The sequence below is a fragment of the Microchirus variegatus genome (genome assembly GCF_963457635.1).
Source record: "Microchirus variegatus genome assembly, chromosome: 5".
NCBI classification, from domain to species: domain Eukaryota; kingdom Metazoa; phylum Chordata; class Actinopteri; order Pleuronectiformes; family Soleidae; genus Microchirus; species Microchirus variegatus.
Window position 1 is genome coordinate 29,446,198 of NC_139806.1, and position 72,089 is coordinate 29,518,286.

Here is a 72,089-nt window from a genome sequence, read left to right on the forward strand (position 1 = left end):
ATTAACAAAATAAGTCACAAAAATAGCAGAAATCTGAACAGGGTTTGGTTTCTGGCTCTCACCGAGCAGACATCACGGCGGGTGGATGATCAGTATTTCAGTCACAGAGTCTGTAAAAAAAAAAAAGGAGAAAAAACAAAGACGTTAAAATGTGAAGAGGATTAAAGACAAAATGATCAGCTCAGTGTTTTTACTTCACCTTCAGTTCAGGATCAGCTGCTCAGGTGATGATTCACTGAGGCTCAGCTGACAATGAAGCAGGTGAAGGAGTTGGCTTATATACACACACACACACACACACACACACACACACACACACACACACACACACACACACACACCACTATATTGTGGGGGGTTTTTGGGGGGTGTAAAACAAGCAGGGTATGAAAAAACTTCATTGAAGAATTTATTTATTGAGAATTTAAGTTGTTTAACTCACGTTAAGAGCGCTGTAAACATTTGTCGACGAGTGAAAGTTCGTACAGTGACGTCAGTTTAAGAAGAAATGACCTTGTGTGCGCGACAACATTTACTTTGACACATTTTCTCTTTAAAGAACAAACACACGTAAAGTCACACGTGCAGCAATTTACCAAAAAGTCAACATTTACATTTGAAAATGACAAACGACTCAGATTGTACTTGTAAAAATCCATTGTGTGTTTTCTTCTCAGATTAAACTGAACAAATGACACTTCTGTGACAATTAAAAAACAGTCGTCCTAAAACAAAACATCGAGGTGAAGCGATATATGAAAGACGATTGTGATTTTTTCCGACAAATTCAACTGGAAGTCGATCAAATATGAAACCCATTAACCACATAACTCACATTTATAAAGTGCCAGAAACATCTTAGACATTTAATTACAGCAACAATAAGTAACAGTGAATTAAAAATACACGTTCATTTTGTACATTTCCCTTATACGGCCAGGAGGTGGCAGTACAGGAGGTGGGGATCACGCGGACCCTGTGGTGTCCTGCAGCTCCTCTCTGATCTTCCTGATGTCCTGCAGGTGCAAAGACATCATTAAACTGTCTTTGTTTATTTGTTACCAAAAACAGAGGCAACTATTCACTTTCATATTAAACCCTGTGTACATTTTTTTTTTTTTCATGATTGTTGTATAATCTTATTAGTCAATTTTCTGAATAAATTACATTTTTTATATGAATTAATTTCTGTTACTATGATGGAAAAGCCTTTGAATACTGACTGTTCCTCAAGTCACGTGATCAATCCACATCCATTCTGTCACTCCATTTTATTGTTGTCATTTATATATATTTTTGCAAATATTAAACTATGGTTCATAAATATGTTATAAATCCTGTCCATGCTGTTACTGCTGTGTTCACCGTGTTACCCCTGTATTTTTTATTGTAATACATTAAAATGGAATCATTTTTTTCCCCAAGATAATGCTTATTTATGGATATTTTTTTCAAATACTTTCACTGAGCAAATAAGGGACATTTTTTTGTTCTTAGAAAACCCATAACAGGGTGGACACTGCTTTGGCACATGTTGTTTGTCAAGAATTTGGTCAAAGTTATTATAATTCAATATCCTGAGCTGGACCAATAACATTTTCTTGTAGTTTAATAAGCCCTCATTTAGATGAAATAATACATTCTTGCATGGTAATATATATATATATATATGTATATTTTTTTTAAAGAAAGTCGCAACGCTGAAATGACAACGAATTGTAGGAATGACTCATAGTATGACGTCTTTTAAAACATAAATGCAAAAACGTCTGTCTGTCGTCATTTGAAGCAGCAGTGCTAGAGAGTGTTGGTGCTGCTGAAACATGAAGAAAAAATAAATAAATAAATACGTGTGTCTCATTAAACAAGTGTGATCCTGCACTGATTTGGGGCCAGCAGGTGAAATAAACTCTTGAGACATAATGCGCATATTTACTGTGTGAAATGTATTAAAATGTCATTTAAAAAAGGGTGTGTCTCATTCAGCAACTGTTGTTAAGAATTCTTCATTCTCAATTTTTTAAAAATACACTTTTAATACGGACGTTTTATTCTGAAAACCGGAAGTTTCCACAGTAAGCTCGCCAAAGCATTTGCCATAAAGTTGGCAACAATTAGCATTAGCAACAATAGCCATGACATACAAACACAAACACTGCTCTGTGTTCAAGTTACATATATAAAACCACACAGAACATTTAGAGAAGTGTGTTAAATCACCTGAGTAGAAAACACGCCATGTCAGCATCAGCTTGTAAACACCTGTCCCTCATCAGTGATGTTTACTCTCGCTAGCTTCCGTTTAAACACGTTTTTCGTCGCCTGGTTTCCTTTACTTTGGTGACGTAGATTCAGACGCTGCTGCTCTTTCTTAAGCAACAAAAATCGTACCATAATTATTATACAGCAATTATATATTTTTCAAGTCTTTTATCAGAATTAGAAGTTTTCAAAAAAAACTAATTGAACGTGTATCGATAACGATATCTCATATCTCTGTCAAAATGTATTGGATTTGAACGGAATTTGGGATATGTATGCAGAATCAGTGTCTCTACCATCGTCCTAAATTTCATCCAGATTGGATCCAGATTACAGATTTTGCAGCAATTTCAACATAGTTCTCTCCCATTGAACAAGTAAATATGTTTATATCTTCGCGACATCTTCACAGATCATGGTGATTTCTTTGTGATGGATAGGTGATCACACAAGAATGTTCCCATTCAATTTTAGTCAGAATCTACCACATGATGACGTCACAAAAAATACAAACATTTCAACTAACAAATCCCCATTTGTTATAATGGATAAAACTGCAAAACTATACCTCATATCTCTGTCAAAACTCTTTGGATTTGAACGGAATTTGGGATGTGTATGCAGAATCAGACTCTCTACCATCACCTTAAATTTCATCCAGATTGGATCCAGATTACAGATTTTGTAGCAAATTCAACATGGTTTTCTCCCATTGAACAATTTCATATGTGCATATCTTTGCGACATCTTCACAGATCACAGTGATTTCTTTGTGATGGCTAGGTGATCACACAAGAATCACATATGATTTTTTTGTGACAGTTAGCTGAGCCCACGAGAATGTTCTCATTAAACTTTGCTCAGAATCTACCCATTGGTGGCGTCACAAAATATACAAACGTTTCAACTAACAAATCCCCATTTGTTACAATGGGCAAAACTGCAAAACTATACCTCATATCTCTGTCAAAACTCATTGGATTTGAATGGAATTTAGTATGTGTATGCAGAATCAGACTCTCTACCATCGTCCTAAATTCAATCCAGATTGGATCCAGATTACAGATTTTGCAGCAATTTCAACATGGTTCTATCCCATTGAACACGTTCAGATGTGTAAATCTAATGTTTCAAGGAATCCCCATTTGTTCAAATGGGCAAAACTGCAAAACTATACCTAATTTCTCTGTCAAAACTCATTGGATTTGAACGGAATTTGGTATGTGTGTGCAGAATCAGACTCTCTATCATTGGACTAAATTACATCTGGATTAAAATACAATTAAAATGAAATGAAATGTTCCTGCTTATATGTTTTTCAATCAACACAACACTGATTTGTGCGTATTTCTTTTGTTCTCTGCATTAATCTGGCCTCTCGACTTTTGTCTAATGTTATGCAACATTGATGCACGTTGAAGAATCTCTTCATGTCAGGTGTTTGTGGGTTAAACGTCTTCACGCTTCAAGGAGATTTCCATAATCTCCTCCGATGTGAACACGACGCACAGGATGAAGGATGAAGCACAAATCCTCCCATTTGTTTTCACGGCCGTCGTGTGGTTTGTTGTTAAACCTCGCTTTGTTTCACGGACTGTCAAATGCGGCGGTGTTTGTTTTTCGAGAAACACGTCTTTTCTTCAAGCATCAGGGAAAATAAACATGTCCTATTTCCTCTCTGTGCTCGTCTCCTCGGGGCTGCTGCTCAGGCATATGGTTCAAATCCCCGCAGGAGGAATTCTGATCAAACTGGAGAGTCTGGCGCTCGATGGTGACACTGCTCCAAATTAACTTTTTGGCTGAGCGGCTGAGGACCGGCGGAAAAACAACATCTCAATTGGAAAGAGCTGGTGTAATCTGGATTACATTGACGGGAATGCATCACAGAGTAGTAAACACATTTGTAGTGCTGATATCCAACATGAAATACTAATATTTACACTGCTGTTGATTGGATATGAATGGGAATAGTTATTTTAAGCCTCCTTTCCTAAAACTGCTGTAAAAAAAATGATATGTTAATATTTTTATTCCACTTTAAATGATTCTTTTAAAATCTTTTAAAATGACTTCAGCCTGAAATAAACATGTCAAAAATGTATAATATTTTAAAGGCCAATATGTTTACATAACTATGGGGGGAAAAAAATACTACAATAATTTCCATAAAAACATTGATTTTGATGCATTGTTATTTATTTATTTATTTATTTATTTATTTATTAATGCAGTGTCAAATAAAAAACAACAAAAAAAAAAAACTGACATATTTGTTCCTGGTGGCCGAAAATGTCACTTTCCCAAAACTGCTGTAAAAATATTAAATATTAATAATTATTTCCTCTTTAAATGAGTCAATCTTTTAAAGACACTTCAGCCGGAAATAAACATGTAAAAAATGTATAATATTTTTGACATTTTAACCCTTTAAAGGCCAGTATGTTTACACAACTAAAAAAAACTGACATCGTTGTTCCTCGTGGCTGAAAATGTCACATTCCCCAAACTGCTGAAATATAACTGCTGTAAAAATAATATATATTAATATTTTTTAAGTCAATCTTTTAAAGACACTTCAGCCTGAATATTTTTGAGAACCCTAAAATTATTAATAATTAAAAAAATCTACATTTAATTAAAAAAAAATAAAAAAATTCTATAATTATTTCCATAAAATACATTTCAAGGAGAATTTGATAATAATTTTTATGGGATGGGTCAATGATTGGCCAAAACTCAAATTTTTGACTCATTTTTTAAAAAAATTTGCAGTGTCAGATAAAAATAATGTATATTAATAATTTCTTCCACTTTAAATGAGTCTTTTAAAATGACTTCAGCCTGAAATATATATATAAAATATGAATAGTATATTTGACCCTTTAAAGGTCACTGTTTTATATGGGGAAACAGCACCAGGTGCTATCACTGATTTAAAAGAAAGACAAAAAACAGTGGCGTCGGGTCCATAAACCTCCTGCTGCTCTTCAGAAACCTAAACTGCGTGACGCACACTCGGCCGTTACTCCCGTCAAACTCCTCGATTCCATAAATCCGCTTGATCGCCGTCGTATAACTCGGCCGCTAATGTCACGATTAGCATTAATGCTGAGCCGGTAACACCTGAGAGCGCTGATCCTCGAGAGACAGCGGGCGCCGAGCAAGGTCACCATCAACATTTACGAGCTAACGTTTATTACCCCGTAATTAATCTCCTCACTTTCCCCGGCAATCTTTGTGTCGAGAGCACAACAAGGTTCGTTTGCCTCCATTATCATTTATTATCATTTATTATCATTTATTATCGACACTGACGAGCAGCTGCCGCTCATGATTATACAGCGACGTTTTGGAAGTCACAGGAGACGCCGCTGAAGCATTGGTCCTTATCCTTTCTTACTTAGAAAGTTACTTACTCATTTTTATCACTTAATATTTACGTTTTACGACAGAATAAAATCACATTTGTGTTCATTTTCCCACATTCCATGTTGCTCCAGACAATACGACCAGTGACCTCGAGGCCGTTTGGACGCCGTCTCCTACATATTAAATGCTGCGGTGTCCTTGAACGCATCGCGAGGGAGGCGTGTGGCGGGACTTTGTCTTGTTGACAAGGTCGTTTCTGTCACAACTAAATCGAGGGCAGAAAGGCCGGACTGTCTCTATCTACAGACACAGACTGAAATTACAGATACCTGCTACTTCATGCTTCAACATCTGCTTTTTTACTTCACTGTCGCCGCTTCCCAACAAGTAATTATCGACCCGGTTTCAGTGTCGGTGTCATAAATGTGTTGTTATTCCAAGAAAATAAGTTGTTCCATATAAAAACAGGCACTTTTCATTTGAAATTCTGTGAAATCGCACCGTCAATACAAACTTGTGTTACTTGTGGAGTTCCACAGGGCTCAGTGCTTGGCCCTATACTTTTTCTACCTGGTGGTACCTTTAAAATCTTCCTTTTTCATAAAGTTTATAGTTAAGGCACCTGCTATAGACATAAATATGTACATATATGTATGTATAAATGTATATATGTATACAGTTCCTTCATCCTCAGACACAAAAGAGTTTTTGTACAAATCAAACGATTGCTGATTACAGATCGTGATATGAAATTGTGGCTCTAAGTCCAATAAAACGGAAACCATAGAAATATATATATACATATAGTATATAAAATACATACGTTTTATTTGTTGTGTTCGCTTTATTTAAAAACTGGAAATCACCATCTGTTATCATGAGCAGAAGTGTTTGATCGCCGTGACAAAGACGGAGGTGAAAACTTGCGCTCATCCATTATTTAATCCCTGATTCCTCACAGCGTCGCCATGAAAGATGCATGTGCGACATTTAGAGAGAGAGAGAGAGAGAGAGAGAGAGAGAGAGAGAGAGAGAGAGAGAGAGGCTTTGATTGGATTGTTGTTCCTGAATTATTGGAATGTGGAGGAAAAGTGAACAAAGCTCCATGAACAGAACTGTGAAGTAAAACGTGACTGTGGTTTTCTGCTGAGTCATGAAAGTCATTCTGTCATCTCTCTTCTTCTTTTATTTTATTATATTATATTATTTTAATTTAATTTAATTGTATTGTGTTGTATTTTATTTTATTCCATTTTATGTTATAGGATTATTTTATATTAATTTAAATGATTTTTTTTATCTGACTTTATTTTATCCCATTTTACTTTATTTTGTATTATTTTGATTAAATTAATTTAATTTGTATTTAATTTAATTTGCATTATATTTTATTTTTATTTTATCTTACTTTATTTTATATTATTTTAATTTAATTTAATTTAATTTAATTTAATTTAATTTAATTTAATTTAATTTAATTTAATTTAATTTAATTTAATTTAATTTAATTTAATTTATCTTAGCATACTTTAGTTTATATTAATTTAATTTAATTTAATTTAATTTAATTTAATTTAATTTAATTTAATTTAATTTAATTTAATTTAATTTAATTTAATTTAATTTTATTTAATCTAAGTTATCTTTACTTCATCTTATCTTAGTTTATTTTATTTTATTTTATTTTAGAACAAACAAAAACTCAAACTCTCTCTGTCACATTCTCTTCTCAGAGGAAAAGTGTTGCTGTGACAGATTAATTCTCCTCAGGCTGCTGAAGCATCAACGTATCGATAATCCAGGAGATTATTGGACTTGATGAATGAGTTGCTTCTGCACTGTGTGTGTGTGTGTGTGTGTGTCTGTGGTCACTTACTGTATTTCATGGATCAGTGCGACTGCTTTGGTCTGACGCTCAGCCGTATCGACAGCGTTCACTGTCAGAGTCATTGATGATGCATGGAGGTCCAGCTCCTGTCAGAGCCGCTCTGAACAGACCATAATATATAATATATCACCATGACGACGTGAGCTCGCAGCATTTGAATAAAACCCACGATGCCTTCTCTATATGTGCTCATGAATGTTTTATACAGCGTTTATGGGACTCTGAAAGTTCATAAACATGTTTTACGGCAGATTTTATGATAATAACAACAATAAAAATCTAATAAAATCAGTTTAAGAACACGTTCACGTCTTTATCTCAGTGTTAGACAGACTTTAACAATAGGAAACTCTCCACCACTCTCCCAAACCAAAGCCCATATAGAAAATCAGTGATTTTAGCTCACAGAGACACAGGAGCTGCTGGTCTACTGCTGCCTCGTGTGGTCACTTTGTGTCACTGAGGTCAATCTGAACAAATGATTTCTAAAGCCGAATTTTACTCAATAAGATGTTTGAATGTACTGACGGAGGCAGCAGTGCATCAACAACTCCTGTGAACTCCTGTGTGCTGTGACGTTAAAATCAATGGTTTTCTCTATGGACTTTGGTGTGGGAGAGTGAGTGGTTTCTAAGCTTCAGTTTCCTGTTGGAAAACATATTGAAATCTACGAGTAATCAAGGATTATTTTAGGGCTTTCAGGTCTCCACTTTAGACTACTTGAGACTACTTTAGACTACTGCTGAGGAGGAGGAGGAGGAGGAGTGGATGTTGATGTGGAGAGAGCAAAAATCTTCACTAAGATGTTCGAAGCTTTAGAAACGTTAGAAACTTTAGAAGCTCTTAAAACTCTGGAGAATTTGTATGGTCTGAACAATCTGGAAGCTCATGGAGCTCTGACAGCTTTAGAAACTTTAGAGGCTCTGAAAACTCAGGAAACTTTGGAAGCTCTGAACACTGGAAACTTTAGATGCTCTGAAAACTGGAAGCTCATGGAGCTCTGAAAACTCTGGAAACATTGTAGGTTCTGAAAACTCTGGAATCTTTGGAAGCTCTTAAAACTTGGAAAACTTTAGAAGCTCTGAACAATCTGGAAGCTCATGGATCTCTTAAATGTCTGGAAGCTTTAGAAGCTCTGAACACTGGACACTTTGGAAGCTCCGAAAACTCTAAAAGCTTGTGGAGCTCTGACAGCTTTAGAAACTTTAGAAGCTCTAAAAACTCTGGAAAGTTTGGAAGCTCTAAAAACTCTGGAAACTTAAGAAGCTCTTACAACTGGAAACAACTTTAGAAGCTCTTAAAACTCTGGACAATTTGGAAGCTCTTAAAACTCTGGAAATATTGAAAACTCTGTAAACTCTAAAAACTCACGGAGCTCTGATAGCTTTAGAAACCATTGTAGGTTCTGAGAACTCTGGAAACTTTAAAAGCTCCTAAAACTCTGGACAATTTAGAAGCTCTTAAAACTGGAAATATCGAAAGCTCTGGAAACATTGTAGGTTCTGAAAACTCTGGAATCTTTGGAAGCTCTTAAAACTTTGGAAACTTTAGAAGCTCTGAACAATCTGGAAGCTCGTGGATCTCTTAAAACTCTGGAAGCTTTAGAAGCTCTGAACACTGGACACTTTGGAAGCTCTAAAAACTCTAAAAGCGCATGGAGCTCTGACAGCTTTAGAAACTTTAGAAGCTCTTAAAACTGGAAATATTGAAAGCTCTGAAAGCTCATGGAGCTCTTAAAACTCTGGAAACTTTAGAAGCTCTGAACACTGGACACTTTGGAAGCTCTTAAAACTCTAAAAGCTCATGGAGCTCTGACAGCTTTAGAAACTTTAGAAGCTCTAAAAACTCTGGAAACTTTAGAAGCTCTAAAAACTCTGGAAACTTTGGAGATGCCTGGACTGGAGATGGTTATTTTTCTCTGAATGACTGTGAGTGAATGAAGTCAAATGAGCTTGATATTAAAATCATTTGTTGCTCAAAAATCATTTGTGTTTGGATGTTTTCATGTGTTAAATTTGTTTTTAATCTGGTTATTTTTTTGGTCCAGAGTCACGGCGTAAACAGGATGATGAAAATCACCTTTGTCTCTTGAATTTACTCATTTTGATTTGATTTGCTGTCACAAACTGGTCCAGCTGACTGTAATGAAGCCTGCTGTCTTATATTCATGATGCAGCAGCATCAGTATTCCCTCTGACTCGGATTAGGCTGCTTCATTATTCCCACAGCTTTTCCTGGAGCAGAGCCTCTGCAGAGCTCTATCTCTCCTCTGCTTTCTCTGGCTTCACAGCGTTCACTCTGGAAGCTTTGGAGACTTTAGGAGCTCTAAAAACTCTGGAAACTCTTGGAGCTCTGGAAACTGAATTCAGACTGAATCCATGTCATGTTTTTCTCCCGCCAAATCTGTGAATACACACACACACACACACACACACAAACACACACACACACACACACACACACACACACACACACACACACACACACACACACACACACACACACACACACACACACACACACACACACACACACACACACACACACACACACACAAAAGCCCACCATCAAGCTGCAGCAGAGAAAACCAGAACACGGCAAGTAAAGGTGTTGTGCCCTTCAAAATAAAAGCACATATTCTGTGTCACTTACATTAAAATCTACTTTATGACCACCTTTGGGAAAACAAGATTGAACTTGGTGAATAAATAATATATAACAATACTAATACTACTACTACTAGTAATAATAACAGAAATAATAACAATAATAATATTAATAATAATAATTATAATAATAATATACCCAGACTGATACATTATTACGAGTGCAAAAAAAACTATTTTTTTATATTATCATAATAATAATAATAATAATAACGGTACACTGTATTTGGACAGTGCATATTAATTAATATGCCAGAATTAGATCTTATTTTCCATAAAATAAAACAAAGTTCTTAAACGTGAATATGATATGTTTGTTTGTTTTTGCTTTATTTGACACAATGTTGTGCTTTTTTTTTTTTTTTTTTGCATTTCATGGACAAATAATAAATAATAACAAATAAATAATAAGTGATTAAAATAGCGATTAAAAAGAAATGTGAATCCGCATCATCTCTTCTTCTTCTTCTGGAGGTCTTATCTTGAAAATCCTGAGCGGAAGTTCCGTGTGGTTGTGTTGTTGTTTTCTTTGGTGAGCTTGTAAAGCAGACTCCCTCTCCTCCTCTTCTTCTTCTTCTCTTCTCTTCAGTCAGAGTGAAACTTGTGTCAGTCTGGATTTTTACAGCAGCTGCTGCAGACGCTAGCGCGAGACAGAGAGAGCGCGCGAGACAGAGGGGCACGGAGAGAGAGAGAGAGAGAGAGAGAGAGAGGGATGAGGAGAAAGGAGAAGAGGCTGCTGCAGGTCGCCGGGCTGCTCGTGGCGGCGCTGCTTTTCTTCCCTAACGTCGGGTTGTGGTCGCTGTACCGGGACCGACTGCTGGACAACTCACCGGAAAACACCGCGGAGGGTCCGGGCCGCTTTACCGCCACACAGGTGAGAAACGAGGAGGAAGCGCGTGACTGTTTATTTAGTTTAAAAAGGGTAAACAAAACCCAAAAACTGATTATTGTTGTTTTTTTTATTTGAATTTTAACAGAAAAAACACGCTACTGTGTCGCATTGTCTTGATCCAGTTCTATAAGCATCACAAACAGTCCACTCAGTATGATCGTGCGCGCGCGTGCGTGTGTGTTTTATAGTTTTTCCTCACTAGTGTGTGTGTTGTTGTTGCATGCACGTGTGTAAACAACCGTATTCCGAACCCCAGCTCGAACCCCTGAAGTTAAAAATGCGCGACTGTTTCTGTCTGTACGCGAGTCAGCACCACGGAGAGCTCCTCCGCACCGCTGCCGTGGTTCAGCACCATTGAGAGTCTAGCACTGCCGAGCATAGCGGCCTGGGTTCAGCACCAAGGAGAGCTCCCCTCCACCCCCCCCCCCCCCCCCCCCCCACACACACACACACACACACTGTATGTACAGTGTGCGTGAAGCTGGTTCAGCACCACGGAGAGCTCTGACCGCATATACACAACTGTATGTACTGTATAATGTGCTGGGTGCGTTACAGCACCATAGAAAGCACTTCAGCGTTTGTCCAGCAAATAAGAGTCTGTGACAAATTCAGAACCATGGACAGCTCACACAAATGCACTTAACGCTTATTCATAACTGTAATTTCTAGATATTTATTATGGATTTTTTAAAATAACATTTTTTTGTGTAATATTTTCCTTTGTTTTGGTAAATGGTATATATATATATATATATATATGTATACATATATACATATACATATATATATATATGTTTAAATTGGAAAAACGTATTATACATGACAGTTGCTGTTAAATGAAAGCGTCTAGCTTTTGTAGCCGTTGCCGTGGGCAACACTGCATCTCTGGTACATACTGTGTGGACAAATTGGTCCTTTAACCGCCAAACGTATAAAGAATAATGAGAAACAACTGCATGAAACAACGACAGAGATGACACATGAGAAGATGCGGCCTCGTCGGCGCTGAATGGAATAGTCATGAAACACTTTTGTGTCTCTGTTCGCTGGCGTTGGTTGCCCTCGCTCACGTTCAGGAGGAGTGAAATCTCTTTACGCTGAAATTTAAAGCATGGACCGGACACTTTTCTGCGTCAAATCGGCAGGATTTGAATTTGTCTGAGGTGATTAAAGACAGATGCAGCAGCCTGAGGTTAAACGATGCATCAGCTGTGCAATATGTGTTGTTAACAAGTGGGATAAATGGTTCAAAGCTTCTATTTTTTTTATTTCTCATGCATGCAGCAGGTGATTAGACTAGAAAAGACATGCACTGTTAAAGTGAGACAGAATTGTCTGTTGTGAGAGACTCTGCCTCCTTTCATTTTTAGACATGTGACGCATGACTCATTGGTTCATCGCTGGTGAGTCATTAGACACAGAGCAGTTTTACGGCTTTAAATACCTGCACGTGCACACTGGCTAATGCTGATTCTCCCGACACAGCAAGACACTTGGCTCACGAAATTTAGGTCAGTTTAAGTCTACGATGTTTTTAAGAACCTGTTTGCATCTCACTGTTAGACAGACTTTTCGAACAGGAAACTGAAGTTAATAAACCACTCACTCTCCCACACCAAACCCCATAGAGAAAGCCAGTGATTTTAACATCACAGCACACAGGAGTTCACAGGAGTTGTCGATCCACTGCCGCCTCCATCACTCAGTTCAAATGTCTGATTTTGTCACTTCGGCTTTTTAAAACCGCTTCTCAGACTTCCCGCAGTGACACAAAGTGACCACACGAGGCAGCAGCAGACCAGCAGCTCCTGTGTCCCTGTGAGCTAAAATCACTGATTTTCTCAATGGGGTTTGGTGTGGGAGAGTGAGTGGTTGATCGTGTTCTTATGATATGGCGTAGATAACATTTTGTTGATTTTAATCGCGAAAGACGAGTAGAAGGAGGAAAAAGATGAATGTTTGTGAGCGTGTTTAGTGTCTGAGTTTCTCTCTGTGGGCTGTTATGGCTTCAATGGAGTAGCTCAAAATCAATACTCTAATCCTATTCAGCCCTTTTTCCCACATACGTCTTGTTCCTGACGTTTGTAGCCGATATTTCCTTCTCCATCGCCGCTTCCTGTCTGCTTCAATCGGATCGAGAGCGTGACATGAAATAGAATGTTATCAAAAAACCGACAAGACTGTCCTCAGACAGGTTTCTATTTCCAGCTCATTACAGATCCATACGCGGTCACCAGTATGGATCAGTGGCCCCATAAGATCGCAGCGATCGATAAACAACATGTTGAGAGGATCGAGTCATCGATCGAGCTGCGGCACTTTACATGCAAACAAAGAAACGCCACGCAATAAAAAACAATAGTAACAATAACTCAACAAATGAGGAAATAAAACAGGTAAGTGAAGAGATATGGAATAATAGCAGCAATAATAATGCTAAGAAAACACAGTGAACGAGATTGTAAAAGTATCAACGTGAAATAAAAAATAATGAAATGCTCGAGTGAGTAGTTGTTAAAGTGAAATGAAGACCGATAAATATAGACGTTAATGTCGAGGGAGCAAATGCAATCTACATCAGTTTATGTCTACGGTGTCTTAAGAACACTTTCACGTTTTTATTTCACTGTTAGACAGACTTTAACAACAGGAAACTGAAGTTTGTAAACCACTCACTCTCCCACACCAAAGCCCATAGAGAAAACCAGTGATTTTAACATCACAGCACACAGGAGTTCACAGGAGTTGTTGATCCACTGCTGCCTCCATCAGTCATTTAAAATGTCTTATTTTCTTTAATTCGGCTTTTAGAATCCTTAATTCAGATTTACCTCAGTGACACAAAGTGACCACACGGGGCAGCAGTAGACCAGCAGCTCCTGTGTCCCCGCGAGCTAAAATCGCTGATTTTCTCTATGGGCTTTGGTGTGGGAGAATGAGTGGTTTACAAACTCTAGTTTCCTGTTGGAAAAGTCTGTCTAACAGTGGAATAAAGATGAGAACGTGTTCTTAAGACGTCGTAGACTTAAACTGATGTAGATTTTATCAAGTAGAAAAGGCCCAAATAATAGGAAACTGAAGTTTGTAAACCACTCACTCTCCCACACCAAACCCCATAGAGAAAATCAGCGATTTTAACGTCACAGCACACAGGAGTTCACAGGAGTTGTTGATCCACTGCTGCCTCCATCACTAAGTTACCATGTCTTATTTTGTCAATTCGGCTTTTAAAAATCTTTGTTCGGATTAACCTCAGTGACACAAAGTGACCACACGAGGCAGCAGTAGACCAGCAGCTCCCGTGTCCCTGTGAGCTAAAATCACTGATTTTCTCTATGGGGTTTGTTGTGGATTTTAGCCTGAATGTTACAATTGGGTTTATGTTTAGGTTAAGGTTAAAGGCTAGGGCTAAGTGGTCAGGGAATGCTTTATCTCTGTGTGTAAGTGTGTCACAGAGAACACTAAACCAGAATGTGTGTGTGTGTGGTTAAATGGCTTTCAGCAGCACACTGACAGCTCCCTCTGTTAAAGCCATTGATCTGTTCCTCTTAACCATATTGAGAATTGATCGCTGTGTTGGGAGGAGAAGCAGCTTCTGCCTCAGCAGAACACAGCGAGAGCCGTTACCCAGAGCAGAACAGGTCCGGTTCAGACGGGGTCACCTGACCAGTCCTGCTGACAGAGACTCACAGCGTCAGCTTCTCTGCTCGTCTCATGAGGCTGTTCTCAAACTTAAAGCTGCACTCTGTAATTTTCGCAGATTTTTTTTTTGCACAGTTTTTAGCTTAGCATTAGACCCAGGAGAGTGTTTTTGTAGTTTAGCATTTGCCCCAGGAGAGTTTTTTTTTAGTTTAGCATTAGCCCCAGGAGAGAGTTTTTTTTTCACTTTAGAATGAGCCCCAGGAGAGTTTTTACCTTATAATTAGCCTCAGGAGAGTTATTGGCTTAGCATTAGCCACAGGAGAGTTTTTAGCTTAGAGTTAGCCACAGGAGTTTTTAGCTTAGCTTTAGCCACAGGAAAGTTTTAGCTTAGAGTTAGCACCATGACCAAAAAAAAAAAAATCTCCTGGGTCTAATGTTAAAGTAGCTCCTTGCCTGGGGGCTAATGAGCTACTTTAACATTAGACCCAGGAGATTTTTTTTTTTTAGCTTAGCATTAGCCCCAGTAATCTATCTAAGCATTACACCCAAGAGAGTTTTTAGCCTAGCATTAGCCCCAGGAGAGTTGTTGGCTTCGCATTAGTCCCAGGTTAATTGCTGGCTCAGAATAAGCAGCAGAATCATAGTTAGCTTAGCATTAGGCCCAGGAGTAGTAGCTACTTTAACATTAGCCCCAGGAGTTGGTTAAGCATTGTAAAACTCCAATCCTGGGCCTAATGTTAATGTAGCTTCGCATTAGCCTACAGGATCGTGGTTAGCATTAGCTACAGGAGCGCAGTTAGCTCAGCATTAGCCCCAGTTTTTTCTTCCATTTTAAGGCCTTGAAAACCTCACCGTCGTGTGGAGATCAGGTAACCACGGCAACAGTGACGATGCATTTTTAAAATGAGACGTAGCAGAAATGTAGCATAACAGCGCCTGTGTGCGTGTCAGAGGTCAGAGGTCAGAGTGCGACCCAGACAACGAGCCCCTGCTTTAAACTGCGACAACGCGTTTCACGAGGAATTTTTGCTTCGTCGCTGCGGCGCGATGTCTGGTTTTCTTTTTTAGCCTCAGGCGTTTGTTTGCAACTGAGGCTTTGATCAGCGTCAGCCACACACACACACACACACACACACTAACCCCCACCTCCAGCTAAATGCTGCGATCCTGATATCAGCCGCTAACAGAGTCTGTCAAACAGCCGCAGGATATTAATAACAGCTGCTGATGGGGGGGCATGTAGAGATCAGGGTTTAAATTCACACACACGTGTGCTGCTAACACGCTTTGTTTTGTTTGTAAAAAACCTGTGAAGTAAATGAAAGGAAAGTGTGACACAGATGCTGCTCCGTCATCATCAACACACACTGATGATGCTGTTACTGCTGAACTCTATCTCTGTCTTTAAAATCCCGGCTCAAAACTCACAGACAGACACGATATACACTTTACACCAGGAGTCTGCAACCTTTAGCACTAAAAAGAGACCTGGAAGAAGGTCCCGGTAACCAAAAAGTGTTGTACAGATACTAGAATAAGTTGTAGATAGATAGATAGATAGATAGATACTTTATTCATCTCACAGAGAAATTCACTCACAGAGAAATTCACTTGTGACGTTACCGCTGAGCGTCTGCAGGACCAGGAAATATGAAGGCTGAGCTGATGAGTGAATTGGGAGCAGGTGAGATGATAACCTGCTGGAGGAAGAAGCAGCAGAGGAAGGAGGAGGAGGAGTCATCTTTAAGCTGCTTCCCAGGCTTCAGTTTTGTCACACTTTAACCCTGAGCTAAAATCACTGTTTTTCTCTATGGGCTTTGGTGTGGGAGAGTGAGTGGTTTATAAACTTCAGTTTCCTGTTGGAAAAGTCTGTCTAACAGTGAAGATAAAGACATGAATGTGTTCTTGAGACGTCGTAGACTTAAACTGCAAGGTTGTTATCAAGTAGAAAAGGCCCAAATAACAGGAAACTGAAGTTTATAAACCACTCACTCTCCCACACCAAAGCCCATAGAGAAAATCAACGATTTTAACATCACAGCACACAGGAGTTCACAGGAGTTGTTGATCCACTGCTGCCTCCATCACTAACTTCAAATGTCCTATTTTCTTTAATTCGGCTTTCAAAATCCTCTGCTCAGATTGACCTCAGTGACACAAAGTGACCACACGAGGCAGCAGAAGACCAGCAGCTCCTGTGTCCCCGCGAGCTGAAATCACTGATTTTCTCTATGGGGTTTGGTGTGGGAGAGAAAGCGTTTTTATAGTATAGAAAAGGCTGAATAGTGGTGAGATACATCAGTGAGCATCCTCTTAAAGGTCCAGTGTGTAACATTTATAGACACAACTCGACTATAACAGCCATAAGTGGTGAATAATCGCTTGAAAGCAGGAATTGTTTGGTTTTCATCGGCTTAGAATTGAGTCTTTTATCCGCAATTTAGGCGAAGGTCTTTCTTTATGCCTCGTTTCATCATCAGCCTGAAAAAGTTGAGAAAAATTGAACCCCGCATGTAATCATCTATTCATGTCTTTTTCTTTTTTTTTTACATTTAAAAGCAAAAAACTTCCATAATCTGGATTCATCTAAAAAAAAAAAACGGCAGGTGGTCCAAAGAAATAAAAAAAGACGTTATTTTCAGAATCTGATGATATCAGAGGCATGAAGGTGTGAGGCCGCAGGAGGTGGAGATAGGACTCCTGTCCTCACTCAGGTCCTCACAGCAGGACTCTGTGTAATGACCCCTTCTGGGAGATAATGGACTCCTCCTGTGAGTGGATCACTGCCGAGGCCTGGAGGTCCCTGAGCCTGCAGCTGCAGCTCTCACTCGGACTGAGGCCTGGAGGGATTTTGGCCTGATGTGAGAGTCTGAACACGCTGTGGAGATGTGAGACCTGGAGCTTAAACCTGAGACCTTTTTCCCTCTCTGCTCTTTGATTGTGTCTCTGACGTCTTCACAGGAATCCTAACACGGAACAGGAAGAAAGTATCTGCTGATAACTCTCCCACACCAAAGTCCATAGAGAAAATCAACGATTTTAACATGACAGCACACAGGAGTTCACAGGAGTTATTGATCCACTGCTGCCTCCATCAGTCAATGAAAATGTCTTATTTTCTTTAATTCGGCTTTTAAAATCCTTCATTCAGATTTACCTCAGTGACACAAAGTGACCACGCGAGGCAGCAGTAGACCAGCAGCTCCTGTGTCCCCGTGAGGTAAAATCACTGATTTTCTCTATGGGGTTCGGTGTGGGAGAGTGAGTGGTTTACAAACTTGAGTTTCCTGTTGGAAAAGACTGTCTGACGTTGATTTTATTTTTATAAAGTACAAAAGGCTGCATGTAAATGAACAACATGTAGGAGTTCTTCCTCTCTCTCTCTGTGTGTTTCTGCCCTTTTGCTGAATAAGGACTTTAGGGTCAGTTTGTGCTCAGCAAAAGTTTTGTGTGAAGCGAGAACAGCAGCTTTATGAGTCTGCAGAACAGGCTTACTCATCTGTGAGGAGGAGGAGGAGGAGCAGAGGGTGAGGTGAGACCAGGAAAAGGTAATTGTGTCTCTAGGGGTTAGAGGTGAATCTCTGTGATCAGAGAAGAGAACAGGAAAAGGAAGAAGATGAGAAGAAGAAGAAGAAGAAGAGGAAGAAGAGGAAGTCTTCCTCTCCTCGCTGCAGGAGCAGAGGAAACAGAGGAGGCGAGTATTGACCCAAGGTGGTCTGATTCATCTGCTCCTCTTGAGAATGAATGGGGAGCTCTGTTCTTATCTCTGCTGGTAATAAACAGCTGTTCTCCAAACAAACAACAACACTCCTCCTCCTCCTCTTCCTCTTCCTCCTCCTCATTCTGCAGCACAACTGACCTGAAAGCAGCTGAAAACCAGCAGAATAAGCTCTGATCGCATGAAGAGAGTCTTTGGGAGCCACGAAACACAGTTTTTTGTGTCATAGTTGGTAGTTAGCTACTTAGCTTGGATGAATAGTTGCGAGTTAACTCCTTAGCTTGGATAGACAGTTGCTAGTTAGCTACTTAGCTTGGACAAATAGTTGCTCGTTAGCATCTTAGCTTGGACATATAGTTATATGCTATTAAACCCCTTAGCTTGGATAGACAGTTAGTTGTTAGTTAACTCCTTAGCTTGGACAAATAGCAAGTTGCTTGATAGCATCTTAGGTTGGACAGATAGTTAGTTGCTCGTTAGCACCTTAGCTTGGACAGATAGTTAGTTGCTAGTAAACTCATTAGCTTGAACATATAATGAGTTGCTTGTTATCACCTTAGCTTGGACAGATAGTTAGTTGCTCGTTAGCACCTTTGCTTGGACAGATAGTTAGTTGCTAGTAAACCCCTTAGCTTGGATAGACAGTTAGTTGCTCGTTAGCACCTTAGCTTGAACACATAGTGAGTTGCTTGCTAGCATCTTAGCTTGGACAGATAGTTAGTTGCTCGTTAGCACCTTAGCTTGGACAGATAGTTAGTTGCTCGTTAGCACCTTTGCTTGGACAAATAGTTGCTTGTTAGCATCTTAGCTTGGACAGATATTTGCAAGTAAACCCCTTAGCTTGGATAGACAGTTATTTGCTCGTTAGCACCCTAGCTTGGACAGATAGTTAGTTGCTTGTTAGCACCATAGCTTGGACAGCTAGTTAGTTGCTCGTTAGCACCTTAGCTTGAACAAATAGTGAGTTGCTTTTTAGCATCTTAGCTTGGACAGAGAGTTAGTTGCTCGTTAGCACCTTAGCTTGGACAGATAGTTAGTTGCTCGTTTGCACCTCAGCTTGCATATATACTGTAGTTAGTTGCACATTAACATGTTAGCTTGGACAGATTACAACATTACAACACTGCCTACACGGAGGTTAATGAGGTTGATGCAGGTGAAATTAGCTGCGTCCACTCTCTCTCTCTCTCTCTCTCTCTCTCTCTCTCTCTCTCTCTCTCTCTCTCTCTCTCTCTCTCTCTCCGTCTCTCTGTTAACGCTCAGTTTGCTCGGTGAAATATGAATTTCCGTCACAGTCTGTTGTCACTCTGTCAGACTCTGTTTCTCTGTAATTAACGAGCGAGCAGCTGATGAGGGAAGAACTCTGGCTCCGCGCGGCTCCTGCTGTCGCTAACGTTCACTCGGCTCACGCTGCACCTTGAATATTTATCACGTAGAGAAGAGAAAAAAGAAAACAAACAAACAGAAATCCAGTGGTGTCAGCGCGAAGTCTCGTCCCTGTTACCACCGTCATTAGGAGGTCGTGAACAGCAGGGTCTGTGAAATACAGGTGGAATAAAAAAAACACTCGTGTTTATGTTATTTCCTTTTGTGCGACGTGAAAGCCGCTTACAGCAGCTTTTACGAGGATTCTTCACAACACCGAGGATTCGCTCTGAATTGGACGAGAAATCCTGCAGGTTTTGTTTGGCGATGTAGCAGCAGGCGTCGTCACAGACGTGATGGTTTATTTTAAAGTTGATTTTCATAAAAACGGAAACATTTCAGAATAGAATGGAGCTGATGTTTGAGACGTCACGCTGCTGCCGACGGGGTTTAAGATACTATTCATTCCTGCTGTGATCGTCAGGCTAAGCGGCTCTTAATGTTCCTGCTTGTTTGATTGTTCTGTTTATCTGTGGTTTTTGGAACGCTTGATGTTTGTGTGACTGCTGACTGTAAAACAAACTGGTTTAATAATAAACAGGTTAAATCCACACAGAGTTCCTGTTCTTCTCAGCTAGTTAGCTGCATAGCTTGGACAGTTATGGCCTATCGCCTGGTACGATGCTATCTACTGGGCATCACTCTGGTGTGCAAGACGTCTCTGAGGTCACTGGCGGACAAGGATGTAATCAATGTGGTGCCAATGCTTTGACCGAGGCTGCATCCAGGTTGTCTTGAGACTGTCTTTCTGCTTCTCCAGGCTCCTGAATCTCGGCCCACTCTGGCGTTGAAGTAGCCAAGAATAATGACCTTGTCGTCTGCAGGGGTGTTCCGTACTAGGTTGCGCAAGCCCGTGTAGAACCCTGTCTGCTGGGTCAGCGTGGAGATGATGCGGTAGGTTCTCCAGCTTTGAGGCTATGGTATTCTCAAACGTGAAGACCACTCCTGAGAGACGTCACTCTGACTGTGGCTTACCTGACCAGTAAAGGGTGGAGCCTGCGCCCCCTGCTCCTTGAGGTTTCCGACGTCTGGGAATCAGACTTCACTGAGGGCAGCGATTTGAGGGCGGTTGTTTGGCATCCGTTGAATCTAGCAAGGTCCTGATGTTCCAACATGCTTGTCTGAGTCCAGTCACACCTATAGGGGCAGTTGTGGAGCTATTCCTTGTCTTTGGGGTAGATGCCCGTTGGCCACGGCCAGCCAACTGGGTGAAATGAAGATGAGCTTTGTTTAGGCCACCTTTTCTAGGCCTGTCTCCGTTGGGAGTTAACAGTTTAGGCCCTTAGGCCCTTGGCAAAGGCTTTTTAAGGTGGGAGACGGTGTGCGCATTACCGTTCCCACCCTTTACACCCAGGGTTCATCTGCCATGGCCGAGTAAACTGGGACGGTGACAGCGAGGTCCTCAGGTCGTATGTTTTACGTCAGACTTTCCTTGTCCGAGATGGATCGCCCACGTCGAGGGCAACCGAGCTCCATCCGCCCGACAGGGACCCTCACTTTAGCGGCGACCCAATTTCCATCCCCTCATTCGAGGTTACAGATTAGGAATGTTGCACCTCCCTCTGGGACTAGGAAATAGGTACATTAGGGCCCTCGCACAACAACAAGGCGGAAGAGTCGGGAGCCAATGTTCGGGTCATCCCAGCGATAGCTTGGATCGATAGTTGCTAGTTAACTGCTTAGCTTGGATTGATAGTTGATAGTTAGCTACTTAGCCTGGATAGGTAATTGCTAGTTAATTACCTAACTTGGATAATTATTTGCGAGTTAACTACTTAGCTTGGATAGTTAGTTGCTAGTTAACTGCTTAGCTTGGATAGTTAGTTACTACTTAACTGTTTAACTTAGATAGTCAGTTGTTAGTTAACTTGCAAGCTTGGATAGTTAATTGCTAGTTAACTGCTTAACTTAGTTAGTTGCTAGTTAACTGCTTAGCCTGGGCAGTTAGTTGCCAGGTAACTGCTTAGCTTGGATAGTTAGTTGCTAGTTAACTGCTTAGTCTGGACAGTTAGTTTACATTGAGGATATGCAGTAACAGCAGCATTTTTTATGTTTTATCTACAAGCAACACTAAAAACAAAGATAACAAAGATAACCAATTAGTTAGAGATTTAATGAAATGACTTCTACTAATATTAATCATTTTATTTGCTCAGGGCTTTTCATTTTAAAATTCAACAATAAACAGACACAGATAGACAAATAGATGAAAGTGCAGAGTAAACATAATAACACTATGAAGAACTGAGTGAACACACACGCACGCACGCACGCACACACACACACACACACACACACACACACTGTTGTAGTCACTCCGCTCTAATGGAAGTGGACAGTGCGCTAACGCGTCCTCAGTCCAGTTGGAAAACCTCATTCATTTTCATTCCCTTCATTTGACTTTAACTGGATTCACTTCAGTTCTGTTTCATTTGACCGACGTTCTGCGTCACACCAGTGAACAGCTGGACAGAGAGGGGGGGCGTTTGATTTCTACACCACGCTCCACAATGGAGTTGATGAACAATAACAGCGGACAAACGAATCCATCGCACTTGTATTTATATCTTTGTAAGGCCCCCAAAAAACGTACAAACCCGCCCTGGTTAATAATACTTTCCCTTGCAGTCGAGGCGTGTCGCTCATGTTAACAGCGCTCCGCTAATTGCATCTGCATCCTCCCGTGGAGCTAATTAATTTAGCATCACGCCGCGATCCCGTCGTCTCGATGCTAACTCGCTGGAAAGTAATTTTCTGAGGCGGAGGGAAATTTCATAAATGGCTGCTTTTTGCATTTAAATGCTGGGGTGTAGAAGAATATCTCGTACAGTGTGTGTGTGTGTGTGTGTCTCTGCTTCATGCTAACCCAGCTGTCAGCAGCACATTTCCACCAAGCAAAGTAAAAGTGGTGCAGGTTTTTTTTTTTGGCTGACTGCCATGAGAGAGATTGAAGTGAAGTCTAAAGCATGAGATTATTCCATAAATGTGTGTGTGGAGGACAAAAAATTATTGCCGTTATTCAAGCATTTTATTGCACCTTTATATATACCGTAGATAGAGATATATGCTGATATGTATGAATAGATTGTATTGTTCCAGATTGTTGCATTTCAGCATCTCCAGTTTTTCTGTTCAAAATAGGAATAAGATTCATTATATTTTCGATTAAAGACGTGGAGGCTAGCTACGACTCAAGGAAAAGCACACATTAGCCACTTAGCTAAAGATTCACCGAATAAAATCTACGTCACTTTGAGTTACGATGTCTTAAGAACGTGGTCATGTCTTTATTTCACCGTTACACAGAGTTTTCCAACAGGAAACTGTTGAAAGTTTCTCTACCACACCAAACCCCATAGAGAAAAATGCAGATTTTTGGCTCGCGGGGACACAGGAGCTGCTGGTCTGCTGCTGCCTCGTGTGGTCACTTTGTGTCACCGTGGTGACTCTGAACGAAGATTTTCAAAAGCCGGATTTTACAAAATAAGACAGTTTAATTTACTGATGGAGGCAGCAGTGGATCAACAACTCCTGTGAACTCCTGTGTGCTGTGATGTTAAAATCACTGATTTTCTCTATGGGGTTTGGTGTGGGAGAGATCCTCTTAAGACGCTGCAGGCCTAAAATGACACGTGTGTGTGTGTGTTTCCACAGGAGTTGAACCACAGGAGAAGAGTGGCTCAGGTTGGCCTCGATGGCGTGCGGCGGACAGACTGGAACGACTACGAGGCGATCAGGAGAGACGCCGCCCGCGTCGGTACGTGAGGCGATGCACTCTCCGAGAAGAGACGGAATCAATGCAGCCAGTTCATCATGAACCAGACAATAGAAGCATTGATTCTGCCTCAGGCTTTCAGCCCCCCCCCCCCCCCCCCCTCTGTAAAAGCCTCTCACCTCCCATGTGATTGTTTATGTGTTTGCCGCAGGAAACGGCGAACAGGGCAAATCGTTCCCGCTGTCGGAAACGGAGCAGGTGGACCAGGCGTACCGAGAAAACGGTTTCAACATCTACGTCAGCGACCGGATCTCCCTCAACCGCTCGCTGCCCGACATCCGCCACGCCAAGTGAGTCCCGGAACAAAGTTCCGTGGCAAATTTCGACCATTCGCCACGAAACAGGAAGTGCCCAAGACCAAGATGAACAAAAAAGCCGACTGTAACCATGGCCTCAACTCAACAGGAACTCGGCCATTTTGGGTTCTTGCCGTCCATTTTGGCGATTTGCTAATTCCAAGCCTGAATAAATTATAGAAAGGTTTTGCGGATTCAAAAAGGCGTGGCCACAGCAACCATCGGCATTTCTGCGTATTTTTACCGTTCGCCACGAAACAGGAAGTGCCCTCTGAAGTCGGCGCACGTCGAGTTCCACCAAATTTGCTGAAACTTGGTGGGAAGACGTTATAGACCAAGATGAACAAAAAAGTCGATCGTAACCATGGCCTCAACTCAACAGGAAGTCGGCCATTTTTAGTCTTGGCGTCCATTTGGACGATTTGCACTTGACGTAAACGAGAGAACTTGTCTAAGCGTGTTTGGCGTACCAGCAATTTGTACCAGACACATCAAAGATGAAAATTATCTGCGTTCTGCGAATTTCCACGAAAAAGGAAGTGCCCTATGACGTCTGCAAATATTGAGTTCCACCGAATTTGCCTAAACTTGGTGGGAAGATGTTATAGACCACGACGAACAAAAAAGTCTACCGTAACCATGGCCTCAACACAACAGGAAGTCAGCCATTTTGGAATCTTGGCGTCCATTTTGGCGATTTGCACCCATTGTCAATTCGACATTCTAAATCGATACCAAAGATTGGGCTTTATCTTTAATCCCAGGCCTGAATAAATTAGGGAAGATTTGCATTTAGACAAACCCACATCGCATGGCCCCGCCCCCTGTCGCCCTCCCTCCCCCAACCTGCTCTGCACGGGTGGGCAGCGGCAGCATCGCTCGCCTATCGGTGAGCTGTGCTTTTTCTGTGTCTCTGCAAAATGACTCGTTTGGGTTCTGCATGCTGGAGTTATTTAATTGAGGCAGATGCACACACACACACACACACACACACGCTGCTGTGGCACTCGGTTTGTTAAGATTCACAGTGGAGCGGCTGTCCATCACGCTGCCCGCCTGTCTGGCCGCGTTCATATCTGAATGAATAACACGGCGCCTGATGTTCAACACAGACATTGATCGACTGACACAGTTCACTAAACACACACACACACCCACCCCCCACACACACACACATACACACACACACACTACACTGGAACTGGACTACAACGCGGGGCATTGTGGGTAAACGCAACCGAAAGATATGTGCGTGTCGAACGAAAAAAGTTAGAACAACAACAAGGACAACACAGTTTTTTTTAACTAAGTAGCTGGGAAATGGAAATGGGAAAACAATACATCAAAATACGTACTTTTAAATGGGTTAAAATGTCAAAAAACATGATTAATATTTGATATGTATATTTCGGGCTGAAGTATCTTTAAAATATCGACTCCTTTAAAAGTGTGAAAAAATATTAATATATGACATTTTTAGCAGTTTTTGGGAAGGTGACAATTTTTGCCGCGAAGGACAAATTAGCGAGTTTTTTTTTTTTGTTTGTTTTTTTTTAATATCTGACTGCAAATAAAATGGATGACATGTATTCATTGTGTGTATGTGTGTGTAGCTGCAAACAGAAGCTGTACGCCGAGAAGCTTCCCAACACCAGCATCATCATCCCGTTCCACAACGAGGGCTGGTCGTCGCTGCTGCGGACCGTTCACAGCGTCGTCAACCGCTCGCCGCCACAGCTCGTCGCCGAGATCATCCTGGTCGACGACTTCAGCGACAAAGGTACGCACACACGCACGCACACACACACAACATCACACACACACAGTTGTGCAAGTGTGTGTCTCCAGCTTACATCATTCTGGGATGATTGAGAAGGTAGAAAGCGTATCATCTGCATAGAAAAGTCGCCTGCAAACCTGGTGTCGATTTACCAACTTCAAACGTCAGACATAGGTTTATTGTTTAGTCGGCGTTCGCCGTTAAAGAGTTCCACTTTAGCGCTACGGCAAAAATAATAATAAAACACTCGAACTGCAACACTTTATCGTTCAACGCCACGACAGATGCCACAATTCTGAGCTTCATTATTTCTTTATTTCTTTATTTCTCTAACGTGTTTGATCTGAGACAACTATTATATATAATCTGTTTTATCGTACGTCTCCTGAGAAACTGGTGCAAATCAAACATCAGGGCGCGAAACGGCGAGGAACCTTCAGATTATTATTACATCTGTGGGTTTTTGAGGGCGTTAACGTGCGTAGAAACCCTTGAAACTTGGCATGGAGGTCAGGTCTGGTGAAAATGCGATATTGACATAGGTCCCGGAACCCGTGCGTTGCTCAAGAGCTCTATAGCGCCGCCTAAGGTGAAAACAGGCACAATTGAGCTCCACAGAATTTCCCGAAAACTTGGTGGGAGCATGTTATCGACCAAGACGGACAAAAAAGTCAACCGTAACCATGGCCTCAACTCAACAGGAAGGCAGCCATTTTGACCTTATGTAAAGGAGCGAACTCGTCCGAGCGCGTCAATTTGTACGAGACACATCAAAGGTGAAAAGTTGTCGAGATGCTTTGCAGATTCAAAACAACGTGGCTGCGGCAAACCCTCTGTGTTTTGGGGTGAATTTGAACCATTCACCACAAACCAGGAAGTGCCCTATAACGATGTCATACATTGAGTTCCAACGAATTCCGAGAAACTTAGTGGCAATATTTTATCAACCGAGACGAACAAAAAAGTTGACCGTAACCATGGCCTCAACTCAACAGGAAGTCAGCCATTTTTGAGATTTGCACCCTATGTAAATGAGCGACCTCGTCCGACAGAAAAAACGCCAATTTGTGAAAACGGAAGTCTATTGAGTAACGAAGAGTGAGGTCAGGGAACTCTATAACTCAACTAAATAAAAGTGTGCATCTACACATTATGATTCCTTGGAGTGAACAGACTGAAAATAAAAAGATGATGTTAGTAACTTTACAGCACAACATTAAAACCATGACTTTTAGGGTCTTTATTCTTGCGCGTGAACGTGGCTCCATTCCAGCAATAATTCTCTTCTGCACCATCTGTGTTACATTGCACTAAAAAATGTTATGCTGCTCTATGGAATGTAAAAAATATCAAGCACAAACATCGTCAAAAAAAGTGTAAAGCTGTTGTTACTGTGGAGAGTTTGAGATTATCGATCGCCGAGGTTCGGAGGGTCTCAGGTTCACGTCTTAAGAGCCCAGCATCAACGTTTCAACCAGGGAAAATGAATATCAAGACATTATAATCTGACTTGTGACTGTGGCCTGGTTTGGACCTGATTTGGGTCTAGGTTGTCCTTGGTTTTGGCCTGGTTTTAGGCCTGCATTCAGTTTGGTTTTGGCCTACAAGAGAAGGAGTTGACCTCAGTTGGACTCCAGCTCCAATATTTCCTCTCACCATCTCTGGCCTGGTTTGGGTCTGGTTTGGCCTTAGTTTTGACCTGCTTTGGATCTGGTTAAACCTGGATTTGACCTACATAGTTTCAAACTGTATTGGGTCAGGGTTGGACCAGATTTGTGTCTGGTTTGGCTTGAGTTTTGACCTGGTTTTAGGCCTGCATTCAGTTTGCTTTTGGCAAAGTGTGGCTCTGGTTTCGACCTGAATTGGGTCAGGGTTGGATGTGGTTTGGCTCTGATTTTTAGAACATCCTAAAAGAGAAGGATTTGACCTCAGTAGGACAAACCTCTGGCCTGGTTTGGCTCTAGTTTGGCTTTAGTTTTGGCCTGGTTTTAGGCCTGCATTCAGTTTGGTTTTGACCAAGTTTGGGCCTGGTTTGATCTGGTTTTGACCTACATAGTTTCAACCTGAATTGGGTCAGGGTTTGACCTGATTTGGACCTGGTTTGGGTCTACATTTCATGCTGCACAGAATGAACGAATGCAACATTTACCATGATTTGTAGAAGCGGTACATTTTGTTTAATTTTTTGAAAGCCTTTGAAAGCACCGAGGCTCTGCTCTGTTGTTCATTTAGCATCTGGGTCTCTTGTCGGCAGCTTCCGTTAATTAGTCATTTAACGACGGCTGTCCATTTTTCACGAGAGCGACGACAGCGTAATCACGTTTTCAAAACAAAACTCTAATGTCTCTCCTTCAGCGCGCGACGCTCGGTTCAGCGCGTGTCGCCGCGACTCGGCTGCGAACATCTGTCTTCCATTGTTACCCCGTGTGTATGTGTGTGTGTGTGTGTGTGTGTGTGTGTGTGTGTCGCCCTCGCTCTGCCTTCACCAGCTCCGTTAAGAAAGTGTTTAGCTCCTTGTTAATTAGTGCTCTTTGTCACAGTCCCTCGCTGAAGGATGTGTTTACTCCTCGTCGCCACGGTAATGAGACGTTGCGCTGCCTGAGACTCATTTAGAGGCCAACACCCATCAGAGCTTCAGAGGCAGCGCGGCGTCACACGGAGGAAATATTTTAAACCGAAACAAATGAACCAGACGAAAACCAAGAGATGACTGTTTTTTTTTAAAAAAGCGCTCGTTCAGGTTGGTAAGAGAGTCAAATCAAGGCCTTCATGTATTATTAAGTGCAATAAACGTGCAGTCGGGTTATAATTTTACATCAGAGGAAAAACAAGGAGGAGGTGGAATGAAAATCAGACTGAGGTTTTTATTCCCGTGTTTTAAATGAGGATTAAGTCTGAGCTGGGTCTGGTTTTCTGTTATTTTGGCCTGGATTGGTCTTGGTTTAGGCTTGGATTGGCCCTCTTTTGTCTAATTTGGGTCCATGTTGGTTACCGGTTGGGCCAGGACCTGGTTTGGTTCAAGGCTGAACCTGATTTATACCTGGTTTTAGGCCTTGTTCGGACAAGATCATAATAATGTGGGAATGTTGGAGACACTGGGTCTTGTACGAACCTGGGTTAGTCCTTGGGCCTGGATTTGACCTGGTTTGGCCCTGGTTTTTACGCCTGTGTCAGATCCATAAAGGGATTTAATCTCTGCAGAAGAACCTTCTGTAAAATTCCGTCTCACATCTCTTCCACAGTTTGGACTTGATTTGTGTCATGTTTGGTTTTTGTGTTTTAGGCTTGCATTCAGTTTGGTTTTGGCCAAGTTTGGGTCTGGTTTTGAGCTGCTTTGGGTCTGGGTTGGACCTGGTTTGGGTCATGTTTTGGACCTGGTTTGGGTCATGTTTTGGACCTGGTTTGGGTCATGTTTGGACCTGGCTTTGGGTCATGTTTTGGACCTGGTTTGGGTTAGGGTTGGACCTGGTTTGGGTCATGTTTGGGTGTGGTTTTCGTCATGACTCATGGTAGAGGATCCCACAGCAGAAGAAGAAGAACCTTCCTCTGGTTTTTCCCTCTCACCATCTCTGCCCTCTGAAATGAATCAGGCTGTAATTAAGGCTTTAAGAGACACAAGGACAAAGTGAACTTGAATCTGTTTCTGCTCTGTGGTCTGAGTCACTGCTGTTACACTGATGGAGAGAATAATCCCCGTACAGGAAAACCACAAATCAATGCTCTGCTTTTGAACTCTGGCATAACAGATGAGGGAGCAAGTGCATGAGAGGAGGAGGAGGCGGAGGAAGGAGAAGAAGAGAGTGATTCGTCTAAATCTGTGGTTCACTCTGGCAGAGTGCTGATTAATATCTGCTTCACTGAGAAATGGGATTATATTGTGGGAAGGTTTGTCTTGTAATTCAAGACAAAGACAGTAAATGATAGTAACATGTCGTTGTGCCACAGTCGTTAGTAACCTTAGTAACCTGTTAGTCGTCATGGTTTTTAATTGGATTCTGATTTTAAAGATACATTGTCAAGTCAAATTTGACCAACTTTTGTCTGTTTAATTTTGTTTTGTTTTCAGACTCGTTAATGTCTTAAATGTGATTATTTTCAGGCTTCTTTGATCCATAAAAACAAACAAAAAAAACCATTAAAACTGAAACACATTTGAGTTTAGGAAACAGCTCAAGCTTTTTCAACATATTCTGACAAATGGACAAAAATGCATCAGTAATTACTGAACAATAATCAGGAGACGCTGATTATCGCTTACAAATTCAAAGTTTCTTGGTCTGAGCTTAGCTTCGATTATCCCGCTTTTGTCTTTTTCTTACTTTTGTGACATTTTTATGAAGTTCCCACATTGATGACGCATTGATGACGTGTTTATGATGCATTGACAATGCATTGATGACACATTGACGTGTTGATGATGCATTGATGACACATTGATGAAGCCTTGATGACACGATGACGTGTTGATGACACGATGACGTGTTGATGACACATTGATGACACATTGATGACACATTAATGACGCATTGATGACGTGTTGATGACGCATTGATGACGCATTGATGACACGTTGATGACGTGTTGATAATGCATTGATGATGCATTGATGATGCATTGATGACATGTTGATGACGCATTGATGACACGATGACGTGTTGATGACACGATGACGTGTTGATGACACATTGATGACACATTGATGACACATTAATGACGCATTGATGACGTGTTGACGCATTGATGACGCATTGATGACACGTTGATGACGTGTTGATAATGCATTGATGATGCATTGATGATGCATTGATGACATGTTGATGACGCATTGATGACACAATGACGTGTTGATGACGCATTGATGACGCATTGACAAATTGACGATGCATTGATGACACATTGATGACACGTTGATGACGTGTTGATAATGCATTGATGATGCATTGATGACATGTTGATGACGTGTTGATAATGCATTGATGATGCATTGATGACATGTTGATGACGTGTTGATGACGCATTGATGACACGTTGATGACGTGTTGATAATGCATTGATGATGCATTGATGACATGTTGATGACGCATTGATGACACAAGGACGTGTTGATGACGCATTGATGACGCATTGACAAATTGACGATGCATTGATGACACATTGATGACACGTTGATGACGTGTTGATAATGCATTGATGATGCATTGATGACACGATGACGTGTTGATGATGCATTGATGACGAATTGATGGTGCATTGACACAATGACACAATGACACGATGACGCATTGATGACGTATTGATGACACGTTGAAGATGCATTGATGATACATTGATGAAGCGTTGATGACATTTTGATGACACATTGATGACGTTTTGATGACACATTGATGATGCATTGATGACACATTGATGAAGCGTTGATGATGCAATGATGAGACATTGATGACACTTTGATGACGCGTTGATGACACATTGATGATGCATTGATGACATGACGCTTTGGTGACATGTTGATGACGTGTTGATGATGCATTGATGACGCATTGACACATTGACAATGCATTGATGACGCGTTGATAACACATTGACATGCTGATGATGCATTGACAACGCATTGATGACGCGTTGACAACGCATTGATGACCCGTTGATGCATTGATGACACATTGATGAAGCGTTGATGACGAGTTGATGATGCATTGATGACGTGTTGATGACAAATTGATGGTGCATTGACACAATGACACATTGACATGATGACGCATTGATGACATGTTGATGAAGCGTTGATGCATTGATGACACATTGATGAAGCGTTCATGATGCATTGATGACACATTGATGAAGCGTTGATGATGCTTTGATGACACATTGATGATGCATTGATGATACATTAATGAAGCATTGATGATGCAATGATGAGACACTGATGAAGCGTTCATGATGCATTGATGACGTGTTGATGACACATTGATGATGCGTTGATGACATTGATGATGCATTGATGACATGTTGATGACATGATGATGCACTGATGACGAATTGATGACGCATTGTCACATTGATGCGCTGTCACGTTGATGGCACGATGTCAAGTTGATGACGTGTTGATGACGCATTGATGACATGTTGATGAGGCATTGATGATGGACTATAAACAGAAATAATCCAGCCCTCCCCCACACACGTGCAAACACATGCACCCCCATTAGATTTTCCTCACATTTTGCATGAAGTTCAGACATTGTTGTGTCCACGAGCAGCAGGTGGAAGAAGAAGAAGAAGAAGAAGACGACGATGATGAAGAGGAAGGGGCTAATTCTCAGCCCGACACTGGAGGGAGATCCATTTATCACAGACCTCATTAATAAAAAGCATAATTACAACACGTGTAAAAGTTAACGGCAGCTCACGGAGCAGCAAAGTCAGCGTCAGCAGAAGAGGCTGGGAGTGTGTGTGTGTGTGTGTGTGTGTGTGTGTGTGTGAATTATTAATAACCCCTGGAGACTGATAATCTATTTTTAAGTCATAATTTAATGAATCACTGTCTGGTTAAGAATTACATCGATGCTCTGTAAAGAAGACGTCAACATTTCTGCTTATTGTGATTATTGTTTCACACTCACTGCAGTTAGTTTCTCATATATTTCACTTGTCAAAGAATAACAGAAGCATCTTTATTTTATTTTCTCTACTACAGTCATTAATACATGATTTTATTAATGCCAAATTATTTCTGCTACAGCTCCTGCAGAACACTTTGATTTTTAAATCATTCCACTGGCTCCAAGATTCTTTCAGAATCACTGGTTACTAACCTTACTAACCTTAGTAACCATAGTAACTTTACTAAACTTTGTAACCTTAGTAACTTTACTAATCTTAGTATCCTTACTAACCTTAGTGACTTCACAAACCTTACTTACCTTTGTAACCTTACTATCTTTGTAGCCTTACTGACCTTAACCTTATTAACTTTAGTAACCTTATTCAGCTTAGTAACCTTATTAAGCTTGGTAACCTTACTAACCTTCGTAACCTTACTAACCTTACTAACCTTAGTAACTTTACTAAACTTACTAACCTTAGTAACCATAGTAACTTTACTAACCTTTGTAACCTTAGTAACTTTACTAATCTTAGTAACCTTACTAACCTTAGTAACTTTACTAATCTTAGTAACTTAACTAACCTTACTAACCTTAGTAACTTTACTAACCTTAGTAACTTAACTAACCTTACTAACCTTAGTAACCTTAGTAACTTTACTAACCTTAGTAACCTTACTAACCTTTGTAACCTTAGTAACTTTACTAACCTTTGTAACCTTAGTAACTTTACTAATCTTAGTATCCTTACTAAGCTTAGTAACCATAGTAACTTCACAAACCTTACTAACCTTAGTAACCTTACTAACCTTTGTAACCATAGTAACTTCACAAACCTTACTAACCTTAGTAACCTTACTATCTTTGTAGCCTTAGTGACCTTAGTAACCTTATTAACTCTAGTAACCATATTAACTCTAGTAACCTTATTAACTCTAGTAACCTTACTAACCTTCGTAACCTTACTAACCTTAGTAACTTTACTAACCTTACTAACCGTAGTAACCTTAGTAACTTTACTAACCTTAGTAACCTTACTAACCTTAATAGCCTTAGTAACCTTACTAACCTTATTAGCTTTAGTAACGTGACTAATCATAGTAACCTTACTAACCTTTGTCACCTTACTAACCTCTGTAGCCTTAGTAACCTTACTAACCCGTAGTAACCGTACTAATCTTAGTAACCTTACTAACCTTAGTCACCTTACTAACCTTAGTAGCTTTAGTAATGTTAGTACTAACCTTAGTAACCTTAGTAACCATATTAACTTTACTAACCTTTGTCACCTTACTAACCTTCGTAACTTTACTAACCTTAGTAACCTTACAAATCTTAGTTACCTTAGTACCCTTACTAACCTTACTATCTTTGTAGTTTTAGTGACCTTTGTAACCTTACTAGCCTACTACTAACCTTTGTAACCTTAGTAAACTTACTAACCTTAGTAACTTGAAATATAAATAACAAAGTAAAAGTATTACAACACTGGTTAATCTGAGGTGGATTAACCAGCATCAGCAGCAGCTGCAGCAGTAATAGCAGCAGCAGAAGCCTCAGCAGCAGTAATAGCAGCAGCAGTAATAGCAGCATCAACAGCAGCATCAGCAGCAGCCGCAGCAGCAGTAATAGCATCCTCAGCAGCAGCATCAGCAGCAGCACTGATTTACAGCTTCAGAGCGTGACACAGAGCGAGAGAACGAGTGTTTCTATCAGAGCTGACAACGGCCTCTTTCATATCTGCTGGTTTCAACTTTCCCTTCACTGCTCCACAGTGTGAGCTCCTGCACACACACACACACACACACACACACACACACACACACACACACACACACACACACACACACACACACACACACACACACACACACACACACACACACACACACACACACACACACACACACACACACACACACACACACACACACACACACACACACACACAAATAAAGCCAGAAAAACAGCTGAATCTAAATTTAGACGCTGCAATATGTAATGTTTATCAGGAATGTGGGGATTTTCTCACATTCTCGTATCACTGACTGAAAAAATTCACTTTATTTCTTATATATTTTCTTCATCGTCTTACAATCAGGAGGACAAAATGTCCACATTCATATTGATGTGTGCGCATGTGTGTGTGTGTGTGTGTGTGTGTGTGTGTGTGTGTGTGTGTGTGTGTGTGCGCACGTGGTGTAATCACAGCAGCCGAGCCTGTGTTTATTCAGAGCGATTGATGTGGCGGAAACACTGTGACTGCAACATCAGCTACTCTGCGATGGAAAGCTGCCATTGGCTGATTGATCGTCCAATTACCACACACACATGCACGCACATGCACACGCACACACACACGTGCACACACACACACACACACACACACACACACACACACACACACACACACACACACACAAGCAAATGGCAAATGGCCGCCACAGAGATGGGATACTTCGAGCAAGTGGTACTGTTTTGTGCCTTTGTATATCCACTAGTATTTATTGTTTTACACGTGTATGGTTTTATTGTTGTCATTTTACATGTGTATAGTTTTATTGCTGTAATTTTTACAAGTGTATGGTTTTATTGTTGTCATTTTACAAGTGTATGGTTTTATTATTGTCATTTTACAAGTGTATGGTTTTATTATTGTCATTTTACATGTGTATGGTTTTATTGTTGTCATTTTACAAGTGTATGGTTTTATTATTGTCATTTTACATGTGTATGGTTTTATTGTTGTCATTTTACAAGTGTATGGTTTTATTGTTGTCATTTTACATGTGTATGGTTTTATTGTTGTCATTTTACATGTGTATGGTTTTATTGGTATAATTATTTACACCTGTATGGTTTTATTGTTGTAATTTTACAAGTGTATGGTTTTACTGTTGTCATTTTACAAGTGTATGGTTTTATTGTTGTCATTTTACATGTGTATGGTTTTAATTGCACTTATTCTTCACAAGAAATTTCAGTCCTTGTTGTCATGAGAAGGGGTCGTACACAAAGACTGATCAAGCTTCATTCATTCATTCATGTGTGTGTCTTTGTGTGTGTGTGTGTGAGGCTGCAGGGAGATAATGAGGTAATGGGCGCTCAGTGAAGTGTGAGGGAGAAGTGAGGAAGAGGGTGACGTGGAGAGGAAGGTGGAGAGCGCCGCAGACGGTCGAGGACAAAAGCAGCTAATTGAGTGTTGCCATTTAGCGACGCGGCGGCGTCAGCGCATGCGGATCGATTTTAGGCGTCTTCCCGAGGACCACATGAGTCACAGAGGACAAAGTGAGAGGCTTTGTCCTCACAGAGACACGTCTTCACCTGTATGTTTTTCACGCGTCGGACACATTTGTGTGTCTTTGAGATGTTTTTTCTAAGCTCGTGCAAATTAATTAAACGCAGTTTAGAATAAAGAGCTTATTTTCAGAGGCGTCGACAAACAACGGGGATTTGATTTAATCTCTGTGGAGAAGCGATGTGTAGCAAAGCCTGGCTTAGATCTGATGCTCAGAGTTTTGAGTCAATTAAAGGAAAACAACGACAGTGTTTTCACGTATAAACATCACATGCACGCAGAAGATGCTCCGAGTACTATCTTCGTGTACGACACTGTTGTTCTTTATTGAGCGTGTTCTCTGTCGGTGAAAGTGAGTGATTTGCTGTCCCTTTAAAAGCCTGGAGTGCGCAGTTGTGGTTCTCTGCGTTTTTTCCAGGTTCAGTAACATTTTTTTTTAAAATGTGCACCGACACTCTGACAAGAGCCCCGGGGCTAAACCGTGCCGCCTTTCATCTGCTAACGGCTAACTCGTGTTTGATCGCGGCCTCCTGTGAGAGGATGAAAGCGGCGCCGGGCTCCGGGCAAACACGAGAGCGACAACAGAAAATGGCGGTTTCTCAGACTGGCGCAGGAAAACCAGGAAAAAGTCATCAGATACTTTATTGCGATATGACGTTGTCCGAAATGTAATTGACCAGAACTATTCTGTACATCCATCAAGAGACGGACTGCCAAATAATGAGCCATTCTCTATATCCACCATCATACTGATTGACAAATAATGAGCCATTCTCTATATCCACCAAGAGACTGACTGCCAAATAATGGGCTCTTCTTTACACAGGAAAACCAGGAAAAGTCATCAGAGATACTTTATTACGATATGACGATGTCCGAAATGTAATTGACCAGAACTATTATATTCTGCCATTCTCTATATCCACCATCATACTGAGTGCCGAATAATGAGCCATTCTCTATATCCAGCATCAGACTGACTGCCAAATAATGAGCCATTCTTGATTTCTACCTACAGACTGACTGCCAGATAATGAGCTCATCTTTACACAGTTAATCCACCATCAGACTGACTGCCAAATGATGAGCCATTCTCAATTTCTACCAACAGACTGACTGCCAGATAATGAGCTCATCTTTACACAGTTAATCCACCAAGAGACTGACTGCCAAATCATGGACTCTTCCTTACACAATTAATCCACCAAGAGACTGACTGCCAAATAATACGACATTCTCCATATCCGCTTTCATACTGACTGCCAAATAATGAGCCATTTTCTATAACCACCAACAGACTGACTGCCAAATAATGAGCTCTTCTTTACAGCAAATCAACCAACATACTGATTGTATTTTCAGAATAAAATCAGTTTTTCAGAAAATTAAAACCGAATCATTTTGGTTTGTAAAAAAAAATCATCGTTAGTTGCAGGGGTTTTTACCCCCAGCTTTTTTCCCTACCCTAAACCACCCTGACATCGGTGACACCAAAGCCCTGAGATCTCCTCTGCCTCGCACTCTAACGCAGACTAATGTGTTTGCCGACACCAGCCCGTGCTCATTAGCGTGATTAATTGGCTCCTTGCTTTGGGTAAACAGCGTGCGCTTTATTCCGATGTATTCCAGGGAAAATTAACCAATCATAATTAAACACTCTGATCTTGTTCTTCTGCCTCACCTCTCCCTCACACGACGTCTCTTCGCGGAGCAAATGTTCCCCTGATTAATTTTGCCCCGGCTGCTTCTCATTAGCGTTGTCATGGTCACCTTTTTATAAAAAGAACAGGTTGATTTATGGTGGAGGAGCGCAAGCGCGGCAGCTCCGATGTTTCCTCTCAGTTTGACGGCGACCTCGCAGAGACCTGGCGCCCTTGTTCCAATGTCGAGCTTTAACGGCCTGAAGGTCGCCCGCTGTGAGACTCCATAAACACAGTGATGAAAAGTAAATATGGCCGACCTTCACCGGGCTCACCACCTGAGTATGAAGAGAGAACACCAAAATATTCCTCTCCAGTTCCTTTATATATGTGGATATAAAGCTCTAAAATAAATAAATATAATCCACTGTTTGTTGAGTATATTTCACACATTATTTAACATAATAAAAATGATGAGTATCAATGCAACAGCCTGTAAAACCAAGAAAAGTCTATTACGATATGACAATGTCAAAATCTAATCTGGATATGGAAATTCACCAACAGACTGGCTGCCAAATAATGAGCTATTCTTTACACAGTCAATCCACCAAGCGACTGTCTGGCAAATAATGAGCTATTCTTTACACAGTCAATCCACCAAGCGACTGACTGCCAAATAATGAGCCCATCTTTACACAGTTAATTCACCAAGAGGCTGACTGCCAAATAATGAGCTCTTCTTTACACAGTCGATCCACCAAGAGATCGACTGCCAAATAATGAGCTCTTCTTTACACAGTCGATCCACCAAGAGACCGACTGCCAAATAATGAGCTCTTTTTTACTCAGTCAATCAGACGCAAATCCCAAAGATGTCGTAGATGAGATGACGCGGCTTGTGGCTGAATATTAATATTTGATATATAGTTTAGTTTGTCTTTAATTTTCCTCATAAACACATTCACTGTTGTTGTTGTTTTTGCTGCAGCTTAAAGAACATTTTCATCTTCCTTCTTCTGTTTCTTTCCCTCAAACTCAGTGAGCTTCACTGATTCTGACATCAGAGAAAGTAGCTTGTAAAGTTTGAGGTTTAAAGGTCAACACTTCTCTCTCGCTCTCAGTTCCTGTTGACAGTTTATGTGGCTTTTCTTTTTGAAGGGAAAGCTGTCAAAGTTATATTTCATGTTTTTCTCTGCCTCGGGAATCACTCCGATTCAAAAACACGTCAGGGCTGCGGTCCAAGAACGAGATAGATTTTTACATGCAGTCAAAACACAAACACAGCAGAAGAGCACACGACTGAGCTCACACTCAAACATCAGCACGTTATAAAAAAGACACGTTTTCTTTATCTCAAATGCCTCAAAATGTCAAAAACAAACAAATCACATCTGTCAGAGAATCCTTTCTCACATGTAACTTCTCTGTGAACTCACATATTATCATGTCAACGTCTGATCTGGATTTATTATTTTTGAAATGTGTTATTTTGTGGGAAAAGTAACAGATTTTCAGGCGTAAATATTCACACACAACAGACATTTACAAACTATGAAGCCTTCGGTCATAAACGACAAAAAGACGTGGGGTTTCTCCATTTTGGGCTACAACAAAAAATATTTGAAAAATGGTGGTCCAAAATGGCTGCCTGCTCCTAATTCTTGTGTAATAAAAATTCATACAATCAAATGTATGAAGAAACTGACTGCCAAATAATGAGCTATTCTCTATATCCACCAAAGAGACTCCAAATAATGAGCTCTTTTTTTTACAGTTAATCCGCCAACAGGCTGGCTGCCAAACAATGAGCTCTTTTTTTTTTTTTACAGTGAATCCACCAACAGACTGACTGCCAAATAATGAGCTCTTTTTTTTTTTTTTTTTTTACAGTGAATCGACCAACAGACTGGCTGCCAAATAATGAGCTCTTCTTCACAGTTAATCCACCAACAGACTGACTGCCAAATAATGAGCTCTTCTTAACAGTAAATCCACCAACAGACTGACTGCCAAATAATGAGCTCTTCTTTACAGTTAATCCACCAACAGACTGACTGCCAAATAATGAGCTCTTCTTTATAGTAAATCCACCAATGGACTGACTGCCAAATAACGAGCCAAATAATTGTACACTTAATTCATTTTATCACATGACAATAATTTACCCTAAAAAAATTATTAATTTAAGCATCCTCAGGACTCTTGAAAACCTAATTGGAATGGAGCCATGCTTGTTTTTATTTTCTTATTATTTCAGTACGTTTAAGTTTGTATGTTTAATACATTTACAGTAGAATATGAAGCGTTTTGTGTTGTTTTAGCCTTAAAACGAGCAGCAGCAGCCGCTGACGTTTCCCTACAGATTGAGATCAGTGATGGATGGTGTTTGAGTATCTGGGCCCGCGGTGGCGCCGCAAAAAAATAAAAAAATAAAATCCATCCACCTGGTGATGAATGACTCAGACCTTTGGCTTTAATGTGCCGTGGAGCTTTTGTGTTTGCTCGTTACACTTTGGCCAGCAGGAGGCCGGCGGCGTTTGTTTCACGGGCGGCGAGTTTTACTGCGATCGTTTCAGACGGCGAAAAAAAAAAACCACCTATGACTCAGCGAAAACAGATGTCGACTCATGATTCATTTTTGTCTCTCTATTGTTTCAAAATCTGCTTCATCTTCAATTTAACAAAGGCGATAAAGAATCCTAAAAATAAACCAAGTCTGGAGTGTGACACAATAATCATAACAATAACTGTATGTGTGCAGATCACCTGAAGACGCCGCTGCTCAAATACATGGCGCGTCTGCCGAAGGTTCAAATCCTGAGGACCAAGAAGAGGGAGGGGCTAATCCGCACCCGTCTGCTGGGAGCGGCCGCCGCTAAAGGAGAGGTCATCACCTTCCTGGACTCTCACTGCGAGGCCAACGTCAACTGGCTGCCTCCACTGCTGGGTGACACACACACACACACACACACACACACACACACACACACACACACACACACACACACACACACACACACACACACACACACACACACACACACACACACACACACACACACACACACACACACACACCCGCTGAGACTCTGAGTGCCTGTTATATTCAGACCTGTTCATCACCTCATCTCACATTCCCCCAATTACCCGCCTTTTTCCCATCAAGCACTGGTGTTGAGATGTTTCTCAGCACGACGTCGTCCCGCATGGAAGCACAACCTTGTAATGTCTGTTTACACTGCACACCGTGTGTGTGTGTGTGTGTGTGTGTGTGTGTGTGTCACACATGTCTCACTACAGCACTTTATGTAATAAGAATAATAACTAAAGTTGGTTGAAACACCATTAGTGCAAAATCGCCCAAAAGTGGAACTGCAATCCAAAATGGTGGCCTTTCTGTTGGGTTTTGAACAATCAATTCAATATCCAATGTATCAATTTCCGTGCATGTACGATAAAACCTGCTGCTCTCGCCAAATTAGTCTTGTAATAGATGGTTTGTGTGTTCTGTGCTACATTTAATTTTGTCGCCAAATCCGTAATCTGGATCCGATCTGGATTAAATTTAGTGTGATGGTAGAGTGGTCCCGCACACACGTACCGAATTCTGTCCAAATCCAAGTAGGTTTGACAGAGATGAGATGCAGTTGAACAGTTTGACCCATTATAATAGATGTTTTTCATGTGTTACAATTAAATTGAATGCCAAATTCGTAATCTGGATCCGTTCCGGATGAAATTTAGTCTCATAGTAGATTACCTGACCCTGCACACATGTACCACATTCTGTTCAAATCCAATGAGGTTTGACAGAGATATGAGATGCAGTTGAACAGTTTTGCCCATTAAAATTGACGGTTTGTATGTGTTTTATTTTACATTTAAAGTGGACGCCAAATTCATAAACTGGATCTGATCCGGATGAAACTTAGTCTGATAGTAGAGTACCTGATCCTGCATACATGTACCAAATTCTGTTAAAATCCAATGAGATTTGACAGCGATATGGGATGCAGTTGAACAGTTTTCCCCTTTATAATCGATGGTTTGTATATGTTTTGTTACATTTAAATTGGACGCCAAATCCGTAATTTGGATCAGAATCACATGAAATTGGGCTTGATGGCAGAGTCCTTAATCCCGCACACGCACCACCAAATATCGGTCAAATCGGATGCGTTTTGACAGAGTTATAACGGGCAATCAGTGGGTCGATTCTTACCAAAATAACTGACTCGGATCTCTCTCTGTCTCAGACCGAATCGCCCAGAACAGGAAGACGATCGTGTGCCCGATGATCGACGTCATCGACCACGACAACTTCGGCTACGACACGCAGGCGGGCGACGCCATGCGCGGAGCGTTCGACTGGGAGATGTACTACAAACGCATCCCCATCCCCCCGGAGCTGCAGTGGGACGACCCCAGCGAACCCTTTGAGTGAGTACAACGCCGACGTTGTGGAGGCTGAGTGACAGCCGAGCGACTTATCGTCACTTATCATCAGCTGTTATTGTCTTCCGCGTGAAAGCAAAACGACACTTTAAAAATGACAGTATCTGTGTTTTCCGTCGCAGCCGTAATTCGCCCGTCGTCGTCGTCGTCTCCTTGAAGCCTCGCACTTGAGCTGTTAAAAGCGTCTGTCTGAAAACAAACAAACAAACAAACAAACACACAGACGCATTTAAAGCAGAAACGCGCCCGACAGACGTCAAGTGATGTCTTGAGCTGTAAAGCTCTCGTTACAGGCGGCGTACAACGCGGATTTTGCAGCCGGTTTATCAAAAAGGATCTCAATCCTGTCGACGCCTCTGGGTTTGAAAACCTTTGTTCAGATTTACCTCAGTGACACAAAACGACCACACGGGGCAGCAGGAGTTCAGTTTCCAGCGAGAAAAAGCAGCAAATCTTAAGAAGATCTGTGATGAAACTGCTGCTCTTCTTCTTAGAGAGAGAGAGAGAGAAAGTCGACTTGTGCCTGGTTGTATAATTAGCTGTTAGGAGTAAATGAGGTGAGACCGTAATTGATGTTGTGCTCAGTGAACGCTCTCCCCCGGTGAGGCCGCATGCAGCGAAGTAACTCACAGGTACAGGAGTGCGAGCAGAGAGGAGCCATTAAACAAAGACTTTCTATTTATTTTATGTCCATCAGTCAGGTCACGGCTTTATGTTCCTCTGTGCTCGCTGCATCACGACGACAACCGCGGTAAATCTAAACCCACTGGCTGAAGAAAATACTGACTCTCCTTTGCTTTTTCCCTACATTTTTTGTGTTTTTGTCATACTGACTTTGGCCATCAGGGGGCGTCGTGGCATCACTGTCACACTATAAAGTGTGCATTTTGAGTCGCAGAGGTTTTTTGTATGTGGGAAGTCAAGGTTACACAGGAGGAACACAAAATAAAGTGTATATATATATATATATATATATATATATATATTGATATATGTATATATATGTAGCTATACGAGTGTATATCGACATATAGTCAATATATATAGACATATATACACATATATAGATATGTGTATATACACATATACATATACACTTATATATTTCTCTATATATACACACACATATACCTACATATATAGACATATATATCTCTCTCTATATACACACATATATATGTTGATATATACAGACATATATATACATACATACAGTATATGTATATACACACACATATAGCTACATACGTATATATCTCTCTATAGATACACACATATAGCTACATATATAGACATATATCTCTCTCTATATACATACACATATATATGCTGATATATATAGACATATATAGTATATATATATATATATCTATATATACACACATATAGCTACATATATAGACATATATATACACACATATGTCGACATATATACACATGTGTATATACACACATATAGCTACATATATAGACATATATATCTCTATATAAACACACACATGTATATATATATATATACACACACACACGTATATATATATATATATATATATATATATATATATATATATATATATATACATATATACACACACACACACACGTATATATATATATATATATATATACACACATAAAATATAAAAATATAAAAATAAATATATAAAAAAATATATAAAATATAACTGTGGCTCATATTTATGGCCCCCGCCGCGCTTCTGTGGCTCGCCGTAATTGAACCTCCCCGCGAACGACTTTGGCGAGGGCAGAGAACCCAGCTGACCGCCGACTGCTTCCTGATGAAACGCCGGTTACCATGACAACTGAACCCCGCTGCACGTGTGTGTGTGTGCTGTGATGGTGTTGTACATCTTCAGGGCAGTAAGGGTGGGGGGGGATCGTTGTGCTCTCTTTGACGTAGGAGTTTTGTTCGTTTCTCACAGTGGAATCGTTCGCTCTCTGTGGGTTTTTTTTTTCCCCGAGGCTCAAGAAGTAGAAGAAGATCCATGTTGTTCCTGTGGTTGATGGACTGTGAGGATTAGCATCGCATTAACTGGGTTAACGCGATAGCACGGCGAAGAGAGCCGGGGGTCGAGGGTCAAATCCGGCTGATGAAGTTTCCCCAGTATATCTCAGATCTATAGCACTGATTTGTGTGTGTGTGTGTGTGTCTGCACCTGCTGCCCCACTTTTCCTCGCGCCTCAGGTGTTGCAGCAGCATTAGCATTAGCATTAGCAGCTGGTTCTGTGTGTGTCCTGCAGGTCTCCAGTGATGGCCGGCGGACTGTTCGCCGTGGACAGGAAGTGGTTCTGGGAGCTCGGCGGCTACGACACGGGTCTGGAGATCTGGGGAGGAGAGCAGTACGAGATCTCCTTTAAGGTAAAACATCAAACATTAGCATTTCATGCAAATGTCGCCATTAATTAGCCAAAATGACCATTAGCCAGGGTCATATTAACGACATAAAATACTTTTTTCTCCTGAAGATAACACTCACGTCTTAGTTTAATGCTGTTTTTGAAGCTTTTTCATCAAATCCCACAGCGAGGTTATTATTTCTGCCCGAGATGATCACGCTATTAAACCTTGCCACCAGCGCATGCCCAGCTGTGCCTCTCAAGTCGACTTCAGGCCCCTCAGATATTCAATTTCCCTTTTTATTAAGATCCCCATGAGCTGATAGAGCGCACACCCCCCCCCACCCCCGTTGTCTCCTGAGGTGAGAAGATTAGCATGCTCTCGCGCTAATCCTTACAACCGAACTGCTGCAGCAGCGCACGTGAAACACAATCGCTTCACATTAGCTGCTGCCCGTTAATCTGGAGCTGCGTCCTGTTAGCTTTTAGCGACACCGGTGTGGGAAGAGTCTGCGTCGGCAGCTCTCACACACTGTGATAACGTCAGAGCCCGCAGAGCAACTGTGACTCTACACACTGTAGTACACACACCAGGCCTGTGTATGGCGCTGTAACACTGCCGCAGAAGAGCTTTGCGATGGTAAACAGCATTTCAGGGGCTCCCAAAAAACAGGCTTCGGTCATCTCCTGCCTCGAATACTGTAGCGCACTGCTAACCCCCTGCTAACACTCTGCTAACGCCCTTTGATGCTCTTCTAACACTCTGCTAACACTCTGCTAACAATCTGCTAGCGCCCTGCTAACCCCTGCTAACAGGCCTCCCAATCTGTGTCGGTGTGCTAACCCTAAGTCTTTAATCAGCCTTAAAGGGCAACACATCACCTCCAAATCCCTGATGCTAGCCAACAAAGTGCTTCATGGTGTCTCAAATGCTCTGCTAAAGGCTAATGTTGAAGACTGGGTTTCTAGAGTCTTGATTGATTGAAGAAATCATGCTTCCGCTGCTGCTGAAGCCTCTGCTGCTTGTTTCCATGACAACGCCATCAAACAGTGCTTTCCTGGCAGAGCGAGAACTGACTTAATTGATAACGATGCAAAAGACTTTCTGACAATGTTTCTACTGCTGCTGCTGTTTCTGCTGCTACTTCTGCTGTTTCTTCTTCTTCTGCTGCGGTTGTTCATTCTTCTTCTTCTGCTGCTGCTTCTGCTGCTGCTTCCTTTGGTCCATCATTATTATTCATGCAGAGGAAGCAAACACACACACACACACGGCCTGAGCTGCATGTGCTGCTGCTGATGTTTTATTTATCGTCAGCCCGAGTTCCTCTTGTACTCTGAGTCAATTCCGGTTTTGTCTCTGGCAGCAGAGATGTTTTATTCATGGGTCGGAGCGAGAGAGAGTTCCTCACTCTGAGCTCAGCCTCAGATCATCTGAGCTGCGTTCGCTGGCGAAGGAAACTGTAAAAACGTGAGAGCGACAAAGAGACTCAGGCAACCAAGATGGCCGACACGGGGGGGCCATGAGGTCACGTGACCTGACGTTCCAGCTCCTTCTGATGCAACTTTTGAGAGAACTCTTCCTCAAAGTTCCCTGGAATCAGAATAGGCGTTCAGACCCAGCGCGGCTTACAGGATTACCCACAATCCTCTGCACGTGCATGATTTAAACTTTAATGACAACAATTTGAACGGACAAATGTAACTCATAAGATATGCATGAAGTTTTTGAAGGCGATGAATAATAAGAATGATGCCACGGGAGATTTAGCTGCACATGAAAGGAAACACGGAAACAGTTCAATTTATCACCACTTACCATGAATGGATCAATGGACTTTATTGATCCCAGACTGGGGAATTTCAAAATAAAATAAAGGGTACAACAGCTACTGTTGCTATAAATCGTAAGAATAGCGAGAGTTTTCGCGATGTGAGAGTTTGTGAGGTTTCTCCAATACAAACTGCAGAGTAAAGATGTGGATTTATGACGTCATAAGAGCATGAATTCTACTGCGTTTTAAATAGAACACAGAGCAGTTTTTGTGCCGTCTTTTAAATTTGCCGTTTCATTCAGATAAGGATGAATTGTTCCGCCCTTAAAAAAAGGAGACGTGATGAGTTTTTTTTTTTTTTAAACGTTTTAAACAAACCTTCCATCGCAGAGATGTTCCCTCGCTCGTCTATCTCACACAACACAGACGTCCGCCGCACGCCGCACGCCTCTCATTCCTCATTTTAATCCTTCATCTGCGGCGGAAACAATGGCCATGATTCTTCCGCTCGGCTGGCGACGGCGAAGAATAAACCCTGGGAAAGAAAAGAAGGAGAGACGGGGAAGAGGATAACGGAGACACAGAAGACTTTCAGGGGCTTTGTCTTCAAGACAAAAGGCAAAATCAAAAGCTGGATTTTAAACACAAACAAAGACAAACAGAGCAACTGCGTCTCATCTGGAGGGAATTCAAACCAGGAGAGAATTCTCAAATTTCAACACCGTCATAAGACGCCGCACCTGTGATTTAATCCAGTATTTTATATCTGACCTTGCTGCTCAGGTCACCATCATATCATAATCTGACTTCACTCCTCCTCGTCTTTCATCGCCTCCTCCGTCTCACCAGAATTTATAATCCTGTCAGAGCGGCTGCACTTCAAGCTTCGCTCTTTTCGAGGATCCTCGTCGTCACTTTTCCTTCACCTTTCCATCTGTAGGTGTAAAAAATGGAAACCTGTGATCAGTCATTGTATTTACATGATAATTATGATGTTAAAAATACATGTGAACATGTTAGTTTGACTAAAACACTTAAAAATACATGTGAACATGTTAGTTTGACTAAAACCCTTAAAAATACATGTGAACGATTCCCTACCTGTTTACTGGGACAAGGACAGACGTCCAATCAAATGGCGTTTTACAAGGTGGTGATTTCTCTGTCTCTCTGCGCCTTTCTTTGTCTCTGAAGGTGTGGATGTGTGGAGGACGGATGGAGGACATCCCCTGCTCCAGGGTTGGACACATCTACAGGAAGTACGTCCCCTACAAAGTCCCCGGTGGAATCAGCCTGGCAAAGGTGAGACGCTGCGCCGCGTTAGCTTCACAGGATCAGTCTGAGGCCGCGACCTTTCAAGCGAGGACATTTCCAAAAACTGAGGCCATTTTCAAAAAGTAGAACTCAGAAAGTAGGGACATTTTCAAAAAGTAGGGACATTTTTAGAAAGTGAGGACAGTGAGGAAATTTTCAAAAAGTAGAACTCATGAAGTGAGGACATTTTTAGAAAGTGAGGACAGTGAGGACATTTTCAAAAAGTAGGGACATTTTCAAAAAGTAGAACTCAAAAAGTGAGGACATTATCATAAAGTGAGGACATTTTTAGAAAGTGAGGACAGTGAGGACATTTTCAAAAAGTAGGGACATTTTCTAAAAGTAGAACTCAAAAAGTGAGGACATTTTCAAAAAGTGAGGACATTTTCAAAAAGGGAGGACATTTTCAAAAAGGGAGGACATTTTAAGAGAGTGAGGACAGTGAGGACATTTTCAAAAAGTAGGGACATTTTCAAAAAGTGAGGACTTTTTCAGAGAGCGAGAACTCAAAAAGTGAGGACATTTTCAAAAAGTGAGGACATTTTTAGAAAGTGAGGACTTTTTCAACAAGTGAGGACATTTTGAATAAGGTCACATGACTGATGCTACAAACACGTCTCCAGTTAGCGCTCGAGCGCGAGTTTGAATTTTGAGGACGTTTTTGCTCTAAATGAGGACAGAAGTTTGTAGCTACGTCTACGTCTTTATGACGCACGTCTTTACCGATGAAATCCATCTTTCTGCTTCTTTTACGATTTAATTCCAGAACCTGAAGCGTGTGGCCGAGGTCTGGATGGACGAGTTCGCCGAGTTCGTGTACCAGCGTCGACCCGAGTACCGCCACCTGTCGGCGGGAGACATGACGGCCCAGAAGGAGCTGAGGAACCGGCTCAACTGCAAGAACTTCAAGTGGTTCATGAGCGAGGTGGCCTGGGACCTGCCCAAGCACTATCCGCCGGTAGAGCCCCCTGCTGGCGCATGGGGGGAGGTACGGTCTTTACACTTTTACTTCTCAAAAGAAACTGAAAACATGAATAAATCAATCATAAAAACTGGAAACAGAGCGATGAAAGCACTGGATGAGGACGTCTTTTGATTTGTTCATCGCTAACGGAGGTCGTTGATTTTATTATTGGCTTATTTAAAAAGAGAAGCAGGAGGAGAAATAAATGACTATAAAGTGGAGTTTTTATGTTTGTTTACCACATTTTTCCCTCACTGCTCTCGCTCACCACAGCGGGGTCAAAGGTTAGGGTCGAACAAGGCTGGAGAAGAAAAACAGGAAAATTAAAAAACCTTCATTTCCTCTAAAGCTTCAGTTCTTTCAGTCGAAATGTTGTTTTTCTTACACTTATTAAACGCCAATGAAGGACATTTTCAGAAAGTGAGGACATTTTATAGAAAAGTGAGGACATTTTCAAAAAGTAGGACATATTCAAAAAGTAGGACATATTCAAAAAGTGAGGACATTTTTAGAAAGTGAGGACATTGTCATGAAGTGAGGACATTTTTATAAAGTGAGGACATTTTCATAGTGAGGACATTTTCAGAAAGTGGGGACATTTTCAGAAAGATAAATTTTACATAAGAGTGAGGACATTTTTGAAAAACTGACATTTTCAATAAGAGGACATTTTCAATAAGAGGACATTTTCAATAAGAGAGGACATTTTGAGAAAGTAGGACATTTTCAAAAAGTGAGGTTATTTTCAGAAAGTGAGCACATTTTCAATACGTGAGGACGTTTTCAGAGAGAGAGGACATTTTCAAAAGATGAGGACATTTTACAGAAAAGTGAGGACATTTTCAGAAAATGAGGACACTTTCAGAAAGAGAGGACTCAAAAAGCGAGGACATTCAGAAACTGAGGACATTTTCAAAAAGCGGACATTTTCTATAAGTGAGGACTTTTTCAGAAAGAGGAATTTTACAGAAAAGTGAGGGCATTTTCAATAAGTGAGGACATTCTCAGAACGTGAGGACATTTTTGAAAAGCCGTCTGTATCTGTCGTCACCGCTGACGTGCGATTCCGTGCAGAACAACGAGCAAGTAAAGTCACGCGGAATGAAACATAATGAAAATTCCAAGATCTCTGCAAAAATCAATCAAAGTGGACGACGTCACGTACAAAGACAAACTCTTACCAGTTGCCCCCTCCCATCTTGAGCTGTGTCAGCACGTTCGGTCCTTGAATTTAAGGGGAATCTGTCCTGGAAAGTCCTTGACATTTCCTTGAATTTGATCTCCGGGTTGTTGTGGCAGCGTCACAGCGCCACATGCAGCCCTGGAATATATATGACAGCGTTTAGAGACATTTTCTGTTTGCGTGTGTCCTTAAAAACAAGCAGCAGTGACATTTTAGCACATTATTGAACATCCTGTATTTAATTCACCGCATGATTTCTGTGGTTAAAAAATGCTGCGAGTCAATGTTCCCAGATTGACAGCAGAGACGCGAGCGCGTCAAGCTGGTGACGGCGATAACAGAATTCCCAGTGGTAACAAAAGACAGAGTGATGAAATGTGTCGGCAATAAGACAGAAGGATGTTTTGACTCCGGGCAACTTAATGCTAAAGATGTCAACATCTGTGTGTGTGTGTGTGTGTGTGTGTGTGTTCAGATACGCAACGTGGGCAGCGACATGTGCATGGAGATCAAACACTTTGTGTCCGGGAGCCCGATCCGCCTGGAAAACTGCGTGAAAGGACGAGGCGAGGTGGGCTGGAGTCACGGACAGGTGAGACGACAGGAAACCACAGATACAACGTAGTGGAGTTTTTAGGGCTCTTTGGAAAAAGTAGAATGTTCTGAATACCCTGCAGAAAACTGTCCAAAATAATCTTCTCTTCAAATACCTGAGAACTGCATCACTTAAATAGTAATTATGAATGTCATGTTTCCCACAGTTTGCACAATATGAAATGATCGGTTTCCTTAAAGGTTTTGCGAGGTTTCCTTTAAAGTCTGAATAAAATCTGGATAAGCAAAACAAATCATTTTTCATCAATTTTCATTTGTAGTCGCCCAAAAACAACACATGCTATGATATGGAACGATGAAGATGAAATAATAACCCATGTATAACAACTGTAATAGACAAAGACAAAAGATGCTCATACACTACCGGTCAAAAGTTTGGGCTCACCTATACTAGTTTTTTGTGTTTTCCATTAAAAGTCACACTTTTATTCATCAACAGCTGCAGACATTGACAAGATTGGAAATAATGATTTTTATTCAAAGTAATTTTGCCCTTTCGTCAAAGAACCAGTAAAACTGTTTTAGCAAAACGCGATTAGCAAACATTGTACCATTACTGGACACACTGGAAATGGGCCTCTTTACATCTATGTACATATTCCATTAAAAACCAGACGTCGTTTACCACATTAACAATGTAAAGAGTGTGTTTATGATTCATTTAATGTTGTATTCATTGAAAAAAAGGTGCCTTTCCTTCAAAAATAAGGACGCTTCTAAGTGAACCAAAACTTTTGACCGGTAGTGTATTAATTAACTATATATACATGTTATATACAATTTTTATAATATATATATATATATATATAATATTATATACAAATTATAATTTGATATGAATGGGCAAGTTTGAGGCCTCTATCTTAGAGGAACAGCTACGAGATGCATTCAAGGAACCCTGCAACTCTCATCGCGAGATGGATTCACTACTCACTCGGTCGTCATCAGCATACAGTTAAATCCCCGCTGCCCACAGTCGTCTGTGAAAACACAGCTTTTTTCCAGACATTTGACCGAACTTTTAAAGAAAAGCTAGATTTCCTTGCTAGGAAATTAAAAACGCACATTAAAACAGACTTTCTGCGAGTGCTGAGCTGCAAACGCTGCACTGCACTCGACCACAACAACGCCATCGTCCTCTCAGAGGATTGATGTTCACGCGTTCCCGGGGCCGCGCACCAATTATTTTAATGGACCGATCGTCGCGAGCCAAAGTGTTCCAGTTTGTCCACTCGCTCCTTATCCACTGGCACCAAGGAATCACAGTCACCACCGCTTTGAAATATCACAATAAATATCCCTGTTGTTGTTGTTGTTGTCGTCGAAAAACACCGTTTATGTTATGACCTGAAGACGATGGATTTGTTTAATGAGCTCACTTTTCATCTTTTGCCTTTGTGACCGACGGTGTACTTTAATAAAAACACTAAGTAATGTTTATGTTTATGTTTAATGACTGGGAGGAGATAGCTTTATGTAATATAATGTATGTATTTAGCTATAAGGGTCAAATTGAACATTTTTAAAGCAATTTAAATATTGAATTGAATATTATTAGCTTAGAATAAAGGTTTAAATGTACAAAATATTAAAAACCGCCAAACAAAAAGGGTCAAATTAGATTTTTCCCATTTTCTGTGGGAAAATCTCTGCCATTAACTTTAATATTCTCCACAAATCTACAGCAATTCATTTAAACTTCATATAACGTGGAGTTATTTGACCTTTTAAAAAAAAAAATTACACTTTGTAATATTGTCTTCCTCCCCCCCAAATAACAATACAATATTGACAGAATTTCAAAGTAAAAGCATCTGTTTTTTTTTGTTTTTTTAACATGCAACAGGTTTTTTCATCTTCTTATGTTGTTGTTGAGTCAAAGTCATCTCATCTCAGGTCTCGCCATTGTTCTCGTTACTGGACAATAACAAAAGCCCGACACATTTCTTCTGTTTCAACCTCATTTCCTTCTCGTCCTTTCACCACAACCTGTCTAGGCAGATGCTGCACATTCTGTTAAAAGGGAGTTTTTTCTTGCTAACCGTGTGAACCGGCTGACTCGATGTGAAACAAAATAAGACAGAAGTTGCTAATGACGGATTTTCCGAGTTGGAAATCTGATCTGATGGTGGCATTCCTGTTGAAACCCCTGACCAGGAACTTGGAAATTCCGGATAAACTGGCTCCGCTACGCTAACGCTGGGATTTTTACCGTGGTTTTTCAGGTGTTAACGCTCGGCTGGAGGGAGGACATCCGCGTTGGCGACCCCATGCACACGAGGAAGGTCTGCTTCGACGCCGTCTCCCACAACAGCCTCGTGACTCTGTACGACTGTCACGGCATGAAGGGCAACCAGCTGTGGCACTACAGGAAGGTACGAGAGGTCGCGTCGCTGTTTTTCAATCCCGCATTCTGGCTTCCTGTTTTAACCGCCGGTCGCCGTCTCTCCTGCAGGACAACAGTCTGTACCACCCAGTCAGTAACAGCTGCATCGACAGCAGCCCGAGCGAGCGCCGAGTCTTCATGAACGCGTGCGACCCGTCCTCCGTGAGCCAGCAGTGGCTGTTCGAGAGAACCAACGCCACCGTGCTGGAGAACTTCAACCGGGACACCAGCTGAGGGCGCCGTGCTGCGAGAACGAGGCATCTTCCGAAGGAAAACCCATCGAGGAACGATGATCTCCTTTGACCTGGTAAAAAAAAATTAAATAAAAAAGCCTTTTATCGTCTGAGCTTCTGCACAACGTCTAACTGTTGTTGTTTTTTTTCTCTCCAGATGAGATTAGAGGCTAGAAAACAAAGAAGCTGCTGCTTTGGAAACGTTGACCGCGCTGAAGCAGTTAATCTGTGACAGACTAAGAGCTCAGAGCGCTGGTCTGACCAAACTCATCCTGACTGAATCCAATCATACAGCACAAGCGTGTGAAGGGGAACAAGGTAAGAGGGAGTCACTACTGTGGGAATGTTAGGATTGAGAATCATTGGGATTATGAATATTAGGATTGAGAATCATTGGGATTATGAATGGTGGGACTGTGAATGTTAGGATTAAGATTTGGGGGATTGTGAACATTAGGATTAAGAATAGTGGGATTATGAACATTATTAGGATTAAGTATTGTTGGGATTGTGAATATTAAGATTGAGAATAATTGGGATTATGAATGTTAGGATTGAGAATTGTTGGGATTATGAATTTTAGTATTGAGTCTCGTTGGAATTGTGAATGTTAGGATTGAGATTTGTGAGGATTGTGAATGTGAGGATTGAGAAACGTTGTGATTATGAATGTTAGGACTGAAAATATTTGGCATTATCAATGTTAGGATTGGGATTTGTTTGGATTGAGAATGATAGGATTGAGAATCTGTGAGATTGTGAATGTTAGGATTAAGGAATTATTGGGATTGTTAATGATGGGATCAAGAAATTATTGGGATTGAGAATGTTAGGATTAAGAATTGTTGGGATTATGAACATTAGGACTGATAAATATTGAGATCTGTGTGTGTGTGTGTGCAGGCCGGAGGAACCACAGTGAAACCTGACGGTTGAGACACAAACTTCAGCAAAGACACTCCTGTCTTTTATTGCTGGATTATTTCTGCCAGACTCGGACTCGTGGGTGGATTTAACGGATGTTTTCAACTTCGCCTCATGTTTTTTTCTTCTTCTTCTTCTTCTATTGTTGCCTTAAAAAGTTCCAACACTGGGATTTGACAGAATCTGCACATGAACCTTTTTTTCTTGAGAAACGAGACGCTTTGGAGGAAACGGATTTAATTCCCGCACAACGTGTGGAACACAATCGTTTTTTGTGTTCAAGTGCAAATATTTTTTCTACGTCCTAATAAAACAAGAAATTATATCCATTTTTAATCTCAAAGTTTTTGAAATATATTTTGCGCTTTCTGACATTTATCAGGTAACATTAGCTGGCTAACAAAAGCTAACGACAGATCCCTGCTGTGTCGACTCTTTGCTGCCCTCTGGGGGAAGTATTTATTTAACAACAAGACCAAAGTAAACGATGGTTGGAAGCAATGATGTGGGCTTTTTGTCTGATTGTTGGTGGCACTAATATTTAATTTAGGAACATACGGAACTACAGGATGCAGCCTCAGAGTCATTGTTCCAGCTGTCTCCACTGCCCCCTACTGTCTGTCAGCGGGAAAACCAGCCTTGCTAGACCTGGAGTTCTTCAGAATCAGGAGGTCTCGCAACGTTTATGTATTGCTTTTAACAGCCACGCCCCCCCTGGCCAGGGATTGGCTCAAAGATCAAAGGCAGTGTTAACATGAATTTAGGCTTTTATGGCGGTGTCGTAAAAACGTTTACTCCTAAACTGTAGGGGGCGCTCCGTAGAGGAATAAGGCGAAAAAAGCACAAGCACACAAATCTTACAATGGAAGGTCACTCCGGCGCTAACGGCGCATTTCCATGACGGCTGACTGGAAAAAGACGCGTGTGACGTCATGTTTACATGACTCCAGATTCTTAAACCGTCTCTAAAGTACCACAGAGTCCAGGCACCCAGTTAAGCCCAATTTATACTTCTGCGTAAAGTGCTCTCCGTAGGTTACGCAGAGTCCTCTTCGTCGGCGTAGAGCCTGTTGAAGAGCCTCTGCGTCGTCTCCGACTGCACAAAATATTTTTTAAGTGTCCGTCACTCCGTCAAGGGACAATGGAGACGGCAAGAGCTACGATTGGTCCTCAGGACAGGCCGAGCGAAGCTGCTCTGTGCCGGCTCACAGTGCGCACCAAGCGTCCGCAGACGCGGAGCTGATCCCTGCCGATAACGCTGCTGCCAAACTATAAATACGTCATATCTTAACACACACAGCACATGTTTAGACTCTAAATGGCCAATTTCTCACCTCAAATTATCTTAAAACTGCGTTCCGTCACACAGAAAAGTGAGAAACGGCCACTGTTTCAACAACAACAGTCTTTCTCTCTCGGACGCCATTGCTCACTGTAGCCTGAAGCAGAACAACCTTGCGCAGCGACCCCTACTGATCGGGCGGGAAATTGCAGCGCGTGTCCGTCACCATTACGCAGTCGGAGAAGTATAATGTGGCCTTTAGTCGCAACGTTTGCTGCGCTAGCTCCTTTAGGGTCATAACACATTTCCATGACGGATGAACAGAAAAAGACATGCGTGACGTCATGTTTACGTGACTCCCAATTGTTAAAATGAGTCTCTAAAATACCGCAGTCCAGGCTCCATTTACCCGTTAGCTCTGTTAGCTGCGTTAGCTCCTTTAGCGCCGTTAGCGGAACGGTCTGTTTATTATTAAACAAAAAGAGCAGCGCAACAAATAACCAGCGTACCTGTGTACTGCGTATGTGTGCGTCTGTTACATTTTTTGCACTACTTCAGAGCATCATTTTACTTGCCAAGCGTTAGCGTTGACGCCGTTAACGTACCCAGCACTAATATTAGCAAAAAAAATCACAAAAGGTCATCAAAGCAGCAAATCAGTTTCCACATAATACTGAGAAATAGAATGGCGCCCTCCACAGGCCAATGTTCCTAATTGCAGTTTTAAGTTCTATCGCACAGATTGAAATCTGATCTCAGAGGTCGTGTATTTGACCACTCAAAGTCTTCCACTCCACCGGCCTAATATTTAAGCGCAAGCACATTTTATTGGAAAAGTGATAAAAACCGAGGGTCACAGAAACTCATCATCTCTGTTCGGTCTGGAGACCGAAAAACCTGCACATCGAGCGAACCTCGCCTCCGCTTCTGCTGCTTCCGAGTTCATTTACCTCTTTCACTTCTTTATTGACAGAGCAAGTCATCATCAAAGTGAGAGTCAATTCCAATACCCAGGTATGAGGAGTGTGTGTGTGTGTGTGGGGGGGGGGGGATCTTATTGCTGCAGACACCAAGGTCAAACAAACAAACAGTGGGAACGCTGCCGCACAAATTGCTCTAACCTTGGTCTTTTTCACACGCAGTAATGAAAGCGACCCGCGTGTATGATAACACCCAGAGCGAGGGATTATATCGTTATATTCCAGAGAGATGTGTGCGTGAACTGTGTTTTAACAGACAGGATTTCACAGTATGCTGATGACGACCGAGTGTGAGGAGTGAATACGTCTCGAGATGAGTTACGGGGTTCCTCGAATGCATCTCGTAGCTGTTCCTCTAAGACAGAGGCCTCAAATATATATGAATAATATATATGTATATATATATATATATATATGTTTATATATATAATTATTAATAATAATAATAATAATTTTAATAATAATATAATTTAATTTTTCATTTATTATTTGAGAGCTGGCCTCCTCCACCTGTAGCTCGATTATAGACAAGATATCACACTAAATGGGATTTGTATAATAATAATAATAATAATAATAATACCCATATTTGAATAAATCACACTTTTAATTTATAATTATTATTATTTATTATGTATTTATTATTTATAGTATTTAATGAAAAATGATGCATGTACATATATGAGCATCTTTAGTGGTTTTATGACAGTTGTCCATGGGTTTTTATTTAATCTTTATCGTTCCATATCATAGCACGTGTTGTTTTTTGGGCGACTAGAAATGGAAATCTGATTCTTTTTGCCTATTCAGATACATATATATATATATATATATATATATATATATATATATATATATATATATATATATATATATATATATACACATATATATATATATATATATATATATATATATATTTAAAATCTCTTTCAAATCCATATTGGGAAGGTTTCTTGTGAGACGTTGAAGTCACCCTTTTGACAATATTACTTGAGTAAAAAGTCAAAGTAGTGAGTTATGGGTATTAAAGATACACCCATTTTATATTTATTTAAATAAAAGTAACAAAAGATAGTTGGGGCAAATGTATTTGAGTGAAAAATGACAATTGATTTAGTAAATGTAGAGTAAAAGAACAAAGCATGCAACGTCCTGATATCCCGAGGTCTTTAGGGAAGTAAAATGACAGCATGACGTCTGTAATTCACCGTCTGATTCCGCCTGATTTCTAAATCACTGTCGCCGTGTCAAACCACTTACAGTCGCACAACGCTGACCCGCTCTTTTTGGCGTCATGTTAAAGGATTTGACCTGAATCCGTCCACCCCGAGGTCTCCTGTGACCCCCGACAACTGCCGTGGTTTTCCATTAGCGCGTGACGGCGGCCGGCGCCGTTTATAGCAGCGGCAAAAAGCCCCCACGGAGAAGCAGGTTAGCCGTAATTATTCAGCCGAGAGGTCGCGGAGCGGAGCGCGACTGTCACACCTCGACTGAGCCAATCAGAAGGCGAGAGCAGCGGCGGGGATATTAGTCATGCTGCCAGTGAGCGTCTCCCCAGAGACCAGAGAGAGGATTTCATTCTTTATCTCCAAGCGACAACTAAGACTTCTTTTAGCCTGGTTAGCACACGTGCTAAAAACCACGACTCTGACCCACTTCTGCTCATGTATAGATTTGAAAGATTAAAGTTGTTTTATTTTCATCCAATTAGCCTTTTTTTTTGTCTCCATTCTGCGTCTTTTCTAAAACTCTGTGTTTTGAGGTCAAAAACATGGCGGAGGCGAATGTGGATTTGAGCTGAAGTGATCAAAGTTACAAAAACCTCTCTCGCACGAATGAGTTGAAAAGCGATATTCGCTCGAAACGCGCCCACGCTCGTCACGTCAAGCCAATTATTTCCTCAACCTTGAGTTCCGTGGACGTGAACAGACAAGTCGCGCCAGTCTTTCAAAGGGAAGACAAAAGTGGCTCAGGCGGGAGAAGACTTTACCTCTTCATTGTTTCATAAATGACCTGTCAACAACGTTTAAAGCTGCAGAACAAAAGCAGAGATTTAATCCCAGTCCAGACAGACGACATGTTCATCTGCAAGAGCTGGGAGAAGATTTTACACTTGTACGATCATTAAAATCTTTCATTCATCAATTCCATTCTAATCTTTCATCATCAAATAATCCAAAGAACTAGACTTATTTTTTATTTTATTTCTATATACTTATAGGTATATGTACATATATACGTTTCGACGTTCATCGCGGCAGAGCCGGCGAAAAAAGAAGCAGAGGAAACGAGCGACATGCGAGTAAACAATTGGACCATCGGCCATTAAAGGTAGGAGAGGGTTGGAGATTGCGGGAAAAACACAGTTTTGAATTCAAAGAGGGAATATATTTGCAGTGGTTACAGGGTCCCTTGAATGCATCTCGTAGCTGTTCAGAGGCCTCAAACTTTCCCATTTACATCAAATTAGATAATTTGAGAACTGGCCTCACAATCAGCTCCACCTGTAGCTAGATTATAGACAATATATCACTAAATGTTATTTGTATAGTAATATATATATATATATATATAAAAAGTGATATAAATCACACTTTTAAATGTATGTAACAGAAAATGACACATATAGCATCTTTAGTGTTTTTATGCCAGTTGTCCATAGGTTATTATATCTTTATCGTTCCATGGAAGTAAGTTTTACATAATGGAATATTGTGACTTTATATATATAAAGTATAGTATATACTATATATATAAATATATATATTGTGAGAGCTGTATACACACAAACAGTCCTTCAGTCAGGTTTGATAGTTTTCCTTCAGGGCGACATAAACAAACCTGACGACGGCAATAAAAAGCTGATCTGTTGTAAATTGAGTGAAAAATGTGAAAACACGCCGCGTGTGTGCACCGCGTAGCGCAGCGTAGCGTAGCCTCGGCTGCCGAGCACTGGGAACAACCCGAGGAGAATACACGAGCGTGGACTGTGAGTTTGTGACTCACTTTTGTGTCAAAAAGTGTTGTTTTTCACAGCGATTTACTCACTCAGGCATGAACGTGTTTATGTAAAATATGACATCAGGTAGAAGTCAGCGGCCGAGCGTCAGACAAAACGGCGGGAGGTCGTTCACATTCACAGCCGGAGGGAGGAGGAGGATGATGGAACGAAGAAAGAAAACATGCAGCGTGAGAGGAAAAGCTGTGATTCTGATGGAGAGGAAACAACAGATTTTAGATTGAACTCACCAACAACAACAATACAGACAAAATATTTGCATTAAAAAAAATATTTTGCAGACCATAAATCATGTTTATGTTTTGAAATCATGTTTTGGCGTTATGTGGCGACACCTAGAGTCTCAGCTGCCGAGCAACCACGGGTTGCCAGTTATGTCAGAAAACAAAACCTAAAAGACCTCGGCATTTCGAATTTGAATACAGTAACTGTTTTTGGCCACATTCTTACACATGGCGCCTTTAATGTGCGTTAATGCGTTTCCATGACAAATGACCGTTAAAAGACGCGCTTGACGTCAGGTTTACGTGACTCCAATTGTTAAAACGAGTCTCTAAAGTAAACTTTAAAAACAGAGGCTCACATACGCAGTACACAGGTACGCTGATTATTTGTAGCGCTGCTCTTTTCCTTTAATAAACAGACCGCTCCAGTTCCACTGTAGGCGCGCTAAAGGAGCTAATGCAGCTAACGGAGCTAACTGGTAAACGGTGCCTGGACACCAGTGTCGCGGCGCGCAAACGTGACGTCATGTGCGTCTTTTTCCGGCCAGTCGTCATGGAAACGCAGCATGCGTTAACGTGCGTTAAGCTAGTGCCCATGCCAAAGAGCTCTGTGTTCTAAAGGTTAACAAAACAAAATGGAAACACAACTAAACAAATGTGACAAAAAAAAAAAAAACATGAGAAGAGGCAGAATATGAAGTCAAAAACAAGTAAAAAGTACTTTGAAAAACAGGGAAGAGAACACAGTGAGGAACAAACAGAGACTAAATCCACTCACCACACATCACTGGACTCAGGTGAAGCTCGTTAGACACAGGTGAAACACGTCAGGCAGAGGTAGACGATCCCAGAGGCGGGAAAACAGGACAGAGACAGGAAGTCAGCTGTTCATTTAAATACTTTTACCCTCAGAACAAAGACATATGACGCATTATTTATGGATCTTTTTATTGATTTCGTTTTGTGATTTTAATTATTTTATGTGACGCAAAGCATCAATTCTTACTTAAAAAAAAAAAATAAATGATCACAAAGGAAAGGTCTATAGCACGAAACAGGAAGTGCCGTATTGACTCAGCGCATACGTTGAGTGCCACCGAATTTCCTGAAACATGTTGGGACGATGTTACAGACCAAGACGAACAAAAAAGTCGGCCGTAACCATGGCCTCAACTCAACAGGAAGTCAGCCATTTTGAATTTTGGCGCCTACGTAAGTTTGAAAACAAGTGTGTTTGTCACACCGACATAAAAAAACACGCCAGTTGGCACTGAATGGAGTCGAAAGGTTTTGCGGATTTAAAACGGCGTGGCCACAGCAACCCTTAGGCATTTTTGGCGAATTTCGACCATTCGCTACGAAACAGGAAGTGCCCTGTAATTTTGACATACGTTGAGTTTCACCGATTTTCCTGAAACTCAGTGGCAAGATGTTACCGAGACGAACAAAAAAGTCAACGCTAACCATGGCCTCAACTCAACAGGAAGTCGACCAGTGCGTTTCTTGTACAGCCAGTAGGAGGTGCTGTCTCTCACAGTGTTTCCAGATACTCTATGAGCTTTAAATCCTATTTTAATGGAGGATTTGTTTTCTTCTAGGATCTATAACGTGTCAGAGTAGATTAGATCCTAAAATAAACCCTGAAAATAATATTACTTCACTGTCTGATGGCAAGGAGCTACAATCAGGAATTCTTGATTCCACATTCATCCTCCCGTTATTGCATATGTAGATGTGAGCTGTAAGGAAAATAAAAACATAAAAACAGCCACATAACCATTATCCTTGAGCGCAGCAGATAGACGATGTTCTGTATGAATGGCTCACTTAGCGTAGCACAGGTGAGAAAGAAGCAATCAGCACCCCCTGCAATTTTAATATGAATTTAGACGAAGGACGAACTCGGCGTTCCGTCTGCGATAACAACTTCACCGCACGTCGTTTTTCTCCTTCAATTAAATAAAAAAAATAAGCTCACACAAACTCGTGTTGGTTTAATCACAAACTCAAACCCACAGGCTTTTACAGAAAACTCATCGTCTGGGCGCTTATCCAAGGGAAATCTCCAGCAGGGGAAGAAATCCAGCATCTGTAAATAAAGGGCTTTGCTCACACACACACACACACACACACACACACACACACACACACACACACACACACACACACACACACACACACACACACACACACACACACACACACACACACACACACACACACACACACACACACACACACACACACACACACACACACACACACACACACACACACACACACACACACACACCTCGGGTGAATCTCACAAAGTCCTTCACCGCACTGCGAAGGACGACCATAAACCTGAACCCGTTATATTAGAAAACCAAGATCGAAGATCGAGGATGAATTTTGTGAGAAAAACTGGATTCTTATTTATTTATTTATGTTGGGTCCAAACGTGCTATATTTATATAAATATATATATATATATATAAATATATATATAAATATATATAAATATATATATATATATATATTCTATTATTTATAATTATTCATGCAACATTTTGAGAAATTTCACATCATTCCGTTAACACTAAAGTACTTTTCATGCCATTTTAACGTGGGGTGCTGAGGCCACGCCTTTTGACGAAGAGAAAATAATTTCTCAACTTTCAATCATTAACTTATCTAGAACATATGTACCAAATTTGATGTGGCTAGCTCAAACGTGTTAGGACGAGATTGTTTAAATGCGTGGACAAGCCATTTTTGTTGTTTTCCCTAAATGGCCGACTTCTGGGTGGACGGAGCTAATGGAAGTACATTAGAAATGTGTTCATTGGAACAACTATGTGCGACTTGGACACGATAGAAAAAATCTGAAATTTTGCAAGTCATCTTCTGCCCATTTTAATGTCAAATTTGTCGGAGAGCTGAGGCTATGCCTTTCGACGTAGAGAAAATCCATTGACAAGTTCTGATTGTTAAAATGCCTAGAACATATGTACCAAATTTGACGCTGCTAGCTCAAACATGCTAGGAGGAGTTTGTTGAAATGTGTAGATGAGCCATTTTTTGTTTTTTTCCCCCCCAAGTGGCCGACTTCTAGGTGACCGTGATGTGAAATCATGAGCGCAACAAGTTTAGCAAGTTTGGTTAAAATCGGAAAACAACTACGTGCGAAATTTTAGAATTTAACACAATTTTGACCACTTCCTCTTGCGTCAAAAAAATCCCTCAAAAAATCTTTAAAAAAAACTTTGTCGTAAGCCCGACAAACTTGCAAAACTTTGTCCCGATGCGACGACTTTTGTCTAACCAAGACGCGACTCCTGGGGGGCGCTATAGAGCCCTGGCGCCACGAACGGGTTCGTGCCCTATGCCAATATCACATTTTTTCACTGACCAGAGCTCTGTGCCAAATTTCAAGAGTTTTTACGGAGGCTAACCTCCTCGAAAATGAGCGTGACGTCGCTAAGATGAAAGCGTAGCGTGTGTGTCGGCCATTTTGTTTGTTTGTTTTTTTGCCAAAACGCCGAGGTTTTAAAAGTGTGGCAAAGTGGCAAAAGTAGGTCATCGTCACTTTTAAGTTGCTCCAAGCCGATCATTTACAAAGACGCTATAGGCTGCGAGAAAAGACCGGCGGTGTTTTTATCCACTCCTTTCACACTTTAATACTGTAAACATGACCCACTTAGTTTCACTTTCATGCAGCAGCGGAAAATTCATTAATCCTTTATATGGAAGACTTTTTCATACACACACACACACACACACACATGCTCGGAGTGTGTAACCTTCACAAAGTGCCTCCATGTTCAGCTGTCGTCGTGTGAAGAGTGAGGAGCTTCTCTAATGTTCCTCCCTTGGCTCCGTTTACTCCCTTTTCCTCCTTCTCCAAAAAAAACCCCATAATCTCAACTTGTCAGAGTCAATTTCTTCACTCGAAATTCGCTGCTTCTAATAAAAATTTAATTCCGTTATTACGAGCGCCGCGACGGCTCCCGACTGCTTTATGGAAATGTACTCGCCACATGCACTTAAAGCCTCGCGTAAATGACTTTTAATTTGGCGGGACTCGCGGGTAACGCGACAAAATGGATTCTGACGGCCGCCTCGACAAAAAGGTTTCAGTTCTTATCCTAAAAACACATTTATACTTGTGCTGTTACAGAGTTGAATGAAAATCATTTCATTTTGAAGAGGAACCAAATGTTTTGCAAGGTCTTTTTTTTTTTTTGTATTTCCAGTTTTTTCCCCCCAAAAATAAAAGTTTGTATTGTAAATTTACACAATTGAGTCTCTCCTTCTTTTCAGGGTGAAATGAAGTAAACATTTGTGCCAAATATTGAGGATTTTTTAAAGGTTTTTTTCAGGAAAAGCACATTTTAGACATTTAATAAATGATTTGCTGACGAAAATCTATGTCTCTTTAATGTATTTCACTGTAAGACAGACTTTTCCCACAGGAAATTGAAGTTTGTAAACCACTCACTCTCCAACACCAAACCCCATAGAGAAAATCAACGATTTAAGCTCACGAGGACACAGGAGCTGCAAGTCTGCTGCTGCCTCCTGTGGTCGCTTTGTGTCACTGAGGTAAATATTAGTGAAGATTTTTAAAAGCTGAATTGACAAAATCAGACATTGTAAGTTAGTGATGGAGGCAGCAGTGGATCAACAACTCCTGTGAACTCCTGTGTGCTGTGATGTTAAAATCACTGGTTTTCTCTATGAGCTTTGGTGTGGGAGAGCTAGCGGGTTTACAAGCGTCAGTTTCCTGTTGGAGAAGTCTGTCTAACAGTGAAGATAAAGACGTGAACGTGTTCTTGAGTTTGTGTTAAAATATTTTACAACCAAAAAACCCAAAAAAGTCGTAGCTAGCCTTTTCCTGGATAGCTAAGTTGACCCATTCCCAGTCACGGCAGGTGTTGATGAGGAAGTTAACGCAACATTCGTGCCCGACAAACGGACAGTTTTTTTAAGTTTGTTTTGAAATTAGTTTTTGAGGAGGTTTTTAGTTTTGTATACCCAGACAAAAACACACCACTCACTCTCCCAAACCAAAGCCCATAGAGAAAATCTGTGATTTTAACTCACAGGGACACAGGAGCTGCTGGTTGACTGCTGCCTCGTGTGGTCACTTTGAGTCACTGGAATAAATCGGAACAAAAGATTTTTAAAGCCGAGTTTTACTAAATAAGACGTTTGAATTTACTGACAGAGGCAGCAGTGGATCGACAACTCCTGTGAACTCCTGTGTGCTGTGATGTTAAAATCACTCGTTTTCTCTATGGGGTTCGGTTTTGGGAGTGAATTCAGTTGGGGGGTCGAGGTCTCAGCCCGTTTCTTGGCATTTATAACCTTCTTCCACATCATAATTTTCAGTGTGAGTGCTTTTTTAGCTGTTGATATAAAAACTGTGTCAGGACGACTGAGAGTCAAAATGATGACACACACACACACACACACACACACACACACACACACACACACACACACACACACACACACACACACACACACACACACACACACACAGACACACACACGCGCGCGCGTCGACTGAATCAGGTTACGATGTCGATCCCTCGCTGCGTCGTGTCGCTCGCTCGCTCTTAAACGCCAGCGCTGACAGCTTTTGTGTGAGACTCGCATCTTAAATTCATGACGACGTCTGCTCACATTTGAATAATTCAGAGTGTTAAACAGAGGAGAGCATCTGCTGTTTGTGTGTGTTTGTACAAAAGCTGTCAGATTCTCACTTATATGTGGATCCACCGTCTGTTCCATCCTGAAGGTTGAGAAAAGTTTAAAAATTTGGTTCACTTGGACTTCACTCGGTGGTCAAAGAGCAACGGTAAATGTCCTTTGAACGCAATTAAGTCCTCGGGGAAAACCTGGAAGTTTTCATTTTTCAGATCTGGTGTCAACGTTCACATGGATTTTTAAGATGAGAGGAATTCAATTTGGACGGTAAATGTCACCGTGTCTGTGCAAATCTGTTGTGAATGTGATATCTCAGGATCATCTCAGGCTCAAACGTGTCATATTGTTGTCATTATAATGTAAAATGGATCAAAATTATGAGGTAAGCTTTTTATATTATAATTATAATATGTAGCTTGTCTTTGAGTTTTTGTTATAACATTTTTACAATAAAATTTCCATGTTATAACATGTAATATCACAGTTTTACAATCAACTGTTTACTTTATAATATGAAATATCGCAGTTTTACAATAAACTTTTTACTTTATAACATGAAATATCGCAGTTTTACAATAAACTTTTTACGTAATAACATGAAATATCGCAGTTTTACAATACACTTTTAACGTTATAATGTATCGCAGTTTTACAATCAACCTTTCACGTTATAACGTGAAGAATCGCTGTTTTACCATAAACTTTTTACATTATAACTTGAAATATCGCAGTTTTACAATCCCCTCTTTACGTATAACGTGAAGAATCGCTGTTTTACAATACACTTTTTACGTTATAACATGAAATATCGCAGTTTTACAATACACTTTTGACCGTGTCTGTGCAAATGTCTTGTTGTGAACATGATATCTCAGGATCAACTCCAGGAATTCCCTCAGATTTGGTACAAACGTTCACTTGGATCATGACTTGATTCGACTTTGCTCGCTGATGTTCAAAGGTAAACATCACTGTGTCCTTTTAAAGAAACTGTAACTAAAAATGTCTGAAGAGACATTTTCCAAAAGTGTCGAGTGATGGAGAAAAAAAATCGCGCTTCGCGATGTGAATTATTCTCGATCGCTGACGCTAGCTCTCGTCTGTCGGTTTTTTTTTTTCTCCAGACCTGAATCAGAGAAAGTGATCGGCCACATGTTGCATTAAGGCCACGGCAAAGAAGACGAATGTGTGTGCGTGAACCCCCGAAACACCTTCATTTGCCTAATGTCTTAATCGTGTTGACAAATGCGGTCTCTAAGCGACGCCGCGGTCGACCCACGAGTCATTAGTCAGCGCGGTGTCGGGAGAGGAAACCACAAACCCGTAAAACTCCACCTGACGGATGTTTTCCTCTGCAGAGGAAACTGTGCCTGCACTTCTTTTTTTTGAGGACTTTATGTACATAATAATATGAAGTCATTAATGGCCGTCGACTGCCTTTAATGAATCTGTAGACTGTGCAGAATTATCATTTGCACGTCTGTTCTGTTGTGACAGCGTTTTAAACGCTGAGAGTCCTGGAACGATCCCCGACGAGGCGTCAGAGGCCCACGATCAGTGAAATAGGTTTTTCCTCCGAGCTAATAAATTATATTTTGATGTGCCCTTGAAGGAAATTCATGATTTTATTCATTCTTTTTAAGCTATTAGCGACACTCTCAGCTCCATTTACGTCAGGTGGAATTATGGAATAATTCCTCTGTGACTCTGGAGGGAAAAGCAGCTGTGAGGACGTGAGGACGAAACCCTGAAAACTTTCACTTTCAAAAAAGTTTGTGTTGACGACATCAACTGTGTTTGTGCGACATTTTATTTTAAACGTGTATTTCTCACGATATAGCGCGAAAAGTGTCAATATTATTGTTATTATAATGTCAAATGGATCAAAATTATGAGGTAAGCTTTTTATATTATCATTATAATATGTAGCTTGTTTTTGAGTTTTTGTTATAACTTTCTATTATATTTCTGTTTTTATTTTTATCTCTGTTTAACTATTGTGCAGCACTTTGGTAACAGTTTGTTTGTTTAAACTCGTGCTTTATAAATAAAGTGGATTGGATAACAATTTTACAATAAAATGTCTATGTTATAGCTTGAAAAATCGCAGCTTTACATTAACATTTTTTACGTCATAATGTGAAATATCGCAGTTTTACAATAAACCTTTTACGTTATAAGGTGAAATATTGCAGTTTTACAATTAACATTTTACGTTGTAACATGAAATATCCTATTTATATAATAAAAATTTTACGATATAACGTGAAATATCGCAGTTTTACAATAAACTTTTTACGTCATAACGTGAAATGTCAGATTTACAATAAACATTTTACACTATAATGTGAAATATAGCAGTTTTACAATTACATTTTTACAGTATAACATAAAATATTGCAGATTTACAATAAACTTTTTACGTCATAACGTGAAATATAACATTTTGACAATAAACTTAAAATTACTAGACGAAATATATCACATTTTGACAATTAACTATTTTCTCACAATAAACCTTTCATGATATAACTTGAAATATCACATTTTTACAATAAACTTTTATTTATTATTATTATAATTATAACCTGTAACATTGATGTTACAATGTAAATGATATTAAAGATAGATTTTGACATAGTCAATGTTTAGGATATTTATGTTTTACTTTTAAAATAAAAGTGTATTTATCTTGTAATTGCACATAGATGTGAAGGCTTTTCTGGAAACTTCAAATCTCCCTGAACACTTTTGTACTTGATCGTAGCTCATTGTGACACGTGTCACAGTTCCAGCGTGGGAGGCCGCGCTAACGCTGCGCCTGCTGTTGCCAGGCAACAGCTTGTTTAATTAGCCGTTAGCCACCAGCTCATTTAAAAAAGGAAAAAAAAAAACGGCTCAAATGAGACACATGTCAAAGCACGGAGAGGAATGGATTCGAGAAACTCTGTAAAAGTCATGTTAACTTTGCTGACGACCGCTCAGAATAATGATAATAATGATAATAATCATGATTTTATACAAGAAGTCAAACGTGAAAAACACAGACAATTAAGAATATTCAACACAGAGAAGGAAATAATCAAAGAATAATAACTTAACTTAAGTGAATTCTATTTTAAGCCGTTAGTTCACGTTAAATGTAAAATATGGGTCAAATATTTAGATTTCATGCACAAAACTTTAACATAGAACAGAGAAATAAACGTAATGAGACAATTTTAAAGAACTAAAATAGGATGATTTGAATAAAATCAATTAAAACATGATTATTAACTGTGCCACGATGGTAGATTATTCAGATTATGATCATTGTTCTGTGGATTTGTGGTCATTTAAGAGCGAGTTAAACGTGTAAAAAAGAACTGTGGAAACTTCACATGGATGTGAAGGTGTGGTGTGACAATAGCACGGTGGGCGTACGGTGCACTGATAATAGCTTCACGTCAGATTCTGTAGCTCCTTTTCACGGAACCCAAGGTCGCAGAACAAGGAGCGTGAAACAAAAGCAGAACAGAAAACAATCTGGTGGCAAAAAAACCTGCAGGAAAAAAAAAACAACCTGCAAAAACCTGCACGTGTGGCTTCAAAAAAACATGGATTTAAAAAAAGCTGGCGTAGCAGAGGAGGAGGAGGAGGAGGAGGAGGAGGAGGAGGAGCTTGAAGAAGCTCCACAGGTTTGGTCCGAGTGAGAACCCAGGCAGAACCCTTCAGAACCTGCCGTTGCAGCAGCCTGTCCTGCATTTTCTTTTCGGAGCCATCGATGCACGGCTGCATGAAACTACGCAACACAAACGAGTGACTCGTAAATGATTAGAATCAGTTAACTAACAATATTTGTTCCGTCTGACACAGTCGCTGGACTGAAATCACGAAAAACACCAGACTCCTGTGTCAAAAATTGAGATTTTAGACATTTCCCTGGTAATCGTTGGTAATTAACTCACATTTTTCGGGATTGTTAAGTCTTTTTAACTGGTCTATAATTCGGCTTTGTTCGGCTTGATTCTTGTGGGCGGAATCCTGTGACGTCACTCCGACCAATCAGCTGCCGGCAGTCTGGCGAAGGTCACACATAGGTACTAAAAAAAAGTACCAGGTACTTTGCTAGTGAAAATGCAACTTAAAGGGGAAGTAAGTAGTATATAGTGACATCTAGAGGAGAGGCTGAAATTTACAACAAAGAACTGCTCCTCTGCTCACCCCCTCCCTTCCCTGAGCGCTACGGTATCCTCAGCTGGTCAAATGTCGTCCTCGTCGTCTTTCTCCGTGTCAGCTGATGAGGTTCGTGAGGCGAGGGAGAGGGCGAGCTACCACGACTGTAGCAGACGAAGCGGAGAGAGAGGAGGCGGGACTTCTGCTACAAGTAAAGCTTGATTTGTTCTCTCGCGTTTGTCCTTACAGGCTCCGGTAGAAACATGGCGTCTCTCTGCTAACAGTGGCTATGCAACCGCAGCCCGCGACCATGTTATTTTACATGACTTTTTGAAACACTACGAAAATGAAACAAAGAATATTATACAGCGACTAGACAATGCAGGAGCACATAATATGTATAAAAAAGTGGATTTTGGGTTATATAAACCCATAAATACTACATATTGTACCTTTAACGGCGCCGCGCTGAGGCGAGAAGAGCTCGCAGAAACGCTAAACAGTGCCAAAAGGTTCCGAACTCTGCTGCCAGGTTTCTCACTCAGATCAAACCTGTGAAACCTTCTTCTCTGATTTAATTTTTCCGAGTTTGTTGCCCTCGCGCCATGTAGCGTCCATGTTTGGCGACTTTGTGGTGATTTTTGTTTATTTATGTTGTTTTTTTATACTTTCTACAGCATTTGTATGTTTAAGTGTTAGTTTTTAGGTCTATTAGGTCTTGCTTTTCCATATTTCATCAGTTTTATTTATCTCTGATGAGCAGCGCTTTTTTAAAAGGATTTCAACAGACAATTTAACGTCATGAAACTCAAAACACATTTTAGCTTTCACATACTTCACCACACATTGTCCCAGCGATGGTACCAGGCCGTCTGGGATCATCTCCAGCTCTCCTGAGAACGTCATGTGGACGATAAAACAGTTTTACTTGAACGTCTCTGCTGCAGACACACCGGTGTGAACGCTGGATTCTCGTCTCGTCGGCGTGTTTCCGGCTCATTACGCTGACGCCCGGCATCACGGCTCACAGGCCCGACTGACAGATGCTCGCCGCGCCCCGACTCCATTAGAGCCGCACGGGCAGCGAGAGTCGCTGCGAAAGGTCAGCGAGCATCAGGAGTGAGGACGGCAGTGGCTGTGTGTGTGTGTGTGTGTGTGTGTGTGTGTGTGTGACAGGCTGACAGCTCACTGAACACATACACACACACACACACACACTCTTTTTACAGACACTTCTTCTGTGGCCATGTGTGGCAATTTTCAATTCATCAAAAAATCTACGTTGGTTTAAGTCTACGACGTTTTAAGAACACGTTCACGTCTTTATCTCACCGTTAGACGCACTTTTCCAACAGGAAACAGAAGTTTGTAAACCCGCTAGCTCTCCCACACCAAAGCCCATAGAGAAAACCAGTGATTTTAGCTCGTTTTAACAGCACAGCACACAGGAGTTGCTGATCCACTGCTGCCTCACTCACTAAGCTCAAATGTCTTATTTTGTGAATTCGGCTTTTATCCTTCATTCGGATTAACTCCAGTGACACAAAGTGACCACATGAGGCAGCAGTAGAGCAGCAGCTCCTGTGTCCCTGTGAGCTAAAATCACTGATTTTCTCTATGGGGTTTGGTGTGAGAGAGTGAGTTAATGTTTGCCCGTCTCCTGTCTCTCATACCCAGGATATTTGCTCTTATATATCATATAATAAAATATATTATTAGATATTAAAGTTTTTGTTGTTGTTCTGATGATGATCACTACGTGAGGTGTTTTTTTCCCCCGCGTTGCATGTTCACTTATTTAAAACATCCTTTACTTTGGCTTTAAATGCAGCGGCAATCGAATACACGGCATAAATAAACAATGGCGTTCCCGAGCTTTTCTTCAACTCTAATCACATTTTTGAGGTAGAAGAAGCAGTGCTCTGCAGAAAACTTGACCTCTAATAGATTCAGTTTTCACGAGCGATCCATCAAGACAGCGACGGAGGCCAGAAAACACCTTTAGTTCCTGCTGAGATGATTATTATTTTTCTCCAACTTTGCGCTCATTTTTTAGGAGGTTCACGCGCATAAAAACTCTAATCGGTGAAAAATGTGATGTTAGCATAGGGCACCATAACGACCATAGCCCCAGGGCTCTTTAGCGCCCCCAGAAGTCGGGTCATGGTCAGACAAGTCATCAAATCTGGACGAACTTTGGTGAGTTTGTCGGGCTAATAGGTCAAAATTGCGTTAAATGCTGAATTTCCGATTTTTAAATTGTGTCACACACAGTTCCTTTCGATTTTAACCAAACTAGGTAAACTTATTACTCTCACGATTCCAAACAAATTTCTAATTTACTGCCATTAGCTCCGCCCACCGTGAAGTTGGCCATTTTGGAAAAAACAAAAACGGCTCGTCTACGCATTTGAACGAACTCGTCCTAGCTAAGTTTGAGCTAGCCGCGTCAAACTCGGTACGTAGATTCTAGACAAGTTAATGATTCAAATTTCTTAAAGGATTTTCTCTACGTCAAACGGCGTGGCCTCAGCACTCCGACAAAGTTGACGTTAAAATGGCAGAAAAGTACTTTAGAATTCCATTTCACCAGAGGACTTTAATGTGATGAAGTGCAGGAGCTGAAGGAGCTGAAGGATTTCCCCCCGCGGTGCAGCGGTGCTGTCCTATAACTGGGAAATTAAATTATACTCTCATCAAGTTGCACTGGGTCATTTAGTTGATTTGGAGCGAGCTCAGGTGCTCGAACCTCTGGAGACGAAGCCGCAGCCTTTGAAGAAACATTCACTCCCTGCATCAGTCAGAGGGGGAATGTGTTTGTGCTCCGTGTGCATGAATCAATCGCTGATGAGAGTGATGAGACGACACGCTGGGAAACCATTTTAAATGCTAATCTGTTAGCGCCTGAACAAAAAAATGCCAAATCAGACATGTTTGGATTCCAGAGTAATTCCTAATGTTAACGACCAATCTTCGTTGAATTAGTGAATCAATTCTAATGTGCATTTAACGTCTCCATATACAGTGAAATCTATTCTTCTTTTTTTTTTTTTTACTGTAAATATGATTTTTTACCAGCTGTTTAAAGCAGATTACGCCAGATTTTTACCCTAATTTAACACAAGTCAGTGTAGAATATAAAGATATAATCTATTTCAGGCTTCATATCACTTATGAGGATATGATTATCATATCATTATGAGGATTTTACACAATTTAAAGGATATGAGACTTCAAAGTAATAGCATATAATGCCTTTTAGC

General features: G+C 40.9%; 1 protein-coding gene across 1 annotated transcript; it reads left to right on the forward strand.

Annotated features, from left to right (window-relative positions):
• Window positions 1-10,897: 10,897 nt before the first annotated feature.
• LOC310927384 (polypeptide N-acetylgalactosaminyltransferase 10-like) lies at window positions 10,898-52,543 on the forward strand (the record flags this gene model as incomplete). Its single annotated transcript, XM_083889679.1, has 12 exons — window positions 10,898-11,059; window positions 23,520-23,622; window positions 23,792-23,930; window positions 25,550-25,716; window positions 40,024-40,209; window positions 41,519-41,702; window positions 43,980-44,097; window positions 47,042-47,149; window positions 47,928-48,149; window positions 49,784-49,900; window positions 52,149-52,298; window positions 52,379-52,543. 12 exons carry the CDS (start codon window positions 10,898-10,900, stop codon window positions 52,541-52,543), a joined length of 1,821 nt encoding a protein of 606 aa, XP_083745805.1.
• Window positions 52,544-72,089: the final 19,546 nt, after the last annotated feature.